Source organism: Oncorhynchus kisutch, linkage group LG9, assembly GCF_002021735.2.
Source record: "Oncorhynchus kisutch isolate 150728-3 linkage group LG9, Okis_V2, whole genome shotgun sequence".
Classification (NCBI taxonomy): domain Eukaryota; kingdom Metazoa; phylum Chordata; class Actinopteri; order Salmoniformes; family Salmonidae; genus Oncorhynchus; species Oncorhynchus kisutch.
Genome location: NC_034182.2, coordinates 26,448,797 through 26,520,885, shown reverse-complemented (window position 1 = coordinate 26,520,885; position 72,089 = coordinate 26,448,797). Strand labels below are relative to the sequence as shown.

The 72,089-nt window shown below is 43.6% G+C and overlaps 2 protein-coding genes and 1 long non-coding RNA gene across 4 annotated transcripts; 1 reads left to right on the top strand and 2 right to left on the bottom strand.

Moving 5' to 3' along the window:
* Nucleotides 1–34,726: 34,726 nt before the first annotated feature.
* tmem102 (transmembrane protein 102) lies at nt 34,727–53,478 on the bottom strand. 2 transcript variants are annotated; one of them, XM_020491485.2, is made up of 7 exons: nt 53,343–53,478; nt 52,423–52,637; nt 42,358–42,542; nt 41,963–42,160; nt 41,431–41,589; nt 40,957–41,169; nt 34,727–38,937 (listed from the first exon to the last, which is right to left on the bottom strand). In XM_020491485.2, exons 2-7 carry the CDS (start codon nt 52,622–52,624, stop codon nt 38,332–38,334), a joined length of 1,563 nt encoding a protein of 520 aa, XP_020347074.1. In that variant the 5' UTR covers nt 52,625–52,637; nt 53,343–53,478; the 3' UTR covers nt 34,727–38,331. The 2 variants fall into 2 exon arrangements, with proteins under 2 accessions (XP_020347074.1, XP_020347073.1); XM_020491484.2 differs by having other exon boundaries at nt 41,431–41,601; nt 53,343–53,477.
* LOC109897001 (uncharacterized) lies at nt 52,537–54,555 on the top strand. Its single transcript, XR_002256170.2, has 3 exons — nt 52,537–52,616; nt 53,445–53,535; nt 54,516–54,555. It is a non-coding gene; the product is annotated as an uncharacterized LOC109897001 (long non-coding RNA).
* An 8,751-nt stretch (nt 54,556–63,306) lies between these two features.
* Nucleotides 63,307–68,687, bottom strand: LOC109896444 (transmembrane protein 256). Its single transcript, XM_020490700.2, has 4 exons — nt 68,138–68,687; nt 67,699–67,736; nt 64,088–64,168; nt 63,307–63,811 (listed from the first exon to the last, which is right to left on the bottom strand). The coding sequence occupies exons 1-4, from the start codon at nt 68,217–68,219 to the stop codon at nt 63,668–63,670; spliced, it is 345 nt and encodes a 114-aa protein (XP_020346289.1). The 5' UTR covers nt 68,220–68,687; the 3' UTR covers nt 63,307–63,667.
* Nucleotides 68,688–72,089: the final 3,402 nt, after the last annotated feature.

Below are 72,089 nucleotides of genomic sequence, written 5' to 3'. Positions count from 1 at the left end.
ACTATTCTCGTTGGGGTTTCTGGTCCCCACAAGTATAGTTAAACATGCACGCATGCACACACACACACACACACACACACACACACCTGATACCCTACTCTACAAACACACATACCTTATACCCTATTCTACTCTACAGCGCTGATGTTCACACACAAGCACACACACACACACACCTGATACCCTACTCTACAAACACACATACCTTATACCCTATTCTACTCTACAGCGCTGATGTTCACACACAAGCACACACAAACACACACCTGATACCCTACTCTACAAACACACATACCTTATACCCTATTCTACTCTACAGCGCTGATGTTCACACACAAGCACACACACACACACACCTGATACCCTACTCTACAAACACACATACCTTATACCCTATTCTACTCTACAGCGCTGATGTTCACACACAAGCACACACAAACACACACCTGATACCCTACTCTACAAACACACATACCTTATACCCTATTCTACTCTACAGCGCTGATGTTCACACACAAGCACACACACACACACACCTGATACCCTACTCTACAAACACACATACCTTATACCCTATTCTACTCTACAGCGCTGATGTTCACACACAAGCACACACAAACACACACCTGATACCCTACTCTACAAACACACATACCTTATACCCTATTCTACTCTACAGCGCTGATGTTCACACACAAGCACACACACACACACCTGATACCCTACTCTACAAACACACATACCTTATACCCTATTCTACTCTACAGCGCTGATGTTCACACACAAGCACACACACACACCTGATACCCTACTCTACAAACACACATACCGTATACCCTATTCTACTCTACAGCGCTGATGTTCACACACAAGCACACACACACACACACACCTGATACCCTACTCTACAAACACACATACCTTATACCCTATTCTACTCTACAGCGCTGATGTTCACACACAAGCACACACACACACACACCTGATACCCTACTCTACAAACACACATACCTTATACCCTATTCTACTCTACAGCGCTGATGTTCACACACAAGCACACACAAACACACACCTGATACCCTACTCTACAAACACACATACCTTATACCCTATTCTACTCTACAGCGCTGATGTTCACACACAAGCACACACACACACACACCTGATACCCTACTCTACAAACACACATACCTTATACCCTATTCTACTCTACAGCGCTGATGTTCACACACAAGCACACACAAACACACACCTGATACCCTACTCTACAAACACACATACCTTATACCCTATTCTACTCTACAGCGCTGATGTTCACACACAAGCACACACACACACACACACCTGATACCCTACTCTACAAACACACATACCTTATACCCTATTCTACTCTACAGCGCTGATGTTCACACACAAGCACACACACACACCTGATACCCTACTCTACAAACACACATACCTTATACCCTATTCTACTCTACAGCGCTGATGTTCACACACAAGCACACACACACACACACACACACCTGATACCCTACTCTACAAACACACATACCTTATACCCTATTCTACTCTACAGCGCTGATGTTCACACACAAGCACACACACACACACACCTGATACCCTACTCTACAAACACACATACCTTATACCCTATTCTACTCTACAGCGCTGATGTTCACACACAAGCACACACAAACACACACCTGATACCCTACTCTACAAACACACATACCTTATACCCTATTCTACTCTACAGCGCTGATGTTCACACACAAGCACACACACACACACACACCTGATACCCTACTCTACAAACACACATACCTTATACCCTATTCTACTCTACAGCGCTGATGTTCACACACAAGCACACACACCTGATACCCTACACTACAAACACACATACCTTATACCCTATTCTACTCTACAGCGCTGATGTTCACACACAAGCACACACACACACACACACACACCTGATACCCTACTCTACAAACACACATACCTTATACCCTATTCTACTCTACAGCGCTGATGTTCACACACAAGCACACACACACACACACCTGATACCCTACTCTACAAACACACATACCTTATACCCTATTCTACTCTACAGCGCTGATGTTCACACACAAGCACACACACACACACACCTGATACCCTACTCTACAAACACACATATTTTATACCCTATTCTACTCTACAGCGCTGATATTCACACACAAGCACACACACACACACACCTGATACCCTACTCTACAAACACACATACCTTATACCCTATTCTACTCTACAGCGCTGATATTCACACACAAGCACACACACACACACACACCTGATACCCTACTCTACAAACACACATACCTTATACCCTATTCTACTCTACAGCGCTGATGTTCACACACAAGCACACACACACACACACCTGATACCCTACTCTACAAACACACATACCTTATACCCTATTCTACTCTACAGCGCTGATGTTCACACACAAGCACACACAAACACACACCTGATACCCTACTCTACAAACACACATACCTTATACCCTATTCTACTCTACAGCGCTGATATTCACACACAAGCACACACAAACACACACCTGATACCCTACTCTACAAACACACATACCTTATACCCTATTCTACTCTACAGCGCTGATGTTCACACACAAACACACACACACACACCTGATACCCTACTCTACAAACACACATACCTTATACCCTATTCTACTCTACAGCGCTGATGTTCACACACAAACACACACACACACACACACCTGATACCCTACTCTACAAACACACATACCTTATACCCTATTCTACTCTACAGCGCTGATGTGCACACACACACACACACACACACACACACCATATAGGTTGCATACATTTGCAACATGTTTTTCTCTCACACAATGATTATCTGTGGATCATTTTTCTCTCACACTACAAGGCCTGCAACAAGGCCCAACCTACAGAACAGTACAGGAATGATTCAATACAACTAAACCATATTCTGTCCCAACAGCACCCAGAGCTGTGTCTGCTACTGTAGTCTGGAACCAAAAGGACTGGGATTAAACCTGTCCAACTGCTGACAGAATATAATCTAGAGGAGGAGAGGAATGGGGAAGGAGGAGGAGGAACCAGGGAGGAAAAGGAAGGAGAACAAAAAGGAGAAAGAAAAAAAAAAGATAAAAAACTGGATGGGAGGGAGACAGGGGAAGAGAAAAATAGTCTGAAAAAAACTCCTCGCCGATCTTCAGTTGAGTGTGGTGTGCAGAGACATCGGAGACACCGCAAACAGTCGAACCACAGCCATGAATAGATCTGTGTGTGGTCTAAACCTCTCTAGAGATCTATATGTGGAATCAGTTCAACCACTCTCCAAAACTCTCCCTCTGTCAAACAAACCAGTCAACAACCAGAGCTGATGGATAGAAATATCATAGCCACTACGTCCCTTCCCTCAAGTTCCCAGTACAGACATGAAGGGCTTGAGTGCTGTTGGGATTTAGTGATGCATTACAAGAACTCTCCAAATGCCAGCCAGTCAAGCCAACCAAAGACAATAGGCAGCCTAGCCTCCCTGCAACCCATCTCCACTTCTCTTCTCTCTTCAGATAACAAGAGAACAGTACTTGTGAATGAGAGGTTCTCTTGCAACACTGAAACAATGCACGGGTCATGGAGCAGCCCTTTCTTTGTGTGTCTAAGAGAGGCAGGCAATGGAGATGAGAGGGGAGGAGAGGAAACTAATGGAAAGGAGAGGAGAGGAGAGGAAGAGCGGGTTAAAATGACAAGATGATGAAGAGAGAAAAAGAACAAGAGAGCGGAAAAGAGACAATTAAATGTGAATATGAAGTAGAAATTATAAATGTGCTGATGAGAGGAGAGAAAGTGAGAGGAAGTGAGGAAGTGGACAGGTCGACAAGGGACACAGCCTTAGCCCCACTCAAAACAGACTGAGGACAGGAGAGAGAAAAAGCCTGGCTGGTAGCTTTAAATACTTAAAGAGCCAGAGAGAGAGCCAAAGAGAGAGCCAGAGAAAGAGAGCCAAAGAGAGAGCCAGAGAAGGAGAGAGACAGAAGGAGAGAAAGACAAACCATGGGATAGAGAAATAGAGAGAGAAACAAGAGAGAGAGAGAGAGAGAGATGCAGTACAAACTGTGGCATTGTCTTTAAAACACAATCCTCTTTCCAGTCTCAGTAACATAACACACACACTCATCTCAGAGGAAGTATCAAAGTGTGTGTGTGTGTGTGTGTGTGTGTGAGTGTGTGTGTGTGTGTGTGTGTGTGTGTGTGTGTGTGTGTGTGTGTGTGTGTGTGTGTGTGTGTGTGTGTGTGTGTGTGTGTGTGTGTGTGTGTGTGTGTGTGTGTGTGTGTGTGGCGTAGAGTTCTCAAGAGTGTATGTACTGCTGCGTCTGGCGTGTTGGTTTGTGAGTTGTTTCTCCATCAGAGTGGTTAAATGGGAGGTATATAGAGTGCATCGTTTGAGGAAGTTTGGATGGGAGTGTCTGTCTTCTGCTGCTAGAGTGACAGGAAACGCGACTACCCTGAGATAAAGCATTATGAATACTGTAGACTCCCTCTCTCTCCTCTCTTGCTCTCTCCCTCCCTCCCTCCCTTTCTAAGCCTGTCATCCTGTGCTATCTTGTCATTTGTTTTGTTTTTCTAAAGCCGCCGATGCGAGTGCTGATCTGCTAAGTAGGAAAGCATTTTGAAATGAGCTTTATTTCTTTATTTTTAATTACAGCATTCTGAACAGGCGTTATGTAAAGGTATTATGACATGTCTATGGGGTTTGGTGCGACAGGGCTTTTTGGGGAGGATTAAATGGGTGATGCTAAGTACACTGATGATATCACAGTAGGAATGTTTGTATAATCATGCAGACAGCTTGGGATAGATATTAAACACTGATTTTGAAATGACATGCAGGCAAACTGCAGGCAAATGGTGAGTTAGGTCACTGATTGAGTATTCAGATTGTGGTGTTGCAGGTACACTCTCAGGTAAAAGAGTAAAACTGGGGTAATAACTACATGCAGTCGCGGGAGTTTTTTCTTGAGCGGATGGTCAGGGGGTCGGAACATAATTACAAATAATATGTAGACTGCAAATTGACTAAAACATAATCATTTCAAACCGTACTTACATTTGTATACGGACACATATACAGTTGAAGTCGGAAGTTTACAGACACTTACGTTGGAGTCATTAAAACTCGTTTTTCAACCACTCCACAAATTTCTTGTTAACAAGCTATAGTTTTGACAAGTTGGATAGGACATCTACTTTGTGCATGATGCGAGTAATTCTTCCAGCAATTGTTTATAGACAAATTATTTCACTTATAATTCACTGTATCAGTGGGTGGGTCAGAAGTTAACATACACTAAGTTGACTGTGCCTTTAAACAGCTTGGGAAATTCCAGAAAATGATGTCATGGCTTTAGAAGCTTCGGATAGGCTAATTGACATCATTTGAGTCAATTGGAGGTGTACCTGTGGATGCATTTCAAGGCCTACCTTCAACTCAGTGCCTCTTTGCAAAACATCATGGGAAAATCAAAATAAATCAGCCAAGACTTCAGAAAAAAAATGTGGACCTCCACATGTCTGGTTCATCCTTGGGAGCAATTCCCAAATGCCTGAAGGTACCACGTTCATCTGTACAAACAAACATGGGACCACGCAGCCGTCATATCGCTCAGGAAGGAGACGCAATCTGTCTTCTAGAGATGAACGTACTTTGGTGCGAAAAGTGCAAATCAATTCCAGAACAACAGCAAAGCACCTTGTGAAGATGCTGGAGAAAACAGGTACAAAAGTATTTATATCCAGAGTAAAACGAGTCCTATAATCGACATAACCTGAAAGGCCCCTCAGCAAGGAAGATGCCACTACATCAAAACCGCCATAAAAAAGACAGACTACGGTTTGCAACTGCACATGGGGACAAAGAGTTCTTTTTCGAGAAATAAAAATAGAACAGTTTGGCCATAATGACCATAGTTATGTTTGGAGGAAAAAGGGGGAGGCTTGCAAGCCGAAGATCACCATCCCAACCGTGAAGCATGGGGGTGGCAGCATCATGTTGTGGGGGTGCTTTTCTGCAGGATGGACTGGTGCACTTCACAAAATAGATGGCATCATGAGGGAGGAAAAGTATGTGGATATATTGAAGCAACATCTCAAGACATCAGTTAAAGCTTGGTCGCAAAAGGGTCTTCCAAATGGACAATGACCCCAAGCATACTTCCAAAGTTGTGGCAAAATGTCTTAAGGACAACAAGTCAAGGTATTGGAGTGGCCATCACAAAGCATTGACCTCAATCCTATGGATCATTTGTGGGCAGAACTGAAAAATTGTGTGCGAGCAAGGAGGCCTACAAACCTGACTCAGTTACACCAGCTCTGTCAGGAGGAATGGGACAAAATTCACCCAACTTATTGTGGGAAGGTTGTTATAAGACTCCCTGAAACGTTTGACCCAAGTTAAACTTTTTAAAGGCAATGCTACCAAATACTAATTGAGTATATGTAAACTTCTGACCCCTGGGAATGTGATGAAAGAAATAAAAGCTGAAATAAATCATTTTCTCTAATATTATTCTGACATTTCACATTCTTAAAATAAAGTGGTAACTGACCTAAAACAGGGAATATTCACTAGGATTAAATGTCAGGAATTGTGAAAAACTGAGTTTAACTGTATTTGGCTAAGGTGTATGTAAACTTCCAACTTCAACTGTACCTCCCTACTATGCGTGGGGAAACATTGGAATAGATTTCCAAACTAAAATCACTCGGAGCTGATTTGCTGACGTTTTTCCAGCAGTTGGACAGGTTTCATCCCAGTCCTCTTGGTTCCAGACGACAGTAGCAGACACAGCTCTGGGTGCTGTTGGGACAGAATATGGTTTAGTTGTATTGAATCATTCCTGTACCAACACTTTAAAAAATATATATATGCAAATGTAATTATTTTGTTCAGAAAACTTGGGGGGGCCAAATAAAATCACACTTGGGCCGCCGGTTGGGCAACCCTGGTATAAAGGTTATATAGACATAGTCATAATTGTGTACTCATCTTTGAAGAGGTGTAAAGACCAAGAACAAATACGTTGACAGCAAAGTCCCTTCATGGTGATTAACTAACGATACAGTAGTTTGACTGAGTTGACATTTAACCAGCACTTACAAGAAATGAAATAATAGAAGAGATTGTCGGTGTGTGTGGGTACTGGACAGAGCTGTGGATGGATGGATGGATGGATGGGGTCATGGAAACCTAAAGCAATTAGGTGGCATCAGGGCTGCAGCGACGCTGGGTTGTGCCTAAATCTTTGTGTGTGGGTGTATATGTGTTGGGTTGGCACGGGCTGGGACTGCACTGTGATCGGCTGCCCAATAGACTGGATGGAATTACATTGACAATAGAGCCGTTGTGATATCACACTGAAACAGATTGTGATTAGCCCTGTATGATCCAGACGTGGGGAAAAGAGAGCGGGAGAGGGAGGAAGGAGTGAGGGAGAAAGAGAGAGAGTTGGAGGCTTGATCCAGAGGGGAAGATGGATTGAGGGAGAAATAGAGAGAGTTGGATGCTCGATCCAGAGGGGAAAATGGAGAGACGGAGAGAGGGAGGGTAGAAGGAGAAAGAGAGAGTTGGAGGGTAAAGCTTTGATGCTTTGGGGGTTTTCTCTAGTAGAGGCATCAGAGAGAAATGGATGGATGGTGTCAATCCTGAGGGAGGGGAGGAGAGAGAAGAGGCTCTTTCTCTCCCAGTCTCCCATGCCCCTCGCCTATTTAATTTACCCTTCCCATTCTTCCGTATCATTTTCCGTCTCCTTCCTTCTTTGCCTCAGGCTTTCCCTGCATCCACTGACCCCCACACTACCTGAACATGAGGAGCCACTTCACCAAAGCTGCTTAGAAATACATCATTACAAACCATTGGTGCGTTCCTCTAACCAATTATCTGCTTCCCTTCTTTCTTTCCTGTCAATTATGACATCTCCTGATGTGAAACCTTTCTTCCTCCGTGTCTCCTCTCCTTCCTTGTCGCTTCGCTTCTATTTCTACGGGAAGCACACGCATGACAGACAGCTGATTGGTTAATTAGCTTCATAACTAACACGTGATTGGTGAAGTGTTCCCATGATGACACAACTGAGAGTCATTGTCCCAGAAGAGTCTCTTGCCAAAAGAATGGCTCTCGGTGTGAAAGAAGAGAACGGAACGAGAGAGCAAATAAATTAAATGGATGAAATGAACAAAGAGCATGTAACAAGGGAGTGAATAAATTAAAGGGATGAAATGAAAAAATGAGCCGGTAACAAGGGAGTGAATAAATTAAAGGGATGAAATGGAAAAAAGAGCCGGTAACAAGGGAGTGAATAAATTAAAGGGATGAAATGGAAAAAGAGCCGGTAACAAGGGAGTGAATAAATTAAAGGGATGAAATGGAAAAAAGAGCCGGTAACAAGGGAGTGAATAAATTAAAGGGATGAAATGGAAAAAAAGAGCCGGTAACAAGGGAGTGAATAAATTAAAGGGATGAAATGGAAAAAAGAGCCGGTAACAAGGGAGTGAATAAATTAAAGGGATGAAATGGAAAAAAGAGCCGGTAACAAGGGAGTGAATAAATTAAAGGGATGAAATGGAAAAGAGAGCCGGTAACAAGGGAGTGAATAAATTAAAGGGATGAAATGGAAAAAAGAGCCGGTAACAAGGGAGTGAATAAATTAAAGGGATGAAATGGAAAAAAGAGCCGGTAACAAGGGAGTGAATAAATTAAAGGGATGAAATGGAAAAAAGAGCCGGTAACAAGGGAGTGAATAAAGGGTTAAGATGGTGAATGAATCTGACCTTGTCAATCCAGCAGGCTGTTAAATATGGATGATTAGCGAGAGGGTCACGGGAGGTCCTTAGTCAACACTAACTGAACGCTGTCACATTAACGCTGTCGTAACGGCGTTGGATGTGTTGAACGGGTGTGTGTGTGTGTCCTCTGGAGTCAGGCATGGTTAAACGGGGCAGGTATGGTTAAACGGGGCAGGCATGGTTAAACGGGGCAGGCATGGGCGTTTTAGAGAACAGATAGAGAGGAGAGTCTGGCCCAAGTCTTAAATCATTCAGCTCTGGGTTGTCATCACCATTGCTCCTGTTTGTGTGTGTGTGTGTGTGTGTGTGTGTGTGTGTGTGTGTGTGTGTGTGTGTGTGTGTGTGTGTGTGTGTGTGTGTGTGTGTGTGTGTGTGTGTGTGTGTGTGTGTGTGTGTGTGTGTGTGTGTGTGTGTGTGTGTGTGTGTGCTCGTTCACCTGGTGGGAATAAATAGTGTGGTCCTGTCGAGAGGAGAGCGAGAGAGAGAGAGAGAGAGAGAGAGAGAATTTTCCATGTGGCTATTACCTCTCATTGGTACCACCAGCACTCACCAGCACTCTGTCAAGTCATTGACCTGACACACTCCTAAACGTACACACTCTCCTAAAAAGGCATATACACACTTCCTCTTTGGGCCCTTGCATCCCAACAAGACTCGTGTAATTACAGATGGACCAAAATAGGATCTATGTCACCTCAGAAGAAGGTCAACCTTTTGACTTCTCTAGTCATAGTACTGGTTATCAGTGGATTGGACTGGAAAAGCAGTAAGACACAAGTCCTTTCTCTGCACCTACCTGTGAAAGTCCTTCTGATCCAAATGAAAGGTGACTGAGCTGGCATTGATGGATGACGCATCACTTAACGCCATCACACAATACTGAGCAACTCTTAGATGCTGAGAATATGTCTCCTCTTGTTATGAACAGGGAACAATTCAGATAGAAGCCAGAATATCTATCAGCTTATAACAGAGATATTAGAGTAAGAACGAGAAGGGAGAGATACAACTTGAGTGTCTTGAGCTTTAGCCCAGATGAAATGTTAATTGGACTTTTGCTAGTGTTTCGCCATACTAGATGTCTTCAGAGGGGCTGTGGAAGGAGAGGAAACCCGACTGAAAAAATGCTGTTGTTCTCACCTTTCAACTAGCTCTTGGATCTCCTTCACTCCTTCACTCCTACACACACACACACACACACACACACACACACACACACACACACACACACACACACACACAGAGACACACACACCCACACACTTACACACACACACACACAAGTATCAAATACCCTTCAGCTTTATAAATATTCATATAATCCCATGATTGCAGGAATGTAAATAAGTCAACAGACGTGAAATTAACAGCATCTGGTCATTAGGGGACGTGTGTGTTTGTAGAGAGAGAGAGAGAGAGAGAGAGAGAAAGCACTAACCCTGAAAATTGCTTAGATCATGTTTTCCTCATCTCCACGGTGGCTCTTGCTAGACTACAATTCCCCAGCGATTGTTGCGTAATAAACGTTCCTAAACTAAATCATCACCTCTTTTTCCCACTTTCGGTAAAAAAAGAGAACGTCTTTGAAAGATGGAAAACATCAGTCTCTGGACACCAACTGATCACACTACACTTTGGCAGCTTCATTAAATAGTACCCAGTCTCAACGTCAACAGTGAAGAGGTGACTCCGGGATGCTGGCCTTCTAGGCAGAATTGCAAAGAAAAAGCCATATCTCAGACTGGCCAATAAAAATAAAAGATTAAGATGGGCAAAAGAACACAGACACTGGACAGAGGAACTCTACCTAGAAGGCCAGCATCCCAGAGTCGCCTCTTCACTGTTGACGTTGAGCCTGGTACTATTTAATGAAGCTGCCAGTTGAGAACTTGTGAGGTGCCTGTTTCTCAAATTAGACACTCTAATGTACTTGTCCTCTTGCTCAGTTGTGCACCGGGGCCTCCCACTCCTCTTTCTATTCTGGTTAGAGCCACTAACTGTTCTGTTCTGTGAAGGGAGTAGTACACAACTTTGTACGAGATCTTCAGTTTCTTATCAATTTCTCGGAATGGAATAGCCTTAATTTCTCAGAACAAGAATAGACTGACGAGTTTCAGAAGAAAGTGATTCGTTTCTGGCCATTTTGAGCCTGTAATCCAGCCCACAAATGCTGATGCTCCAGATACTAAACTAGTCTAAAGAAGGCCAGTTTTATTGCTTATTTAATCAGCACTACAGTTTTCAGGTGTGCTAACATAATTGCAAAAGGGTTTCTAATGATCAATTAGCCTTTTAAAATGATAAACTTGGATTAGTTGACACAATGGTTGCTGATAATGGAACTCTGTACGCCTATGTAGATATGCCATGAAAGAATCTGTTGTTTACAGCTACAGTAGACATTTACAACTTTAACAATGTCTACACTGTATTTTTGATGTTATTTTAATGGACAAAAAAAACAAGGACATTTCTAAATTACCCCAAACTTTTGAACGGTAGTGTGTGAATGTATGAATGTATATATATATATATATATATATATATATATAATATATATATATAATTTTTTGTTGCCAAAATTTGTAAAATCCTGTTTTAACTTGGGAGGACACCACGGAAGAAGCCACTGATGTCCCCAAAAAACATTGCTGCACATCTGAAGTTTGCAAAAGTGCACCCGGATGTTCCACAGCGCTACTGGCAAAATATTCTGTGTACAGATGAAACTACAGTTGAGTTGTTTGGAAGGAACACAAAACACTATGTGTGGAGAAAAAACGCACAGCACACCAACATCAAAACCTCATCCCAACTGTAAAGTATGGTGGGGGGAGCATCATGGTTTGGGGCTGCCTCAGGGCCTGGACAACATGCTATCATCAACAGAAAAATGAATTCCCAAGTTTATCAAGACATTTTGCGGGAGAATGTTAGGCCAACTGTCCACCAATTGAAGTTCAAGAGAAGTTGAGTGATGCAACAGGACAACTACCCAAAACACAGAAGTAAATCAACAACAGAATGACTTCAACAGAAGAAAATGCGCCTTCTGGAGTGGCCCAGTCAGAGTCCTGACCTCAACCTAATTGAGATGCTGTGGCATGACCTCAAGAGAGCAGATCACACCAGACATCACAAGAATATTGCTTTACTGAAACAGTTTTGTAAAGAGGAATGGTCCAAAATTCCTCCTGACCGTTGTGCAGGTCTGATCCACAACTACAGAAAACGTTTGGTTGAGGTTATTGCTGCCAAAGGAGGGTGAACCAGTTATTCAATCCAAGGGTTCACATACTTTTCCCACCCTGCACTGTGAAAGTTTATACGGTGTTCAAAAAAAGACATGAAAACATATAATTGTTTGTGTGTTATTAGTTTAAACAGACTGCGTTCATCTATTGTTGTGACCTAGATGAAGATCAGATCAAATTGTATGACCAATTTATGCAGAAATCCAGGTATTTCCAAAGGGTTCACATACAGTGGCAAGACAAAGTATGTTCACACGGGCCCAGCATCGTCCAGGTTAGGGGAGGGTTTGACAAGCCGTGATTTCGTTGTCCCTTCACGCTCTAGTGACTCCTTGTGGTGGGCCAGGCGCCTGCAAGCTGACCTCGGTCGCCAGCTGGATAGTGTTTCCTCCAACACATTGGTGCGGCTGGCTTCCAGGTTAAGCGAGCAGTGTGTCAAGAAGCAGTGCGTCTTGGCAGGGTCGTGTTTCGGAGGATGCATGACTCTCGACTTTCGCCTCTCCCGAGTCCATCGGGGAGTTGCAGCGATGGAACAAGACTTTAACTAGCAATTGTATATCACGAAAGTAAAATTAACACGTATATGTTCGCACACGCACTTTCAAATACACACACACACACACGCACTTATCCATGGAGTCCCCCCTCTTTCTCTTGTGAAGAGTACTAATGACTTATATCTCCAGATTACAACCAAAAAACTTCTCCCTGTGATGTAATTCTTACCCAATCATACTAATCTAGTCCTGACACTTCCCTTGAGTGTTTGGCTCTATGATGGGCACATGCACATAAATAACGTTTCCAATACCGTCAACACACAGAAACACACACACATACGTATATACCCGCACATCCGACAGCCATCCCCAAGGTCACCCTGGCTGTATGATAGAAGATAACTTCATAAGTTGTGATTGTGACATCTGCCACCGCAGTGTGAGCATCCATTACACCAGTGAGCACGTTTCTCTCTCTCTCGCACACACACACACACACACACACACACACACACACACACACGAACACACACACACCCACACCCACACCCACACACACACACACACACACCTGGGTAGAGCTCCTAAATCTCCATCAGTACTACCAGCCCACCTGAGGATCTGAACAGAAAAAAACAAACTGATAAATGACTCAATTATGTCTGTGTATTTGCGTGTGGACACAGAACACCGCCCAAAATCAGCTACAGAGCCACTAGGAGTAATATAGTGGTGCCAGCTCCTGATGGCGTAGAGGATTCACCAAGATTAGATTACCAGGCCAACAGTGATTAGAGAGACCAGGGGTCACATAATACATTGGCCCCTAGGGGACCAAACTACTACAACTATTACACCAAAGCTACTCAATACTACAGTACACTTGTCCCTGTTCTGTTCTGTTTTGTTTCATCTTTCATCTTTGTCTCTCTGAGCAGATGCTGTTATTGATGTTCGGCTATAGGCTAAATCCATTTGAATTCAATAACTTTTAATAGACACCTTTTCATGTGAATGAAGCCTTCCCTATGTATTTGCCCATTGTAGAGGTGTTTTGATATTTTTTGGAACTGAATGCCAAAATATTCAAGAGTTAAAAGTGGACCCCTTTTGCATACCCCACCATACCACGAGGCATACCCCACCATACCACGAGGCATACCCCACCATACCACGAGGCATACCCCACCATACCACGAGGCATACCCCACCATACCACGAGGCATACCCCACCATACCACGAGGCATACCCCACCATACCACGAGGCATACCCCACCATACCACGAGGCATACCCCACCATACCACGAGGCATACCCCACCATACCACGAGGCATACCCCACCATACCACGAGGCATACCCCACCATACCACGAGGCATACCCCACCATACCACGAGGCATACCCCACCATACCACGAGGCATACCCCACCATACCACGAGGCATCCATGTCTTCACCACTGTAAAAGATAAATGGTTGAGATGTATATAATCTTTAAGCTTACTACAAACAGGGTTGTCAAACTGTTTTCATACAAATTAAGTCATTCTTTAGCTTTAAAGTCAATTGTCAGAAAACACTCATATACGTTGCAGGTTAGACACCATTTTGTATATTTTTGTGTTGTGCCTGCCATAGGTTGAGACACAACATTCTCTTGAATGCAGGGTGGGTGTCATGTTTTGGCTGATAAATGTACTACGGGAATAAAATAGAAATTTCGACTTTCAAATGGTACCACAAAGATGTTTGGAGGTCTACACATCAGAGAAGGTTGAATGGGAATATCTGCTGTTTTAAATGATACTGTTAATCCTCCATAGGAAACCTGTGGAAATCCTAGAAAATACAGATAATAGAATGGACATGACCACTTAAGACGGTGGGTGGACCGGCGGCCATCTTTCTGGTAGTAATTATACATTTCCATTTTAATTCAATTTACATTTCAATGGTGTATCAGTCAAATTAAAGTGGTCTGAAGGGATAGGTCCAATCTATGAGTTCTATTTCTATGACTGAAATGATACCCTACCCTGTATTCCAGGGAATGTTGTGTCTTAACTGATGGCGGTCGCAACACAAGAACCTCAGATGGTGTAAAGTCGGGTCTAAGCTACAACATATGCAAATATGTAAAAAACGTGAGTTTTTGTTTTGTTCAAGAAATGATGACATAGTTTAACAGCCCTGTTTGTACGTTTTTAAATTATATCAAACTAAACCGTTAATCTTCACCAGTGATGAAGATATGGATGTCTAATTGTATGGTTGGGGTATGCAAAATTGGTCAACTTTGAGCACATTTATCTCTGGAATGTTTTGGCATTCAGGTCCAAAAGGTCACTTTCTGACCACTTCTTCCATGGTCAAACCTGTACGGAAAGTGTTGTTTCAATCAAAATGGATGCTGTCAAAAAGTGTTTGAAATCATATGGATTTACCCTGTAACAATGTGTCACGAATCAATAATAATGTTGTTTTTTTTACACAAAATGACACAGGTGCTGAAGGACTATAGACTGTGACAATTGACTTTGGGATTAATTGATGGACTGATTGACTAGTTAATTGACCTCTGTCATACAAGTGTGTTACACACCAAGTCCAAATCCTCGTCTTTGGACATGGAACTCTAATGCTCTAGTGAATGGAGGTTATTGGAGATGTGACCTTTTATTTGGCCAGACGATACGAGATATGGGCCAACAATCTGTCCCTATTCAAACTGTCTGAACATGAGTGATTCCCTCCTCCCCTTGTTCTTTTAACCTGGATTATTTTACCAGGTTAGTTGACTGACAACACATTCTCATTTACAGTAACTGGATCTACAACAATATAGTGTAACGAGTGCACTAGCGTATCAAGTTATATTTAAAGACGAGCTTCTCAATACGCTACAGTAGTCCCCATCAGCCTGTGATCTGAAAGCAAAAGGCCAGCTCCCGGGGGTATAGTGGAACAGTGTATCTGTGTGTGTGTGTGTGTGTGTGTGTGTGTGTGTGTGTGTGTGTGTGTGTGTGTGTGTGTGTGTGTGTGTGTGTGTGTGTGTGTGTGTGTGTGTGTGTGTGTGTGTGTGAGAGAGAGGGTGTGTGCGTGTGCGTGTGCGTGTGCGTGTGTGTGTGTGTGTGTGTGTGTGTGTGTGTGTGTGGAGGGGGGACGGGGGAGAGAGGGGGAGATGTATGTCTGAGGGAATGGAGAGTGACAGGCACCATTCACCTCCTGTCCCCCTGCTGGCTCGGACAGTCTTCCAGCTACGCCTCCACTGTCACATGGAGTATAGAGATGGAAGGATGGAGGAGACATAACAGAGGTCTACCATTACAACAGAGACATGCTGTAATACAGGACTGGTTTCATAGACTGTGTCATGTGTTCTCTCTCTCACTCACTCAGTCACACAAATACATGCCCACATTACAGCTTGTCTCTGTAACTCAGTCTGTGTTGTAATAGGTGACCTCATATTATGTTTGAGAGCTATAGTCTGTTACAGTAGAGTGGAATACTCTCTTTCATTCTACCTCTTGATTCTCCCTGGTCTCCTTGTGTTAGTACATCCATACTGCATGTCAGTGTTCATCAGTCTCTATTGGAAAAGGAGATGTGTGGCTCAGAGCACCACGGATAGACAGAGGGATGGATAGCGAGGGCTGGAATGAAGACTGGAGAAGGACACAGGGAGAGAGGGAGGGTTGAGATGACTCATCCTGCCGTGTGAAAGACAAGAAACACCAGCCGGCCGCTCTGCCCGGCACCACGCCCTCCATTCTGCCATCCCTCCCTCGCTCCACCCCTCCCAAGACACACCAGCCAGGGGCTCTGCCCGGCGGCACCACTCTCTCTCTCCCTCCCTCTCTCCCTGTGTCCTTCCCCAGTCTTCACTCCAGCCCTCGCTATCCATCCCTCTGTCTATCCGTGGTGCTCTGAGCCACACATCTCCTTTTCCAATAGAGACTGGAATGTGGATGTACATCTGGTGTCAGAAACATTCACCGACACAGCATGTAGCCATGAATATGATTCCTTGCAGTATGTGAACAATATGCATGGTTCCTGGTTATGGGTATGTGTGTGTTTGACTGTGTTTGCGTGGTGCAGGGTTATACTCCTGTGGAGAGTTCTTACTAACGTGTGTGTGTGTGTGAGAGAGAGAGTGTGTATGTGCGCGCAAGGACTCAAGGGTGGCTTAAGTGCAGAACCATGTTCTCACAAGGGTTCTATGTGTTCGGAGTACGCGTGCGTGTGTACTCCGAACATACAGAAACCTTGTGAGAACATTATTCTGCACTTAAGTCACCCTTTGAGTCCTTGCATGTCCAGTCTTCTCTCTGTATTTATTTAATGTATTCCCACGATAAGCTTGTTTTTCTCTCCCGGCAAACACATGCAAGAGGCATAAAGACCAACACACACAAACACACCTATTTCTGGGTTGCTGTTGTACTAGTATATCCACACCAGTTCCCTGACACAACAGCAATATGAGAAACATAGCGTGCCCACATGCCTCTACATCTCCCGTTCCCCTCTTCCGTTCCAATCCACTGTCTGTTCTACCTTTCCTGCAATCCCAGAAGAAAACACTTTACACTTTTCCCCCAAGATTTATTTCCATGAGCTTTTCAGTCACTTATTGTTACGGGTCGAAAAGCAGCCAGGATAATAGATGATAGTGTTGGAGGTATGTGTCGAGTGGACGTGTGTTTTTTTGTGTGTTTGTGTGTGTGTGTGCGCGTTAATGCCTGCATTTATTCCCTGTATATTACTGACAATTTGACCACCCTCCCAGTCGAATGTGGGGCCAGTGGAAATCTCTCCTCTCCAGTGTTCAGATATCTAGGCGGAAAATGAAAGAAAAAAAAGAAGCAAACAATAGTCAGACAAGCAGAATAAATGTCCCTACATTGTGATTTATGAGGGCAGGTAGCTGAGGCCCAGAACAGGGACTAATCAGTTGGAGAAGGGGTGTGGGAGGGTCTGTGGATTGGAGGTGTGAGAGTGGGGAGGGTTGGAGGAGTGGCTAGTAAAATTATGTTTCTGTCATTTTAGCCTCATCAGTACAGGAGCCAATACTGCCACCCCCTCCCTCCCTCTGTCCCTCAATGTCAATGCATAGTCTGTGATGGTGACACGCACACAGAATATACAGGCGGATTGGACGTCCCATTAGGAATTCCATTTTCCATCGACACGCACCTCATTTAAATTTCCCTCAGCAGTGTGTGCGTAAGCTCTATGTTCCTACGTGTGTATGCGTCCATGCATTTGTGCGCACGTGTGTGTGTGTGCTTACGTAGGCAGGTCGTGGTTTGCATTTGTATCGCTTTCAATGAGTTGGCATTCTTAGAATCAATTATTCTAGTAGACTGGGAGAGTGCTTTCGGTGGGCGAACGAGGGATGGAGGAGGGGATAAGTGATATCCCATCATCTCCCAACTGTGGCCGTCTGGCGATTGAAGCTCCACACACACACACACGCACGCACGCACGCACGAACACACACACACACACACACCGTCTTCGCTCCCTTTATAAAGCTGATCCTATTAAACTAAGTGCTATAATAAATAGAGGTCTGCTTCCGAATTATTCAACATTACCCAGACTGGACCTACTCATCAGGAGGAAGAGAGGGATGAAGAGGAGAGAGAGGGATGAAGAGGAGAGAGAGAGAGGGATGAAGAGGAGAGAGAGAGAGAGAGAGAGAGAGAGAGAGAGAGAGAGAGAGAGAGATAAAAAAGATAAGGGGTGGAAAATCTGTTCAGCGTTAAAAAAAATCTATGTGTATCTGAATGCATGTGTGTGTCTGCATGTGGAGAGTTCAAGTTCAAAGCCAATTGGGCCCCCTCTTGTAGAATTGCTGCTCCTCTAACAGGAGAATCGATGTGAGCATCTGCTGTAATGGCCACGGTAATAACTGGTAAATAAACACCATAACAGAGGGATCAATAACAGGTCGTAGGGTAATCACTGCCCTCTAAGAGGCTAATATCCGAGGCGTAACAATAACCCATAAATTATACTGCATTTTATTTCCCCAGTCATACTGTATTGATGTGTATTCCTGCCAGACCTGGGTTCAGATACGATTTGAAGTATTTCAAATAGCTTAAGCTCTAGCCTGCCTGAATTGCAAGATGGATGGGTTTCCCATTTTGGGACTGTTCTATGGGTCAATTAAGCAGGCAAGCTCAAGTATATACAGTACATTCGGAAGGTATTCAACCTTTTTGTTACGTTACAGCCTACGTCACCAGCTGCATACCACCCTGCATACCACTGCTGGCTTTCTTCTAAAGCTAAGCAGGGTTGGTCCTGGTCAGTTCCTGGATGGGAGACCAGATGCTTCTGGAAGTGGTGTTGTTGGGCCAGTAGGAGGCACTCTTTCCTCTGGTCTAAAAAAATATCCCAATTCCCCAGTGCAGTGATTGGGGACACTGCCCTGTGTAGGGTACTGTCTTTTGGATGGGATGTTAAACGGGTGTCCTGACTCTCTGAGGTCATTAAAGATCCCATGGCACTTATTGTAAGAGCAGGGGTGTTAACCCTGGTGTCCTGGCTCACCTAATAATCCCCAGTTTACAATTGGCTCATTCATCCCCTGTAACTATTCCCCAGGTTGTTGTTGCTGCAAATGAGAATGTGTTCTCAGTCAACTTACCTGCTAAAATAATGGATAAATACAATTCTAAAATTGATTAAATAGTTTTTTCCCTCATCAATCTACACATAATACCCCATATTGAAAATGTTGCAATTGTTTTTCCCCCTAAAAACTGAAATATCATATTTACATAAGTATTCAGACCAGGCACTTTTGGCAGTGATTACGGCCTCGAGTCTTCTTGGTGTGATGCTACAAGCTTTGCACACCTGTATTTGGGGAGTTTCTCCCATTCTTCTCTGCAGCTCAGGTCTCTCCAGGGATGTTCGATCGGGTTTAAGTCCGGGCTCTGGCTGGGCCAATCAAGGACATTCAGAGATTTGTCCCGAAGCCACTCGTGTGTGGTCATTCCAGTGTGCTTACGGTTGTTGTCCTGTTGGAAGGTGAACCTTCGACCCAGTCCAAGGGCCTGGGCCCTCTGGAGCAGGTTTTCATCAAGGATCTCTATGTACTTTGCTCCGTTCATCTTTCCCTCGATCCTGACTAGTCTCCCAGTCCCTGGCGCTGAAAGACATCCCCACAACATGATGCTGCCACCACCATGCTTCACCGCAGGGATGGTGCCAGGTTTCCTCCAGACGTGACGCTTGGCATTCAGGCCAACGAGTTCAATCTGGGTTTCATCAGACCAGATAATCTTGTTTCTCATGGTCTGAGAATCCTTTAGGTGCCTTTTGGCAAACTACAAGTGGGCTGTAATGTGCATTTTACTGAGGAGTGGCTTTCATCTGGCCACTCTACCATAAAGGCCGGATGGGTGGAGTGCTGCAGAGATGGTTGTCATTCTGGAAGGTTCTCCCATCTCCACAGAGGAACTCTGGAGCTTTGTCAGCGTGACCATCGGGTTCTTCTTCACCTCCCTGACCAAGGCCCTTCTCCCCCGATTGCTCAGTTTGGCCAGGCGGCCAGCTCTAGGAAGAGTCTTGGTGGTTCCAAACTTATTCCATTTAAGAATGATGGAAGCCACTGTGTTCTTTGGGACCTTCAATGCTGCAAAAATATTTTGATACCCTTCCCCAGATCTGTCTCTCGACACAATCCTGTCTTTACGGACAATTCCTTCGACCTCATGGCTTGTTTTTTGCCCTGACATGCACTGTTAACTGTGGGACCTCATATAGACAGGTGTGTGCCTTTCCAAATCATGTCCAATAAATGTAATTTACCCCAGGTGGACTCAATCAAGTTGTAGAATCATCTCTAGCATGATCAATGGAAACAGGATGCACCAAAGGTCAATTTCGAGTCTCATAGGAAAAGGTCTGAATACTTATGTAAATAAGGTATTTCAGTTTTTTATTTTTTATTCGTTTGCAAACATTTCAAAAAACTTGTTTTCGCTTTGTCATTGTGAGGTATTGTGTGTAAAATCTGAATATTTTACAAATGCACTGTGGAGTATATTAAGTCTTAACACATTATCTTCATAGTTTCATCATTTCATTTATTTCAGTGACAATGTTTCATGTCATCTAACTTATGCTTTAATGTAAACACATTGGGCTCTGAACGACTTCGTACGACCTGGGCCCATACGGCTCTGGTCAAAAGTAGAGCACTATGGGGGATAGGGTTCCATTTCAGATTCATACTTAGTGACTAAAGACTGTTGTGTTGTTCAGATGAAGGAGACGCTGAGAGCCAAGGGGATGCCAGACGACATCAGACAGATGGAGAGAGCAACCGGACAAAAATATTTTCTACGAGAACAAGGGATGCACCAATGGAAGGAGAGAGAAAAGAGGGCAGGAAAATAAGGATGACCCCTGACTAAAGTTAGTGTGAGGAGTCAACGGTAGATTAATTTTTAAAAATGATATTATAATTGAATCATTTTCCGTTTATTTCCTTACTTATCTTACTTTTCATTTAAAAGCACAACTGGGCACACCCCCATTCTCATTGACGGTGTTCTTGGGCACAGGGAATATGGTGGTCTGCTTTAAACATGTTGGTATTACAGACTCAGTCAGGGACAAGTTGAAAATGTCAGGGAAGACACTTGCCTGTTGGTCAGCGCATCCTCAGAGTACACGCCAGATAATCCGTCTGGCCCTGCGAATGTTGACCTGTTTAAAGGTCTTACTCATATCGGCTACGGAGAGCTTGACCACAGTCGTCCGGAACAGCTGGTGCTCTTATGTATGTTTCAGTGTTACTTGCCTCGAAGCGAGCATAGAAGTAATTTAGCTCGTCTGGTACGTTTGTGTCACTGGACAGCTCGCGGCTGTGCTTCCCTTTGTAGTCTGTAATAGTTTGCCAGCACTGCAACATCCGACGAGCGTCGAAGCCGGTCAGGTACGATTCAATCTTAGTCCTATAATTACGCTTTGCCTGTTTGATGGTTCGTCAGAGGGTATATCGGGATTTTGAGATTTCTTATAAGCTTCCGGGTTAGAGTGCGGATATTGCCTGTAATCCATGCACGTACGGTCACTGTGGGGACGATGTCATTGATGCACTTATTGATGAAGCCAGTGACTGATGTGGTGTACTCCTCAATGCCACCAGAAGAATCACCGGAACATATTCCAGTCTGTGCTAGCAAAACAGTCCTGTAGCTTATCATCTGCTTCATCTTACCACTTTCTTATTGACCAAGTCACTGGTGCTTCCTGCTTTAGTTTTTTTCTTGTAAGCAGGAATCAGGAGGATAGAATTATGGTCAGATTTGCCAAATGGAGGGCGAGGGAGAGCTTTGTACGCATCTCTGTGTGTGGGGTAAAGGTGGTCTAGAGTTTTCTTCCCTCTGGTTGCACATTTAACATGCTGGTCAAGGTTATGTGCTGGGCATGTGCTGACCAACTGGCAGGTGTCTTTACTGACATTTTCAACATGTCCTTGATTGAGTCTGTAATACCAACATGTTTCAAGCAGACCACCATAGTCCCTGTGCCCAAGAACACAATGGCAACCTGCCTAAATGACTACAGACCCGTAACACTCACGTCCGTAGCCATGAAGTGCTTTGAAATGTTGGTAATGGCTCACATCAACACCATTATCCCAGAAACCCTAGACCAACTCCAATTTGCATACCGCCCAAACAGATCCACGGATGATGCAATCTCAATTGCACTCCACACTGCCCTTTCCCACCTGGACAAAAGGAACACTTGTGAGAATGCTATTCATTTACTACAGCTCAGCGTTCAACACCATAGTACCAGCAAAGCTCATCACTAAACTAAGGATTCTGGGACTAAGCACCTCCCTCTGCAACTGGATCCTGGACTTCCTGACGGGCCGCCCCAGGTGGTGAGGGTAGGTAGCAACACATCTGCCACGCTGATCCTCAACACAGGAGCTCCCCAGGGGTGAGTGCTCAGTCCCCTCCTGTACTCCCTGTTCACCTACGACTGCATGGCCAGGCATGACTCCAACACCATCATTAAGTTTGCAGATCACCGACAACGACGAGACAGCCTATAGGGAGGAGGTCAGAGACCTGGCCGTGTGGTGCCAGAATAACAACCTATCATGGTCGAATGGCTGCAAAGAAACCACTACTAAAAGGACACCAATAATAAGAAGAGACTTGTTTGGGCCAAGAAACACGAGCGATGGACATTAGACCGGTGGAAATGTGTCCTTTGTTCTGATGTGTCCAAACATGCGATTTTTGGTTCCAACCGCTGTGTCTTTGTGAGATGCAGAGTAGGTGAACAGATGTTCTCCGCATGTGTGGTTCCCACCATGAAGCATGGAGAAGGAGGTGTGATGGTGTGGGGGTGCTTTGCTGGTGACACTGTCAGTGATTTATTTAGAAATCAAGGCACACTTAACCAGCATGGCTGCCACAGCATTCTGCAGTGATTTGCAAATCCATCTGTTTTGAGCTTAATGGAACTATCATTTGTTTTTCAACAGGACAATGACTCAACACACCTCCAGGCTGTGTAAGGACTATTTGACCAAGAAGGAGAGTGATGTAGTGCTGGATCAGATGACTTGGCCTCCACAATCACCCGACCTCAATCCAATTGAGGTGGTTTGAAATTAGTTGGACTGTGGAGTGAAGGAAAAGCAGCCACATTGAAGAATCTCAAATATAAACACTTTTTTGGTTACTACATGATTCCATATGTGTTTTTTCATAGTTCTGATGTCTTCACTATTATTCTACAATGTAGAGTAGGTGTGTCCAACTTTTGACTGGTACTGTACAGTTGAAGTCGGAAGTTTACATTCACTTAGGTTGGAGTCATTAAAACTCATTTTTCAACCACTCCACAAATTTCTTGTTAACAAACTATAGTTTGGCAAGTCAGTTAGGAGATCTACTTCGTGCATGACACAAGTCATTTTTCCAACAATTTTTTACAGACAGATTATTTCACTGTATCACAATTCCAGTGGGTCAGAAGTTTACATACACTAAGTTGACTGTGCCTTTAAACAGCTTGGAAAATTCCAGAAAATTATGTTATGGCTTTAGAAGATTCTGATAGTCTAGTTGACATAATTTGAGTCAATTGGAGGTGTACCTGTGTACCTTCAAACCCAGTTCCCCTTTGCTTGACATCATGGGAAAATCAAAAGAAATCAGCCACGACATCAGAAAAAAAATTGTAGACCTGCACAAGTCTGGAAATTGCCTGAAGCTACCACATTCATCTGTACAAACAATAGTATGCAAATATAAACACCAAGTATAAACCAAGTATAAACAACATGGGACCACGCAGCCGTCATACCGCTCAGGAAGAAGACTTGTTCAGTCTCCTTGAGATTAACTTACTTTGGTGCGAAAAGTGCAGATCAATCCCAGAACAACAGCAAAGGACCTTGTGAAGATGCTGGAGGAAACAGGTACAAAAGTATCTATACCCACAGTAAAACGCGTCCTATACTGACAAAACCTGAAAGGCCGCTCTGCAAGGAAGAAGCCACTGCTCCAAAACCGCCATAAAAAAGCCAGACTACGGTTTGCAACTGCACATGGGGACAAAGATCGTACTTTTTGGAGAAATGTCCTCTGGTCTGATGAAACAAAAATAGAGCTGTTTGGCCATAAGGACAACAAAGTCAAGGTACTGGAGTGGCCAACACAAAGCCCTAACCTCAATCCAATAGAAAATGTATGGGTAGGACTGAAAAAGCGTGTGCGAGCAAGGAGGCCTACAAACCTGATTCAGTTACGCCAGCTCTGTCAGGAGGAATGGGCCAAAATTCAATCAACTTATCAGATTGTGGAAGGCTACCCAAAACGTTTGACCCAAGTTAAACAATTTAAAGTTAATGCTACCAAATACTAATGAAGTGTATGTAAACTTCTGATCCACCGGGAATGTGGTGAAAGAAATAAAAGCTGAAAGAAATAATTCTCTCTACTATTATTCTGACTTTTCATATTCTTAAAATAAAGTGGTCATCCTAACTGACGTACGACAGGGAATTTTTACTTAGATTAAATGTCAGGAATTGTGAAAAACTGAGTTTAAATGTATTTGGCTAAGGTGTATGTAAACTTCCGATTTCAACTGTACATATAGTTATCATTATTTTAGTGTATCATTATTTTAGAGCGCCTAGTCCCACATGCCTCAGATACGTCCTTCGTCCCACTTCCCACACGTGGTGACCTCACCCAGCATAACTAGTACGTCCAGAGATGCAACCTCTCTTATTGCATCGCAGACATGTTACAAAGTGACATTTATAGTTAGATCAGTTCAGCACCTTTCATAGCAGTCCAGGTGGATGACACCACAGACATATCCTGCAAATGTCAGTTGACAATCATAGCACGCTATGTCAATGATAAGGGTGTTATGTGGAAGAGATTCCTGTTAGTTTTTTTTATAGCTTGGCTGGGATAAAGATTAAATTGCCCAGAGCAATGCTCTGAAACAGAAACTGAAGGAGTTCATGTACATTTTTGTACTTGGTGTTTTAAAGGCCATTTTTGTTCACAGAACTCACTGTTTCAGGGCCTGCAAAGCAAATATGTTGACGTAAGACATTCTTGTGTACGGGTTGATAGTAAACGGAGTACACTGAAAGCCATCGGAAGGGATGCAAAGTTTCAAGGGATATATGACAACTCTGTCCTGATGGTTGAAATGGAAGATGAAAGATGCTAAAGATGCTGTCGTGGCTTGCACCAATGTGAGCAGGGAAAAGTCAACCACTGGGACGACTCTGACAATGACCCAAGCTCCCTGGACAGACACTGATGACTGTACTTCCACATTCTCAATGGAATTAACCTACACATGACCCAGAGGTTTGTTGACATGAAGAGCCTCGACTCCTTCCTTGTACTTGATCATGGGTCATTTCCTGAGTACTCAAAGGAAGAGGGGTTTCCTGAGAGTACTCACACAGCTGTTCCAGAAGTACCCTTTCTTTGACAACCAGAGGTTGAAAAAATCTATGCTGATGCCTCCTTCCACAAACCACCAGGTGAGCTGCTGCAATCACTCGTGAAAAATGACCTGACCACCAATTTACCCGAGGTATGCAAGCTCCTGAAACTGATGCTCACCATCCCGGTTACAAGTATATGAGCTGAAAGGTCATTTTCCTGTCTGAAAAGGATTCAAACCGACCTACGCAATGGCTGTGGACAAGAGAGACTTGTTTTCATTTATCATTGAAAACACAACTGATTGTTTCATTGTGCATTTTTATTTCAATTTGATGGATTGAAATATCTTACTGGTGGTGTGAGTGTTGATTGTCATCATTCAGTACTGCAGGGTAGGACTTGAGTCATATGGGGACACCAGCTGTTATTGTTTATTTACGTCTGTGTTTCTGCACCTTAGGGTCAACGTTCCTTTAAATTCTCCTTTCCCTAATCTATCCATCCTTCATCCATGTCCCCATTTCCCCTCCAAATCCAACCCCCTTCCTCCTTGCTCTCTCTATTTCCCTCTACTGCTCTCGTCCCCCCTCCCTGGGGATGGATATACTTGCATAAGCGAAATGCAGGTACGTGAATTGTGAATTTTTAAAAAGCAGGAGGGCAAAAAAACCTATCAAAATGATCAGTAGACCCTTTAAAAACCCTTAATTTATAGGCTACTTTTGGCTAATGGCCAGGATAAAAAGATGCACCTATGCAATGCTGCTAAACCAGCGTTAAGGACGAAGGCTGGAAAATGCCTGTACGTGAGTTTTTACATGATGAAATTGCACCCACTTAGCACCAGCTGAAAATAAAGCCCATTGTCTTAAGACATTATTTTCATAATTTCTTGTGTTTCTTATCAAATTAAACGAAATAGGGGGAAAACAAATGTTTTTTTTTATGTTTCTAAATACGAGATTAACCGGCACATCTCTCCTTCCATGGGCACTGTGCGTCATGTCTGGGCTGGGCTTCCTCTGTCAAAAGCATGCCATTATCATCAACTGTTACCTTTAAGACCTGCTTTTTGTGGGTCTTAAAACTTCCCATTAGCACTGCATGAAGTTGTGACTTTTTTAAGGACACACCTCAAATATTGCCATGCTATTGTTTGAGGTGAGTACACCATTTTGAACATGAAAATGTATTAATAAACAAATTAGGCACATTTGGGCAGTCTTGATACAAAACTTTGAACAGAAATTAAATGGTTCATTGGATCAGTGTGAAACTCTGCACATACACGGATGCCATCTAGTGGGCAAAATCGAAATTGCACCTGGGCTGGAATAATATATTTTAACATGGGGGGAGGTCTGGCCTTTTTTGCATGTTATTTTGGCATTAATACGTGTCACATATCAGTTTGCAAACAAATGTAAAACAATATATATCAATGAGTTAATAAAGCTGCATACAAACATGCTCTTTTTTGTTTTCTTGAGTAAGGCAGTTCCAAAATGCAGGTGTTTCAGCCTAGCTCAGTGCTTTTTGTTGTGGTGGGGCAAGCCAGCAGAAAATATGGAGCGTTGCGCCATGATTGGCTCAGTGTTCTGGCACTCATGGGGACACTACGTCACCGCCAAGTGTAAGGGTAGAGCTTGAAAATTCTAGCCCCTTGGGTGCTGCCATAGAGTTACATTAGAAGTGCCCATCCAAGAAGGCTCAAGGTCATTGGACACAGATAAAATTATGTCAAATCACGTCATATGTACAGTAGCTTTGATTGGACTGATCATGTCAACATCATTTCAAAATCTTAGCTTGCAGTCATCATCATGAATCAAGTAGACAATCTACTGGCAAATCCACTTTAATCATTGTTATATGAAGAGAAATAATGAAGAGAAATTATAGATAAAATGTATCGGTGCTCATCGGCCATTGGACATAAACATTACACTACAAGTTGGAAATCGCACATTCAACAATGAGTGGTTTGGAAGGAATCATCGACAGTGGCTAACTGCAAGCATTGCAAAGAAATCACTAGCCTGCTATTCATTGGAGTGGCTGTGTGATACCAAATCTAGGATTAAGGAGCTCTTTTTCAAGTTTAAAATTATAAACATTCAACATTGGCCATGCTGTCTGTCAATGAAGCATGATTTGTGCAGTGCTCAAAATAACTTAACTCGGAACTACAAAAACTTGACCTTAGTGAGTTCAAGACAACTGGGAAGTCGGGAATAAACAAACAAATACGTTTTGAACGATAATCCAACTCGGAATTGTAAATCCAGCCTCGTTCTAGAGCTACGACCTGAAGATCAATGATGTCATCATGATCTGACCTTGTTTTTGTCCGAGTTCCCAGTTGTCTTGAAGCACCATATATCCAGAGAATGCCAGACTTTGATGACAAAATTTGCCTACGAAGGACCACCACACAACCTTCCTGTTCAAGTGAGCACAGCACAACAAGGTAAGTCCTAAAATGTATTGTGTTGCTGCATGATGTAATATGCCAGGGAGATATGTATACTATAGCTAAGAAAGTAGTACTAAGTGTATGCTTTGTAGTAAGACGTTAGTAGCTGATGTGCATCACCCTAATAATTTGGTCTATTTACTCCTCTTAATTTTGCCTACTGTTCTGACTTGGTGGTGCACATGTAGCCTATATTAGCTGTTTTAAAGAAATGTAATCATTGAATACTGTAAGAGCTTTCATTGTCTGCTTATATGCCCCCTGTATTTATCCTACAGTTCGGGCTTGGTGTACAGGGAGAACACTAAGAATTGCCCATATTCTGAATTCTGTCTCTGTACATTTCAAAAGTGCTAAACAAATAGTTATATTGACTACATCTGTCCTAGCTCGCTCATTAATGTCTTTATCGAAATTATGGATGACCTCTTATCAGCTTGTTGTCCCCTTATGCCATAGTTTGTACATCTCAATATGCCATATCCGCTATGTTTTTTTTAAAGGCAGTAAATTAGGCTGATTGAACTGTTTTGCTGCCAGACAAGGCTCCGCTGATAATCAGGTGTAGCAGTGGTAAGATGGTGCCGTCTGTGGGCACCGTTTGTCACCATTATAGTGCAATTAATTTAGTGTTGTGTAGTGTTGCCACACCAAGATTTAAATGCTAAAATCACCACTGCTGGCGCTAAGGACGTGCAAGTGTCAAACACATTAGTTTACAATTTCGTCTTGCAAAAACTTGCATACTAGCATTTTCCAGCCCTAACGCCAGGTTCAACAATTTACCTGTTTAACATCAGCTCACTTGCACATGAGTTTTCACTGTAATAGCTACTGTATATGGGACAGTGCAGTTACATTAACAGGTACTGGAACATTTTCGTGTTACTTACATGCTAATCGCATTAGCCTACTTTAGCTCAACCGTCCCATGGAAGGGACACCGATCCTGAAGAAGTTTAGAAGGGCCTTTCTCTTGCATTTCAAAGATGATACAAAAAAAATACAAAATAACATTTTTTTTTCTTTGTATTATCATCTTTTACCAGATCTATTGTGTTATATTCTACTACATTCCATTCACATTTCCATAAACTTAAAAGTGTTTCCTTTCAAATGGTACCAAGAATATGCAGATCCTTGCTTCAGGGCCTGAGCTACAGGAAGTTAGATTTGGGTATGTCATTTTAGGCGAAAATTGAAAAAAAGGGGCTAATCCTTACATAGTTACATAGGGCTCTGAGCTTATGTTTGGCACAGATTTATAATTGTAGGTTTATTTCATTACTCATCTTAATTTTCCATACTTTTCATTGAAAAGCACAACTGATTGTTTCATTTTGTGTTTTTGATTGAATGAAATGTATTACTGGTGGTGTTTGAGTGTGTGTATTTTGTCTGTGTTGAGATGGTCACCACTCAGTACTGCAGGGTAGTTCTAGAGTCGTACGGGGACACCAGCAGTTCCATAATCGCTGTTTTTGTTATTGTTGTTGTTTATTTACATCTGTTTCTTCACCTGAGGGTGAACACTCCTTTCATTTCTCCATTTCTCCTTTCCCTAATTTTATCCATGCTTCTCCTTGTCCCCCTTTCTCCTTCAAATATCCCCCTCCCTCCTTTTCGCTCGCTCTCCCTCCTTTCTCTCTCCCTCCCTCCCTCCTTTTCGCTCGCTCTCCCTCCTTTCTCCCTCCCTCCATCGTTCAGTGAGAACCTGTTCCTTTGCCAGTATACATTCATCTCCATTATAGGATCCTATGTATTAAGAGATTCTGGGGCGAGACAGAGCAGATTGCTGCTACTACTGCGACATTCCATAGGCACGCCTCACATCAGAGCTGGGTTAGCCTGGTCCCAGATCCGTTTGGGCTGTCTTGCCATGGCAACGACTGGGAAGGAGTTGGAAATACGGTACAAACAGATCTGGCACCAAGCTAGACTTGGGTGTCTTCCCACCTTTGGTCTTATTTATTTTCCCCTCGGTTTCCTCTGGTCTGACCTCATAATACTGGAGGTGACCTCAGGGTCCTATTCCTTAGTGCACACCGTAGCGAAACGTTTTTGCAACAGGAAGTGAAAACCAACATGTCTTAGTGGACTATTTCAGGAAGTCCCTCCCTGTTTGTGTGTTCTTCTGTTTGGTGTCTAATGAATATGACTCTGTGCCTGCTTGACACCAGCACCTATTCCACTGTTTGGTATGTTTTTTTTCCACAGCTTCTTTCAATATTAAGTATCAACCTCTACCTTATTATATGGCTTGACATTTAAAATGTTGACTATGCTACTGCTCAGTATGGAGTATCTCAGCCACTGTTGCACTGTCCCACCTGACATTGGAACCACCTGCAAGCAATTTCTCTGTCCACTTCCCTAACCAATGAACATCCCCTTCCATCCCCCTTCCCTCATTACTCCGTTCCTCAGTGATGAATTATTCCTAAATTTATTGTGTTATTCTCTGGAGGGGGGCGGGCGTGCTGACGCAGGTTGAGAAGTTGTCTTCTGCCTTCTCCCTCCTGTTTCCACAGAGAGAGAGAGAGAGAGATACAGAGAGATTGATAATACAGTAGTAAGTTGAAGCCTGTTTGATCACAAACAACTTCTCTTCTTCCTCTCTATTCCTCCCTTTCTGTTACAGCATCTCTGAATACAGGGACAGATCAAAGATTCCATCTCTCCGTCCATGCTCTCCTCGCCCCATATGAATTAAATCTCCCAGTAATTACAGACTTTCGTGAGGGGAAGCGGAGAGTCGAGCAGGAATATGGTCATGCCTTCAAATATTCCGAAGTGAAATAGTTTCTTTAACATTTCCTTCCTAAAGAAGAGCTAATAAAGTGCAGTACACACAAACAGTGGGTGGTAGTAGTCTACATCATGACTGATTAGGGATGTCTATGCCTGTGTTCATTCCATATCCCCTCTCCTGGCTTTAGGTAGTGTTGTACAGTAGGCCTGTGTCCATTCCCTATAGTGTATGTTTGAAATAGTAATGGTGAGCTTCACATGCTCACTAGGCAGAACAGAGACCATTTACCATCAGATCCGGTTTGACCTCGAGACCATTTACCACCAGATCCGGTTTGACATCGAGACCATTTACCACCAGATCCGGTTTGACCTCGAGACCATTTACCACCAGATCCGGTTTGACCTCGAGACCATTTACCACCAGATCCGGTTTGACCTCGAGACCATTTACCACCAGATACGGTTTGACCTCGAGACCATTTACCACCAGATACGGTTTGACCTCGAGACCATTTACCACCAGATACGGTTTGACCTCGAGACCATTTACCACCAGATCCGGTTTGACCTCGAGACCATTTACCACCAGATACGGTTTGACCTCGAGACCATTTACTATCAGATCATGTTTGACCTCGAGACCATTTACCATCAGATCCGGTTTGACCTCTAGACCATTTACCTTCAGATCCGGTTTGACCTCTAGACCATTTACCATCAGATCCGGTTTGACCTCGAGACCATTTACCACCAGATCCGGTTTGACCTCTAGAGACTGTTACATCTCACACTAGGACTATGACCAATGTTTATTGAGTGATCTAGTGTCCTACTGTCCATATCTACTTTACATGTCTGTCTGGAGTTAGATAGGGTTCCCACCTGGCCTCATTCACTAGCATCCTAACCGTGAGGTTACAATGGCCCACTTTACCTGTACACAGGACAGGGGAGACTAGACTAGTGACACCATTCAAGGACAAACATGCAAATAGATACAGCAAGTTTGTGCACATTAACCAAACAACTCAAAATATAATTCTATATCAAATTATAGAACAGATACAAGTTAACGCACATTACAGCAGCATTTCCCAAACTAGGGATCTGAAAGTGGGGTCGCGAGAGAAACTGTAAATCGCGCTTGGTTCATAGTACCGGGGTTACGTCAGTAACCTCTAGTAGCCACTAGATGCGGTTGTAGTAAATAGAGCGGTTTCAGTTTTCTTCCCACAAATGTGACTCTATCTTAAGAATGGTTTAAACTACAAAATATTATGACCCCATCACTGAAGGATAATACTCTCAGGAGCACGTACACTGAGTGTACAAAATATCAGGAAAACCTGCTTTTTCCATGACAGACTGACCAGGTGAATCCGGGTGAACACTATGATCCCTTATTGATGTCAACTTTAATCAGTGTAGATGAAGGGGAGAAAACAGGTTAAAGCCTTAAGACAACAGACATGGATTGTGTGTGTGCCATTCAGAGGGTAAACGGGCAAGAATAAAGATGTGAAGTGCCTTTGAACGGGGTATGGTAGTAGGTGCCAGGCGCACAGGGTTTGTGTCAAGAACTGCAACGCTTCTGGGTTTTTCCACACTCAAAAGTTTACCGCGTGTATCAAGAATGGCCCACCGCCCACATCCAGCCAACTTGACAACTTTGGGAAGCATTGGAGTCAACACGGGTGAGCATCCCTGTGCAATGCTTTCGACACCTTGCCCGACGAATTGAGGCTGTTGAGGGCAAAAGTGGGTGCAACTCTAAACATTGGCCACTGATTTCATCACTTTTTCTTTCTTTTTTTAACATGGTGGGATCTGGGAGAAGTTTTGAAATCCAAATTGGTCACAGGCCAAAAAAAGTTTGTGAATCCCTGCAGTGCAGTCTTTGCAGATATACTGGTAGCTGTGTTGTGCTAATGAATATAATGTATAGGTAATTATACCCAGACTGGGGTGAATATCCTGAGTTCAGTCACTAGTGGGTCTTATACAGCAGCAGCCAAGCACACTGACAGAGGGAGAACGGAAAAGAGCGCTCTCTCTCCCTCTACCACTATACACCTAAGGGATCTAGGATTGCCTGCATCCTCTCCATCCTTCCCTCATCTCCTCTGTGCTTCAGTGACCCAGGAAGACCCCTGCTGTCTCCTCCCCAGCCATGGACCAGCCAATCTGGCAACAGCCAGGCCTGGAGGGCTGATCTAGGGTGATATAACTGGTAGTGAGGTCATTGCTGTGCCAGGCCAGTCACACAGTCCTGAAAGACCCTGGCCTTGTAATCTTCTTAATAGACCAGCAGATTGCTACTGTGGTCGTCAGGGTGAGTGTGTGTGTGTGTGTGTGTCAGTGTGTATAAGCAACTCTGCGAGTGTATGTTTCGGAGTCACTTTTGACCAGGGCAAATTGTCCAGATTAGTGTGGGTTTGCGAGTGTGTACCGGGGCCACAGACACATGCCTTTTCTCTCCCCTCTGGAACCTCTCCTGATGTTCTTATCCCAGTGTGACTATCTGAGAGGAGCAGAGCTGGACAGACAGTACATGGTGCTATATTTAGGCAGAAGTGCTGTCTCCTAGCACCCTCTGTTGGAACTGCACTGTATAGCTCCCCAGACCGAAAGGAAGGAAACTCGATTCCAAACTGATAGGATTTTTACTTAATGTCCTAATTAGATAAAATAATCTGCCCTGTTTATCACAAGTTACTTCAAATTAACGCATTATTATCCAGCAAATTGTTGAGTCCCGGAAAAAATAAACATGGTTCGCAAAAAAGGTTGACTTTAATTTATCTTCAGATCCGCAGCCATGTATTAATGGACATTCACAAGGCGTTTTGAATGACTTAGTTGTATTACAGTACTACTAGTCATAAAACACTCAACATGGAGGGGGGTGAGTACTTTCAGTTGATGCCAGATTTGTCCCCCAGCACACCAACGATATGTAGCCCATGTAGGGAACAAAACAACAAACCCTGATGTTGCTTGAACCAACTGTACCAACAGACCATGTTAACGTTCTTCTAGCCTGGTCCCAGATCTGTTCATGCCAACCTTAAGCAAGTACGGATAACTGCAGACGCGAAGTGTATCTGAAAGTGGGCGTGGCGAAATAAGTGGGTGGATCATCAGCGATGGGTGTAAGTAACAGCAGCGCTGTTTCATTTGTTGGATGGTTTTGATTTGAGTTGTGTTTTCTGTTTCTTAACAGATTTTCATTGGTCAGTTCCTGTGTGGTATTACTGACGCTTTGTTTACGTAGCAGGTTAGGATAATTAAAGTAGCAGCTTAGGATAAATAAAGTAGCAGATTAGGATCATTAAAGTAGAAAGTTAGGATCATTAAAGTAGCAGCTTAGGATCATTAAAGTAGAAGCTTAGGATCATTAAAGTAGCAGCTTAGGATAAATAAAGTAGCAGGTTAGGATCATTAAAGTAGAAAGTTAGGATCATTAAAGTAGAAAGTTAGGATCATTAAAGTAGCAGCTTAGGATCATTAAAGTAGCAGCTTAGGATAAATAAAGTAGCAGATTAGGATCATTAAAGTAGCAGGTTAGGATAATTAAAGTAGAAGCTTAGGATAATTAAAGTAGAGCTTAGAATAATTAAAGTAGCAGCTTAGGATAATTAAAGTAGAAGCTTAGGATAATTAAAGTAGCAGCTTAGGATAATTAAAGTAGCAGCTTAGGATAATTAAAGTTTATGTTGACACACCAGTGTTTTAACACCAGCAGCCATGTTGAGGTAGTTACCCATGACTCACCTTAGGAGTTGGCTTTTACAGCACAACTAGATCTGGGGCCAGGCTAACATTATTCCACAAAGAAGTTATACAGTCAAAATGTTAGGATTGAGATGTCGAGATTTATTTCATGCTACGGCAGTACCATTCAAGATCATCATTCAAAGCATCCCAAATGAAATAACACCGCAGTAACAGTCACATGATAAGAGAAAATCAACTTCATTTGCACTTTATGGAGGAAGAGGAAAGTGTTAAAAGTGCAAATAGTTCCAGCCATGGAGTGGAGTCGTTGATACTGCAGCTCTTGTATACCGTAATTAGGTTGGGATATCTTTGATGAACTAGATTTTGAATTGATTGAGTGATTCCAGTGGGAAAAAGTGTTACAATCATGGTTTATTTTCAATCAAAAACAATTAGCAGTAGTTTAAGCACCAAATAATATAACGTTTAGTAGTTTAAGCAGTACAGTGACCTCACATTGCCTCAACGTTATCAATGCATGACTTAGTTGTCTCCGACGCTTACGTGATATCAGATTTCAAACAGGAAAGCAAATGGGAGAAGGATGTCTGAATGTTTGATAATGTCATATCATCGAACACACATTTCGTATTCAATAGGTATAGAAACCCTGGGCAGAACTAATTGATTTCTACGTAGACTTTTAAACATGAACATCCCTGTAGATGAAAAGGGCACAACAGCTCAATCTACGGCAGACAGTCCAAGTGAGATTGGGTACAGAATTGCATAGAACTGCTGCCATTAACTTTTTCTATTGATATTCTGCACCAGGATCAAAGTGTGTTTACATTTTTCACAGAAAGAGGCTAAATATTGATTCAAGCTTCATACTACTTTCTATGCCCACAAACTAGGCAGATTAAGGTATATCGTGAGAGATACTCTTGACAGTGAATATTTCAAACAGCACTGGATTTAAAACTTTAGAGGAACTATCAAACAGCTTCACCACAACGTTGGGACTGTTGGTGTGTTTTAAAACGTAGGGGAGCATTTCAGGAAGGAGAAAAATCTCTAAAGGACGCCTCAAAAACGTCCTGACAACGTTGATACGTTTTCTTGCAACGTTCACAAACATTCTTACAACATCGGGCTGTGGTGTGTCGAAGACCCCCCCCCCCCCCACCCCCACCATGAAAGTGCTAGGACCACACACACCTGATACTTGGCAGTTTACATACCCACACTTAACTATCGTCTGGGTCTACATTCTTCTGTATAGTAACCGTCACTACATGCTTTGGTTTGAAAGGTGTCCATATTCACACTCACCTGTACCAAGGCTATACAGAACAGAAGTGACAACACAATTCACTAGTAGCTCCTAAATCGCTCCACTAACTGATGCTGTTCAAACAGCAATACCAATGTATACAAGTAGTACCAATACAGTAGTACAGTGATTCTAGCACGTTCTAGAGAACGTAGAATTCTATAGAATCTTAAATAACAGTTCTCTTTGACCTCTAGTGTTCTGATATTGTGTGAATTAACATTCATGTCCACCATGATATTTCATTAACATTATTCAACCAGCGGGGGAGAGAGAGAAACATATACATTATATCGAGAGATAGGACCAGTACGGAGAGCGGGAGAGAGAGAGAGAAACATATACATTATATCGAGAGATAGGAGCAGTACGGAGAGCGGGAGAGAGAGAGAGAAACATATACATTATATCGAGAGATAGGAGCAGTACAGAGAGAGAGAGAGAGAGAAACATATACATTATATTGAGAGATAGGAGCAGTACGGAGAGCGGGAGGGAGAGAGAGAAACATATACATTATATCGAGAGATAGGAGCAGTACGGAGAGCGGAGAGAGGGATGAAGAGAGTGAGAGAGAGAGACAAGCAGCTGTCCCAGGTCCCAGGGGCACCTTCCTTTAGGGCTCATCTCTACAAAGGGCCAGGGGATGGCCTGTCTCCCCATCCATCCCCCTGATAACAGCACACATCTGGGTGGACAAGATAGGGCCCCCAAGACCCCCACACACAGAACGAGATGAAGGTAGATGGGTAGAACTCAAGCACATTTGCGTGCTTGAGTCCTGCTGCGCATTAGTTCCCGTTCCATCCCTCATTACATCAGCACATTTAAAGACCTCGATCAGTCGTCCAATGATCACACACACACCTTATTAAAACAGGCCTGCTAGGCAGGAGGAGGGACCATCACAAAAACCAGTCAAGACTCTCACAATTAAAAATCTGAGAACACAATACAAAATACTTTTTTGGGGGGTTTCAAACAAAAACCTTACCCTCCCCATCATAACACACACACACACACACACACTAGACGGAATAAATAAAAAAGTAGAACAAAGCAAATAGCCCTTACACCAGCCTCAGGGGGATTACATGGTGTAGCTAGCCATGCCATGGCTGTACTGTAATGCTGTAACGTAGAGATTAGAATACAATCAAGCATTGGGCCAACCGTGTTAGCGGCTAACCCTGCCTCACACCTCTCCTCCGCAACCGGTCTCCTTATAGGTAGTCGGTCTATGTCATACAACGTTTAAATGACCACATCTCACCGTTTAAGATACTTTCAAAGGGGACTGTAATAAAAAGGAACTGAATTAAGTTAATAGCCCCTATGATATGACCCTTATCTGATGAAACTTCTTCAAGCGTTCAGGGGATAAAAGGCTAATTGATAAGGTGATCTCTCATCTGCATGTTGGTCAGGATTGTAAAGGTGGGGAATATGAGTGTTAACAGTACAGACTGACTCTGGGTCAGTGAATACAGATACCTTTTGTTATGGGGTGGAGTCAAAGGCTCCTCGAAAAACACCCCTCCAGCGTGGCTCTTTGGTGCCTTCCGCCACATAGTGAGAGTTGAAATGGAAGGACCGCCCTGGGTTATACCATTCAGGTAGATATGGGGGACCATAACCCTACCAGAGGGAGTCTGGAGTCACATAGAAAACAAACATTCAAAATACCTGAGAGATAGCGAACGAGCGAGATAGGGAGTTAAAAAGAGTGGGGCAGAGGGTCGAGAGAACGAGGGATAAAAAGAAATATAGAAAGAGGGAAGAAAGAACACTCTTTTCAAAGACATTTCCCCACACCAAATTACATTCAGTTACATCATAGTTCCTTGATACCCCTTTTCTTATTCAGCTATCATCCACTCTGATTGGGCAGAAAAAGGGGGGAATACAATATTCTTAGCAGTGTGCAGAGACGAGAAGAGCATAAACCCTTAAGAGAATGAAACGGTGTACCCTTTTGTAAGCAGCAGCTCCTTTCTTTATTCTAAAACAATTATCTTTTCTTTGTAGCACCAGCTAATTAAAAAAAAACATCTCGTTAGGGCAAGCTTCATAAAGAGCAGTGGTCTCCGTGGTAACCACTTGACAAGACTTTTTCTGTCACGGTGTCTCTAAATCGATAGAAGTGTGCTGGTTTCTCTAGAGCTAGCATCTTCTTGGGAGCGTGCAATATGGATTTTTTTGGTACAGTGTCTTATAGTTACAACAGAGTCAGAGTTAACGCTTATTAGTTAGCGTCGTTATCATTCACCGCCAAGAGGGGGCAGTATAGGGAGCAGCGATCGGCAGTGTTTCGCGCCTCGAGGCATCCTGGTTGACTCGCCAACATTTGGCCCGCTATTTAACTTGTGTGTGAGAGTGTGTGTGTGTGGCTACCACCCTCAGGTCAATAGAATTTGTCATCGATGCGGAAGTGTGGCCTTGTGACATCATCAGGGTTGAGAAACACAGAAATCGACTTCCCTGGGTTTTCTGTCACCAGCTGCTGCAGCCTGGCGGCCAGCTTGTCGTCCGAGGGTGAGATGATGCCACTGGCCGGGTACCTGTGGCCAGGTGACCCGCCATGCCCGTTGGTGGCGCCCGCCGCCTTCCTCTTGAGCTGGCCTGCCTGCTGTGCCTGGTCCAGGGCCGCCCGGAGGTGCTCGGTGGGGTCTGAGCGGACGTGAGCCAGCTTCCGGGCCACCAGCAAGGCTTGGCTGTCCGACAGGTGCTCCAGCATGTTGCACTGGGGCAGGAAGTAGTTGGGACAGTTCTTACCCAAGATGCAGTGGGCCAGGTCATCCAGGAGGCCCAGGAGGAGACGGGCGGGAGTGTCGGAGTCAGGCGAAGACAGGTAGGAGGGGGGTAGGCGGTCACAGGCCCAGAAGAGGATGGTGCGGAGGTGGTAAGGGCTGAGGCCAGTGCGGGGGCGAGCCAGGAGGCGGGAGAGGACAGCCTTGGCTGCCTGGAAGGCCTGGGCCATGGGGAACGGGATGCACTTCTTCAGCTGAACCTGGAGACAGACAATGATATGGCAGTCAGTGGTTCAGATTGAATTGAATTCAAATAAACTTTATTCAACCAACAAGGGGAAATTGGATGTCACCAGCACCAGAGACAGTCCTGATGGATGTTATACTGAAGCTAAATGTTACAGTTGATTCATTTTCAACTGTATTTAGAAGACATATTCAAAGTTCAACCTGAACATATTTAACATATTTAAAGTTGAACTTGTACTTCCACTATATACACACACACACACACACACACACACACACACGTATGTGGACACCCCTTCAAATTAATAGATTCTGCTATTTCAGTCCCACCCGTTGCTGACAGGTGTATAATATAGAACAGACAGCCATGCAATCTCCATAGACAAACATTGGCAGTCGAATGGCCCGTACTGAAGAACTCAGTGACTTTCAACATGACACCTTTTCAACAGGCCAGTTTGTCAAATTTCTGCCCTGCTAGAGCTACCCCGGTCAACTGTAAGTGCTGTTATTGTGAAGTGGAAACATCTAAGAGCAACAACGGCAAAGCTGCAAAGTGGTAGGCCACACAAGCTCACAGAACGGGAGTGAAGTGTGTAAAAAAAAAAAAAAAAAAAGTTTAAATGCCTGTCCTCGGTTGCAACACTCAGTTCCGAGTTCCAAAATCACCCTGGAAGCAACGTCAGCACAAGAACTGTTCGTCGAGAACTTCATGAAATGGGTTCCCATGGCCGAGTAGCCGCCCACAAGCATAAGATCGTCGGCTGGAGTGGTGTAAAGCCACCCGCCATTGGACCCTAGAGCAGTGGAAGCGCGTTCTTTGGAGTGATAAATCACGATTCACCATCTGGGTTTGGCAGATGCCAGGAGAACGATGCCTGCCAGAATACATAGTGCCAACTGTAAAGATTATTGGAGGAGGAATAATGGTCTGGGGCTGTTTTTCATGATTCGGGCTTTGCCCCTTAGTTCCAGTGAAGGGAAATCCTAACGCTACAGCATATGACATTCTAGACGATTCTGTGCTACATTTTGGGGAAGGCCCTTTCCTGTTTCAGCATGACAATGCCCCCGTGCACAAAGCGAGGTCCATACAGAAATGGTTTTGTCGGTGTGAAAGAACTTGACTGGCCTGCACAGAGCCCTGACCTCAACCCCATCGAACACCTTTGAGGATGAATTGGAACGCTGACTGCAAGCCAGGCCTAATCGCCCAACATCAGTGCCTGACCTCACTAATGCTCGTGTCTGAATGGAAGAAAGTCCCTGCAGCAATGTTCCAACATCAAGTGGAAAGCCTTCCCAGAAAAGTAGAGGCTGTTATAGCAGCAAAGATGGATCCAACTCCATATTAATGCCCATGATTTTGGAATGAGATGTTTGACAGCCTTTTGATCGTGTCATGCGCTTTAGCTTCAGCTAACATTTACAAGGTAGAATTGGCAATGCACAAAATAAATAGCAGGGCAATTCCACAGCAGCAGAATGATGTTGAGACTTTAAAATGCATGCATGTCAAACAAAAACTAATGATTGCAAAGTCAAAACCATACAACTCTATGCACAAGGACAACTTTTAACAATTTCCACTGAACATTTTGACAAAAAAATCTTTACTTGAAAAACAGTGCAGGTGCAAAGTTTGGTAACAGAATGACAGGACAAACAGCAAACTGTAATTTTGTTACCGTGGAATTGCCCAGCAGTATCGGGCAGACTTCCGAAACAACTAAGAGTATGAAGTAGAAGGCTTCTCTGCTGTTTTGGTCCCGCAGCTATCACGTTGCAGCAGCATGAAGAGTACCCGCGCACATGGCCATATACTCTGTGTGAGTGCATTGCCTAACGCTCATCTGCAATATCTGCGGTTCATCCTGCTGCTTGTGACAATGTCATATCACTGAGTCGCAATTGAACACATCTAGCTAGATAACCATTCTGGCCAAGTAAGGAAGGAAGGAGGCCCAATCTATTGAACTCGCTAATTACTAAAAAAAAAGTAAAAAAAGCTAACTTAACCAACTACCCACCTCGCTGCGTGAGAAGGCCAGCCTCCACTCCCGGTCAGGCCTCCCCCCCAGCGGGGCCGGGCAGGGCAGCAGGTAGAACCCAGAGATGGCCTCCTCCTCCGTGATCTTCCCGTCCCAGAAGTGGTTGGCCGTCAGCCAGCTCTGGGCCACGGCGGGCCAGCCCCGGAAGGACACCACAGGCAGGAGGTCATAGAGCACTCGGCTGGACCCCGCCTGGAAGTAGGAACGATTTATTGTGAAACACAATTATTTAAAAGAGATGTTCTGAATTACTTATCCGGTTAAACAAAGGCTTCGTAAATACATTTGTTCAACACAAGTTTTTCCAGAATCGACTAGCTGAGATGGTTGCTAGTGCCAATTAATCGGATTCTGGAATTGATACAGATGCCAACTATGGCCTCCTATTCCCTATATAGACACTACTATTAGCACTATATAGGGTGACATTTGGGACGTACACTAACTCCCTACCTGAAGAATGAGGGTGGTCAGGGGCCCGTTGCGCTCCAGCCTCTCCGGGATGGGGATGCCTCTCTGTGGTGAACGTCTCAGCTCGTCCACCGCCTCGCCCACCACCCCCCAGAACCAGTCAGCCACCAGCGCGGGAGAGAAGTAGCACCCATCCAGAGACTGGTGGGGGGACTGGGATCAAATCATGACCCAACTTTAGTTCAAGTGCAATTAAAGGGTAATTTTGGCATTAGCTTAGTGCAAAGACTTCCAATCTTTGCGCTAAGATAGTTAGCATTGGCTCGCAGAACTACCTCGTACTGGACGCAAAGACATAAAAATGGTATCCACAAGTTCATCTGACTCCAAGGAAGTACATAAAACCCCTGCATTGCCAATACCTGAACTATCCCTTTAAAATCATTTCAACACACTTTACAGTAAAACACAATAAAAGACTAAGCTAAAAGCAACACACATTTCATTAACTTTCATAAAACTAAAAGCAATTTAAAAAAAAAAGAATAATAAGAGAAGTTAGAAAACGCATTACATGGAGGGAGGGAGGAACAGCACCAGAGACTTGGTGACCCATTCCCCTTTCCTCTTCATCCTCCTCCTCCTCATCGGGGGGTAATCCGTTCTCCTCCTGGCAGCAGATGCTCCACCTGGCCAGAGTGGTGGGGTCACACAGACGCAGGGACAGCCAGGAGTGGCAGGGGGCCGACTGCCGCATGTCTAGGGTGACGGGCTGGTTGACATGAGATGACGCTGCATTAAGCTATACTTGTTTTCCTGAGGCAATACTCGTGATTAGTCTGGCATCAAAATCACCATATCAGAAAGTATACAGTAAAAACATCCCATAAGACACATCACAACTTCTCATCAATAAACGTAGACACATTCAAGCAGTACGATTCACATCCCCGTGCCTGCTGCACCAACCTGGTTGCGGTCGTGGAGCTTGAGCGCCGGCACCAGGAGGGTGAAGTCCAGGTCGAAGTCGGCCCCCTTGGCGTAGTCCCCCAGCTCCTCTGGGTTGAGGTCCAGGACCCCCTCCCTGGCCCCCCCAGACAGGAGCAGGTACTCATTGGCCACTGGGAGACGCTGGTCCACCTTCTGTACTAGACCTAGAGGAAGAACACACACACACACACACACACACACACACACACACACACAAAGGATGAGTGTAATATGACATTAAAAACAAATACAATACTTGTGAGCCGTTCCATTTCTTCTGAAGGCAAAGCATACATTCATGAAATACAGCAGTAGCGATATTGACATAAAAATATATGAGGTCTACACAGCTCCCTCTGTGAGCGCAGTGCGTGGTTTTATGTTATTCTCCACGCTAGCTGCTCGTCCTCAACCAACCCTGGCTTTATCCTCCTAGGGGGAGTCTTTACTGAACACAGCCAAAATGACTGAGCAAACTGCAATAACTCCGACAGAGGGGAAACCGGGGGGAGAGAGTGAGAAAGGAGGAAGGGACAGCGTGAGAGGGAATGAGTAAGAGAGGGAGAGGAAGGAAAAGAGATTGTGAGAGTGCGTGAGAGAGAGAAAAAATAAAGAAAAGTCTAAACTAACAGCTTTCGAATATTCATAACATCCTATCAATCTAGCTTCTGGCAAACAACTTCCCCACCCAGCCCAAACCAAAACTCTCCTCTTTCCCAAAGAGTTGATGAAAAATACTGAACCCAATCAAATCCCTTTATTGTGCTCTCAACTATGGTGTTCCAGTCAAGCAAGATTAGAGCCGGACAGGCTTAAAAGGTCACTCTCAACACATGATACCATGCATCTTCACCGTGCGCACACACACACACACACACCACACACACACACACACTCGCAACACTCAAGTGTGCATGTACGCACGCTCACACACACAGGGCTAAGACCCAGTGATGCCTTCCAGGCTGTCAACTTTGACCTGAAGTACACCCATATACCCATCCCCTCAGGGAGGCTCTGAGGTCGATATGAAGGCAGTGGTGGGGTAGGGGGGTCGGGGGTGGGGGTGGTGCGACTGCCAACTGCAGACACTGAGACTGCAGCCTGGAGCCTAAAGCTCCTAACGCGATTTCTCTCATCCAATTACAGGCCCTGTGTCGATGAGTGTGTGTGTGTGTGTGTGTGTGTTTGTGTGTGTGTGTGAGAGAGAGAGAGCTATTTCAAAGACAGTGTCTATCTACAGTGTGTGTTATACTGACAGTAAAAGGAAAGCAGAGAAATAATCAGATATAGAAATCAAAATCTGTCAGTTCTTCCCAAACATTGAGAGAAGCTGAGAAGAGCTGAGGGAGAGAAAATATCTTCCAGGCAGACAGACAAAGGGCAGAGTCGGCAAGCAGAAACATCCTCTGATCTGTTTTGGGTCTATCTCTAGAGTTGATCAATTGGGTCAAATGGGAAGCAGAAGAACATACTACAGCATGCAGAGGAACGTGAGAGAGCGCGAGGTGGAACGTGGGAGAGAGCGGGGGGGGGGGGGTACAAAACCCACACCAGGTCGTGACTAGACGCAAAGTCTAGACACAAAGGTCGTGGACACCAGCTTAGCTTAGGTGAGGCTCCAATAAAGCCTTGAAGCTGGGCTGAGAAATACTACAGTGCATGGACTTGAACGTTTTGAAACCAGGACTTAACTCACTGTGTTTGACTACTATAATTAATTCATCTATTTCCCATTCAAAACAGCCACAGTGTTATGCATCCACCAGTGGGTCTCTGGGAGGTCAAGCATAGCAGATCTCATTTCCATAGAGCCACTCTGGGAATCGTGACACACACACAAACGTATAAGAGGAATGCTTGTGGTGTGGATGCCAGTACTACACAAAGAGATTAAAAAAATATAAAAAAATAATAATGATATCTTTTTTCCCCCCTTTCTGTGCCTGTGATGTGGTTGTCCAACCTAGCTATATTAAGATTAAAAGCACTAACACTAAGTCGCTCTGGATAAATGACTAAAATGTAAATACAGGTGCCAAAAAAAGTGAAAAGATGAGAGAAGGGATGTACCGTAAGAGAGAGACAGGGTAAGAGTAGCTGTGTAAACACGTCGACTCACAATAGGAAAGGTTGGGATGTCAGACAGGAGGCCTTCTCTATAACAAAGACGTAGGGCCAAACCATCCAATGAATCGTAACACAGATCCTTCCAGCAGAGACCGTTTTAGCCATTCAATTGCCATTGAACACTCTCGCTCGGCTTCAAACCCGGAGTCTTTTAAAACCTAAACGATTAGCCTCAAAATCGAGCCCTTGCTCCTTTTAAAATACAGAGCTTTCATACTCTGAGACTCAAGAGAGACGGATTAACACACACAAAAGAGTCAGTGTGTCCTGCTACCCCCCCCCCCCACCTCTGACGGTGTTTATGCGTTCACATCAAGCCCGGAGATTAGCCTAGCTTTCATTTCCAGATCTTAAAATAGGCCTCGCTCATTCTCAAAATTAAACAGAAGGAGACTTTGTTCTCATCTAATCCAATTGGGTGTCGATGCGAGAAACCTTCTTTTGAAGCTGAAGAGGGTCAGGGGCTATCTATCAAACACCAGGCCGCAAAACGAAGGTGATCGAAACATTAAAATGTGTTTGTGTTCAAATGCTGTAGTACAGAGTTTAATGGAGCGATGGACTGTGTTCGGGGATCGATGTAAGCTTAAAAATAAATAAAAACGCATTGTGTTATGACTATGATACATCCGTTTGGGTTTTCACATGAAGTAAATGTCAAATTGCTTTTTTATGTACATTAAAAGTGATTCAGTAAAAAAAATAAAAAAATATAGGACGTTTATAAGGTTTTATATAATCAGTATGTGCATATATACACAGTACCAGTCAAAAGTACCAGTCATTCAACAGTTTTCTTTATTTGACTATTTTCTACATTGTAGAATAGTGAATACAAACTATGAAATAACACATATGGAATCATGTAGTAACCAAAAAAGACAAATCAAAAAATATTTGGCTACTTTGACAAGGTGGCTACCTTTTGCCTTCATGACAGCTTTGCACACTTTTGGCATTCTCTCAACCAGCTTCACCTGGAATGCTTTTCCTTGAGAGAGTTCCCACATATGCTGAGCACTTGTTGGCTGCTTTTCCTTCACTCTGCAGTCAAAATTATCCCAAACAATCTCAATCGGGTTGAGGTCAGGTGATTGTGGAGGCAAGATCCTCTGCTGCAGCACTCCATCACTCTCCTTTTTGGTCAAATAGCCCTTAGAGCCTGGAGGTGTGTTGGGTCATTGTCTGGTTGAAAAACAAATGATAGTGGGACTAAGCACAAACCAGATGGGATGTTGTTTTGCTGCAGAATGCTGTGGTAGTCATGCTGGTTAAGTGTGCCTTGATTTCTAAATAAATCACAGACAGTGTCACCAGGAAAGCACCCCTACACCACCTCCTCCATGCTTCACGGTGGGAACCACACATGCAGAGATCATCAGTTCACCTACTCTCACCTACTAACCAAAAATCTCACATTTGGACTCATCAGAACAAAGGACAAATTTCCACCAGTCTAATGTCCATTGCTCGTGTTTCTTGGCCCAAGCAAGTCTCTTCTTCTTATTGGTGTCCTTTAGTACTGGTTTCTTTGCAGCAATTTGACCGTGAAAGCCTGATTCACGCAGTCTCCTCTGAACAGTTGATGTTGAGATGTGTCTGTTACTTGAACTCTGTGAAGCATTTATTTGGGCTGCAATCTGAGGCGCAGTTAATTGCCGATTTCTGAGGCTGGTAACTCAAACTTATCTTCTGCAGGAGAGGTAACTCTGGGTCTTCCTTTCCTGTGGCGGTCCTCATGAGAGCCAGTTTCATCATAGCGCTTGATGGTTTTTGCGACTGCACTTGAAGAAACTTTCATAGTTCTTGAAATTTTCCAGATTGACTGACCTAAAGTGGCCTTAACCGACATCATCGGTGCCTGGGGAACAGTGGGATAACTGCCTTGCGCAGGGGCAGAAGACAGATTTTGACCATGTCAGCTCGGGGATTCGATCCAGCAACCTTTCGTACTGGACTGTCAGTTGACGAACTATAGCCCATCTGTTGCTATGTACAATTTGTGTTTTCCTCCTTTATGCTCTTTAATCAATTAACCATTTTCGAGTACTGGCCTGTCGTTGGCTGGATGTCCTTTGGGTGGTGGTCCATTCTTGATACACATAGGAAACAGTTGAGCGTGAAAAACCCACAAGCGTTGTAGTTCTTGACACACTCAAACAGGTGCGCCTGGCACCTACTAGCATACCCTGTTCAAAAGACACTGTCTTGCCCGTTCGCCCTCTGAATGGCACACACACAATCATAGCTTTCACCTGGTCAGTCTGTCCTGGAAAGAGCAGGTGTTCCTAATGTTTTGTACACTGTGTATATGAGCGAGAGAGAGAGAGAGAGAGAGAGAGAGAGGAAAAGAGAAAACTGCTGCCTGAGAGCTAAAGTGGACCGTAGGCGGCATTAGTCAAAAAGTGTGTGTGTGACGCACTGAGGACACTAGCTCAATGGGAGAGTTGAAAGCGGTCATCATCCATTGCACAATCGATCATTACCTGAACACAGGCGTAACAACTTAGCTGCTACAGCCCAGTCACACAATCAAACAACGGTCAATTTACATTCAGATTCAGTCGTGTTGACATCGCTGCCAAAATAAACACACACACACATAGACTTTTAATGAATCTAGCTTGATCTTAGTGAAGGCTAAGTGAGGTACAGAAAATACAAAATAGTATTCAATGTCCTTAAAATAGGCGATGACCTTGAAAACCAAAATGTTTTGCATATCTGTCACTTTTGAATAAGATAATAGTAAGTGGATTTTGATCCTATAGGACAGTGTAGGTGAAGGTTAACACCGAGATATTTTCCCACCTACGGAACCCCAACATGTGGGCCCATCTGTCCAGAAGAGTCCCCTTCCGAATACGCTTTTCTCTGATTGGTCGTTGCATACAGGGGGTGATCCCACTGTTGGGGGGGGGGGGGGGTCAAGCCGACACGCAGACAACAATAAACAAGCACGGCGGGAAGAGACAAAACAACAGCTTGTTTGGGTTGTTTCACTATTGCTTTGTCTTTACGTCTCTCAACTCTAGGCGACCTCCTGACTTTGCACGCCTGGACGTGTTCGAGACAATGCATGACTTGTGCCTCATTCTTTTGTTATCGTGCCTCGGTGAGTCGGCCGAATCTGAAATGGAGCTTCCCCCTTTTTTCTCCCCTCTCTCCTTCTTTGTGTTTGAATTAATACGGCTATAGAGCGGTAAAAACAAATACTTCTTTTAATGAGATCTGTGGGGAAGGGGGTCACCAGTAGTCTGGTGTTCAAAGGCGCATGAAAAAGGGGTGTGTTTGTAAAAAAAAACTAGCCTACGAAGTGGGGGCTGAAGATGGGGAGAGAACCCATGGCGATAACAGGATTCTGTTTTTAGTTTGATAGGAGTGGGCGTCATTCCTCTCCTTTTTTATCTCCAAGTCAATTTTTCTGTCTTTGAAGGGAAGTGAAAAATGAAACATGGAGGATTACTCACAGTGTATACAGAGCAGAAAGCACTAGAATCAAGTTGTTGTTTACTTACTGGTTCAGCAAAGACTTGTAGCATTTTATCTGACAGACTTGAACCTACAACCTTACAAGACGATATCTCACTTCTTACTGTAAATAAGAACAATCACTTGTTACAGTGCATTCGGAAAGTAGTCAGACCACTTGACTCTTTCCACTTTGTTACAGCCTTATTCTAAAATGGATGAAATAGTTTTTTCCCCCCATCATCAATCCACACAATACCCCATAATGACAAAGCAAAAAGAGGGTTTAGATTTTTGCAATGTACTAAAAATAAACTGAAATTTCACATTTACATAAGTACTCAGACCTTTTACTGAGAACTTTGATGAAGCACCTTTGACAGCCTCAAGTCTTCTTGGGTATGATGCACACCTGAATTTGGGGAGCTTCTCCCATTCTTCTCTGCAGATCCTCTTAAGCTCTGTCAGGTTGGATGGGGAGCGTCGCTGCACAGCTATTTTCTCCATTCATCTTTCCCTCGATCCTGACTAGTCTCCCAGTCCCTGCCGCTGAAAAACATCCCCACAGCATGATGCTGCCACCACCATGCTTCACCTTAGGGATGGTGCCAGGTTTCCTCCAGATGTGACGCTTGGCATTCAGGCCAAAGAGTTCAATCTGGGTTTCATCAGACCAGAGAATCTTGTTTCTCATGGTCTGAGAGTCTTTGGGTGCCTTTTAACAAACTCTGAGCAGGCTGTCATGTGCTTTTTACTGAGGAGTGGCGTCCATCTGGCCACTCTACCATAAAGGCCTGATTGGTGGAGTGCTGCAGAGATGGTTGTCCTTCTAGAGCTCTGTCAGAGTGACTATCGGGTTCCCTTCTCCCCCGATTGCTCAGTTTGGCCAGGCGGCCAGCTCTAGGAAGAGTCTTGGTGGTTAAGAATGATGGAGGCCACTGTGTTCTTGGGGACCTTCAATACTGCAGAATTGTTTTGGTACAATTCCCCAGATCTGTGCCGACGCAATCCTGTCTCGGAGCTCTAAGGACAATTCCTTCGATCTCATGGTTTGGTTTTTGTTCTGACATGAACTGTCAACTGTGGTGACCTTATATCGACAGGTGTGTGCCTTTCCAAATCATGTCCAATCAATTGAATTGTAGGACCATCTCAAGGATGCTCAACGAAAACAGGATGAACCTGAGCTCAATTTCGAGTCTCATAGCAAAGGGTCTGAATACTTATGTAAATGGTGGGGGGTTTTCTCAATTTTTAATACATTTGCAAAAAAATATAAAAACCTGTTATCGCTTTGTCGTTATGGGGTATTGTGTACACAAAATACATCATATATTTGATAATAAGGCTGTAACATAACAAAATGTGAAAAAAAGGCAGGGGTCTGAATACATCCCGAATGCACTGTTTGTTTGTCATTATTCTACATTTCTGCATTCCCACTGACCCATATAGTCCTGTGGGAGTATTGGAGGCATTTTCTTTCCAAAGGCATGCTACAGGCTAGCCTAAAACAGTTAACTAAGGAGCTACTGGGCAAAGAAAGAGTTTTTTCCTTCCTTGGATCTGTGCAGCTGCTTCCCTGTGTGGTGCAATCTCTCTACTCTCCCTCTCCATCTCTGTCAGCTCTTAATGGCCAGTGGGGAGCCACCTGCTGCTTAAACTAGGCTAGAGAAATCTTTATAAAACAGACCCAACTAGAAAGGATGTCAAACACATTATATGCACAGACACACACACTACTGTTGCACGGTATTTCGGAAACGCTAGTATTTTCAATACTAGAACATGAAAAACGGTTCGGTACTAGAATTTTTCTAACTTTCGGTACTTCTGTCAAATGTGTCTCACCTCATATATGGATAGAGGTCCAAGTCTGTCTAGTAATTTGTCTAAATCTTCAAGGGGGCAGTAGTTAGCCAGGATGCCCATGCAGCTGACACAATGCAAAACACTTTAGAGAGACAATATCGACAGCGTGGCTTCTTGAAACCAAAACATCGTATCTCCTCGCCTGCAGCTTGTCGACAAAACTGGCTGCCGACGAAAAACTATGGGAATACTTTGATTACAGAGCAGAAGAGGGCAGATGAGCAATTAAGCAAAACATGATACAAAGCAGTGCAATGGAAGGGAGGTTCAGTTCCAAGCAAAACGAAATAAAGCAAACTATTTTATACGACATTTGCATTTACGTTGTTATTCTAGTAAATTTGAATTATTTTTGAGTGACAACGACATAAACATATATTCAGCATGACATTCATTTGGGTATTATAATGGGATTAATTTTGGGTTGTGCAATGTGAAATGCACTCATAACTTGACAACAATATATTTTGACTACTTAGCATTTGTCTAGGCTTACTAGCAGTAGCCACGAGCCAGCCAGCAGCCCTGGGCGGAGCATTGCACCCTGGGACTCGTAGTATGCTGGGTAAATTCAATTGTATTTCTATGGCGTCTAGACTATTTCAACGTAAAAGTTTCAGAAATGAGCGTCAGTGGGTTTTTTTTAACGTTGTTTTGGAACTAAACTATTCATTTAATACATTCAATTATTTAGCTGTAATGAAACAATTGCAGGTCTAATGAATGTAATTTGAACCAATATTATGGCCATAGATGAGCAAATCCACCCTGATATGTATCAAATTACTTTTTAAAACACATGGTTTTGCATAAGGGAAATTGAGGTAATTCTTCTGTTATTTAACATGGTGTTTTATTTTGGGAAGACATTTAATATAGAAGATATTCTGTTCTACCAGTTATCAACATTGTTCAGTGTTTTTTGCCACGGTATCGTTTCGGTATTGAGTATTGCTTCGGTATCCTAAACCTGGTCGGGTATCGTGACAACACTTATACACATAGAGATATACAAACACACACACACACACACACACACACACTCCAAGTGTTCCATATAAAGGGCCCATTTCAACATTCCTAGTAGCTGGGCAGATATTCCCTTTGAAATGCCTAGGCTCCATCCTCTTCAGGGTCCTTGGTAAGAATACAAGTGGCAGTGCTACTACTGTAGCTAATGAACACAGTGCATTAACACAATCACACACCCGACACTCACATTCTCTAGCAGAGTTAGGAATGAAACAGCAGATAGAGAGAGAGAAAGAGAGAGGGGGGGGGGGGGGGTGATGGGAGAAATAGATTGCATCCTTTGGCTGCCATACAGGGACCTAGACTGTAGGAAAACCCCCCCCGCTGCGAAGTGTTTAAGAGCAGCTTTTAGCTGTCAGTCTGACTGTCAATGGAGACAGCGAGTGGGAGAAGAAGAAGAAAAGGAGCCAGGAAATGAAGCAAAAAAAGGTGGCGGTGTGAGGACACATGAGTTAAGAAAGAATGTGGAGCACCGGTAGGAAAAGATTTGGCTACACAGTGAGGGCAGGGAGAGTCACTAAATTGGGGTAGAGGGTTAAGTGTTTGTGAGCGAGAGAGAGAGAGGGGAGAGGGGGGGGGGGACCAAGAAAGAGATTGAGAAAGAGAGCAAGAGACAAAGAGAGACAAAAAGAGCGAGAGAGAAAGAGGGCGAGAGAGAGAAAAGAGGATGCTAGACTAGCAAGCACAGAACCAAAGTAGGAGAAGCAGAGACCTTATCCAATATCTGACTTGATTAGCAGAAGATACAGAGAGACACAGGAGGAGGGTTGGCTGTCAGCTATGATATTCTTGGGCAAACAATACACCCATGCCAATAGTGGCTCCTATTCACAGCTATTGTTACATGGGGATGAACAGGGAGAGTGGATTTAGAGATGGACGGGGAGAGTGGACTTACAGCCAGTTAGACTGTTTGCATTGTGCTTCCCTCTCAAGCTGCACATGATCCACAAACAAGCCACGAGAGAGAGAAGGAAAGAAAGAGCAAAGTGAGGGACATGCAGGGAGGGATACAGGCCAAAGAGGCTTGGTTCCAGTTGCACTGGGACAGGCAGGGAGAGAGGAGAGAAAAGGAGAGAGCTTAGGGGCGGGCAGTGGCAGTGAAGAGAGGGAAGAGTGCCACCTATTGGACAAACAACCACACTTCACCTGGCTGAAAAGTAATGTATATCAGGGGTATGACACACAACATAAACACAGCCAACACCTTTCTTCTATCTGTCCTTCTCATGAATAGGCTATACACCAGTGGAGGCTGCTGAGGGGAGGACAGGTAATAATAATGGCTGAAATGGAGGGTAATGGCTGGAATCAAACATCATTCGTTTGATACCATTCGGCCCTTATTGTGAGACTTCCTCCCCTCAGAAGCCTCCACTGCTACACACTACAATCACATAACTTAAAAGTGTTCACCAAACACACAATATATAAAATAAATGTGAATCATAAATGTATACCATACATATTTTACCATCTAATGATTTCAGAATGTTAACCTCAGTGTGTCACAACACATTCTGTTACTATGAGCTTTACCCAGCATGTTGAAGATAAAGTCTTTGGCCGTGTGGACCTCCAGGGCCAGTTGGTCCCCAAAGTCCCCCTGCTCCAGGGTGACCAGCTCAGACACCTGAGACGACAGCTGCTCCAGCATGACCCCCGACCGGAAATCCACCTCCGAGGCTTTCTTCACCGGCGCTGGGGACCGAGGGGCCACCGCACTTATCAAGGTCTCCATGGTTATTCACACCCTATGGTTGGGTATACAGGTCTTGTCAATCATTTTTATAAAGGGGAGAAGACTCATTGCATACTAGTTTGCATACCTTGTGTGTTATTGGCAATCAAAGTGAATTGTAAACTTTGTTATTGTACTCTCAGTCCTAGCACTGACTATGAATTTAGTATTAAATAGGGCGTGATACCAGGGATTTGTAGGATTATAAATCACACGCATTGAATGGCATATCCCCTAACTAGCTATGTTCATGTTTTAAATTGTTAATCCACAGTATACTCAAATGAATAACAAAGTTCATATTAATCTGAAAGCCACCTGGTGTTTTTGAAATGCAAGCTACTTAGTCAGTGACAGCATGGGTGCTGTCCTCAAAACTAGATCAATTACCTAGCATGCTAATTAACGTTAGCTGGCTAATTTGAGTCTAGCCAGTTAGCCAACTGTTAGCAAATTTGCTTGCTACAACAGAACAAGCAGTCATTGTTATATCCATAAAAATGTAGACTTGCTAACTAGCTCTGATTATTTGGTGAAGACACTAGAATCGATTTTCGATTAACTAACTAGTTAGTTAGTTAGCCAGCTGCTAGCCGGAGAGGTGGGGATAAGTGCACCAACACAACTGAGTTAGCTAGCAAGCTGGACAGCGAATCTTTCACACACCGCAACGATGCATTGTTTGAATGCATGAATATACATTTGAACTAGCACACACCCTTAGCACGCAGGTCTGGTGACGTTTCTTTGCTATATTCCAGGCGTAACTGTTTTGGTCTTTATATTGAAATCGGATTTCTTCTCCCGTCATTTCCAACAGGTCCCCAGCACCACCTTCCCTTCCCCCTAGCAACACAGACCTCGGAAATCACGCCCTCCACTGAGGATCTTGGGATTAGTAGTGTGTACCGGTAATATAGCTCTCCTAAAAACTACAAAGCAGATTTGTTCTCTATGATTACATTTGTGACCCACTGTAGCCTACTATAAGTACATCAGTTGAGATAAGGACAGTGGGGCCCAGCCCTGGTCAGAGATTGGATAGGTTGCTATGATTTTTTACATCTAATCGGTCACAGCAGTTAGGCCAGGGATGGGCAACTTTGATGGAGATGGGGGCCACAAAAAAATCGGAACTCATCATGAGGGTCCGCAGGTGCTCGCGGGGTCTTCATACCCTCATCCAAGTCCCACACACATTGCAAAATAAAAATTTTAAGTAGTCAAGGTGTTTTCTCTTCGGCAGGTCATAGACACTGAAGTACCTGCTACCTTATTAGCTATCGACACCAAGAAGTCATTAGGGGCTGACAATTTGGACCCATATTTGCTTAAGTATGCAGCCCCCCATCATTGCTGGCTCAGTAACACACTTTTTTAAATTTAACTTTAGTATCAGGACATATTCCAGAAGTGTGGAAAGCAATTTTTGTGCCACCACTCCACATGGGTGGGGGTAGTATAGAGATCTTGATAATTATCGACCCATTTCGAGGCTTCCTTATCTTTCATCAAGAAGCAGCTATCTTATTTAGTATGTGTAAACGGTATTCTTAATGTTAATCAGTCCGGATTGATTCAATACCTAAACATAGCACCACTACGACTTGTTAGATGATAGAAAGAATTATGCTGCCATGTTTGTAGACTTGTCAAAGGCTTTTGATACTGTAGAACCATGTCATTCTGTTGAATATGCTGTTGTCAATAAGGTTCGGTACTGATGCTTGCGGATGGTTTCATTATTATCTCAATGACAGAACTCAGGCCATCAAGGTAAATGGGGTCAAATCTGAGTTCCTTGAGGTACAAAAAGGGGTGCCCCGAGCTTACAATCTATATAAATAACATTGGTAATGCTGTAAAATATATGTATATGTATGTTTAACAGAATAGAAAGAGGAGTGGGAGGCCCCGGTGCACAACTGAGCAAGAGGACAAGTACATTGGAGTGTCTAGTTTGAGAAACAGACACCTCACAAGTCCTCAACTGGCAGCTTCATGAAATAGAAACCACAAAACACCCGTCTCAACGTCAACAGTGAAGAGGTGACTCCAGGATGCTGGCCTTCTAGGCAGAGTTGTAAATAAAAATGCCATATCTCTGTCCAGTGTCTTGTGTTTACATAAACAAAGCATGTCTGACTTTTGTTAACCTCTACGGGATCGGTGTGTCGTCGTCCCCCCCCCCTGTGAGACGGTTGAGCTAACTTAGACATGTTTTATATGGGCAGAAAGCTTACATTTTTGTTAATCTAACTGCGCTGTCCAATGTACAGTAGCTATTACAGTGAAAAATACCATGTTATTGTTTGAGGAGAGTTCACAACAACAAAAAAACGGCAACTGGTTTGATACGTTCACCTCTGAAGGTAAATAATGTACTTACATTCAGTAATCTTGCTCTGATTTGTGACGCATGTTTTTTTCTTTGTATTATCTTTTACCAGATGTAATGTGTTATATTCTTCTACATTTATTTCACATTTACACAAACTTCAAACTGTTTCCTTTCAAATGGTATCAAGAATATGCATATCCTTGTTTCAGGTCCCGAGCTACAGGCATTTAGATTTGGGTATGTCATTTTAGGCAAAAATTTGAAAAAAAGGTCCAATCCTTTTAAAAGGAAGGAAATTGTCCAGACCACTTTTATGTCTATTTTAGATTATGGGCAGTATAATCTATGTGAATGTAGCAGCATCTACACTTTGCCTTTAGGTTTAATACTGGTGATGGTTATAGAACCCACCACTGGGTTTGGTATCAAAAAGTGGGTTGGGCATCTTTGTATATAACTCTACAAAGCAGTCATGCAGAAACGTCCTATGTATTTATGCAGAGCTTATCTGTAAAGATAACCTAGTCTCAGTATGACTTCCCTGTCAACATAAAGGTTCAATAAACAAAGTTTTAGAGTTAATTTCCTGCAATTCTACACATTTTGCCATGGGGTGTAGAGAAAATGCTGCAGTTTTAAAGCAAGTTTTCTGCGATTCTACACATATTGCCATTTAGCAATTTTAGAAGAAATTTCATGACATTCTACTAATTTTTCTATGGCACGGAGAGGAAAATTAGCTGTTAAATAGCTGATTTACTACAATTCTACACATTTTGCCATAGGGTGGAGAGAAATGTTTGCCGTGTTTAATATGATAATTGAGTGAAACTGACTAACAAAATCAATGGGGGCCCCCCGGCCAGTAATTTGACCATGATAACAAACTTAGCTGGCCACTAAACGAACTGAGCAGTCTAAAAGTTTTTAGCTGACATAGGCTAATTGATTGACTATCAGTGACTGACATAACAAGAGGAAAACTGCTGATGCACAACCACATTTCGAAATTGCACCTCATGTATTCCACTATTCTAAACTCGTAACAGTAAGTTGAGACTCCGATCCGAAGGCCTTCAAAAGGAAGGTTCCAGTTGTCCATCCCTGAATTAGGCCTACTATTAGCCTACAATTGAATTTTTTTTTTTCCCAATAGAACATTGGGACAATCATGATTGTGAAGCTTTTGCTTGCATCCTCTAAACTCCTCTGCAGAACAAGGGGGTGAGATGGAGCCTGAGCCAGCCCTCTGCTTTTAGTAGACAAAGTGACAACACAGGCTCCTCTGCAGAACAAGGGGGCGAGATGGAGCCTGAGCCAGCCCTCTGCTTTTAGTAGACAAAGTGACAACACGGGCTCCACTGCAGAAAGAGCTGCTCTGCCTCTGACACCTCTATCCTTTCCTCCCCTGCCCTTTTTCTTCAGGATGGGAGCAATTCGCGACGTGATCAAAAGATCTTCATACCATTTCCAGCCCCCCCCCCCCCCTGCCATATCAGCCCCTCTTCACTGATGTCACCTTGAAATACCTCCCCCTTTGAAGCCATATCAGAGATGAGCTGACAGTGCAGGTAATTGGCCCGGTGGAGGTAATGATAGGGAGACCCGAGAGAGAGGACCTAGTACAGAGAGCCAGCCAGGAGTTGGAATCTGTTGAACCACTTTTTCAATTCTTCTATCCATCAGCAAATTTATCAAAGACAAAGTGAGATAAGTGGTGGAAGGAGGTAGAGAGCGAGAGAGAGAGAGAGAGAGAGACAGAGATAGAGAGCGAGAGATACAGAGAGAGAGAGAGAGAGAGAGAAGAGCAAGAAGACACCACTTATAGGTATTAAAGCACACAGTTTATGTATATGACACATTTCTGTGTGAATGTGGCCTATTTTTTTGGTGTCAACATTTACTCTCCAACCTCAATGGTTCCCTCAGAGGTAGCAATTACTGGGTGGTTGCTGGGTAACTTTTCATATGAATTTTTATATCCTAACCTTGGCCTGACTAATGCATGCACCATTCCTTCTCTGTATGGAATCAAAGCCCCATTTGCAGTGAAACAGAGTAAACTGCGTCCCAAATGGCATGCTATACCCCATAAAGTGAATTACCATAGGGCTCTGGACAACATTAGTGCACTGTGTTAACAGCGGAGGCTCCACTGCCCATGGAAGTGACGAGATGATGATCTACCTGAAGTGGGATAGTGCTGACCATCCTATAAGGGTCGAATGTCAGGAGGGAGCAGGCGGTGTGAGAGCTCTGGAAAATACATTACATTTAATTCCGCTTCAATGTGTGGGCGGCTGGTCTGCTGATTGATGCTTCAGAGAGAGGATTTGTTGCTGCTGTGCTCTCTCAATAGTATAAGAGAGAGAGAGAGCTAGTGTGTGAGTGTGTGTTCAATGTATTAGAGAGAGACAGAGAGAGAGAGAGACAGAGAGGCTTTGGGTAATCATGTCAGGTTTCATAGGCGTGGAGATTTATTTCATGCTTTTATTCCGAGGAAAATATTGTGAGAAGCACATCCTCCCACCCAGTCAGTCAGCTAGTCCTCTCTCCTCCCAGTCCTGCCACCATCCAGACTCCAGACAGACTGTATTTGTGTGAGTGATTGTCTTTCACCAGCCAAGCTTCACACTCATCCTGACCACAACCAAGAAATCAATTGGCTGCAGAGCTCTCCCAAAACAAGCTTGGCTTCCATCCCAAATGTCACCCTATTCCCTAAATAGTGCACTACTTTTGACCAGAGCCATTTGTGACCTGGTGGAAAGTAGCGCACTATGTTAAGGAATATGGTGCAATTTGGGACACAGCCTCGTACTGCGGTAATTATCTAACCACCCAGTCTGGTGGTGAGAGAGAGGAGGAAGGAAAGGAATTTCTACAGTCAAAAAAAATACACAGAATGAAAAAAACAAGACATGTAGAGACTTGTGAGGCAAAACTCTCTTGAGATAACCTGCTTTACAGTCTGCACCTGGGACTCACACAACTTAGGATAATACAACCCGAAGCAAGGACACACAGAAATAATGGCAGACAAACTCAATGCTGAGGGGTTGTAAGCTCACAAAGTGAATCATCATTATCCATTTATTCTTTTGGCCTGCAAAAACAAAGATGGGGGATAGAGAAAGAGATGAGAGAACACAAGTGAAGAACAGCCCCTGAGAGAGAAAGAGAGGGACAGTCAGAGAGAGAACGAGAGAGAGATACTTTTAACACAGCCTGGTGGAGCAGAATGTTGTGATCAGGTCTATGGATTCTAAACGAGGGTATGCTGCGCTGCTTTCACTAATGACTGACTGTCTGGGAGGAGAGTCCCAGCGTGTGGTTATGTGTGTGTGTCGGGGAGGGGAGTCCCAACACTGCATGCCGTTGGGTGGGGTGTCTAACAACTGAACACATCATGAATCTGCAGATTTCTCTCTTCTGTCAGCATATTTCACTTCAATTTCACTTCAATGTGCAGCAGGATGGTGCTTTTATGTGCCTCAAGTCTGTCTCCCACACCAAAACACCACGTATATTTCCTCACTCCTCTCCTTATATAGTCTCAGGAGCCCAAATTCAGCAACTCATGTAGCAGCCAAGTTTCCATTTCAGAGATGACAAATCACAGTCTGATAGCCTGACCCCGACTTGCCCATTGCCCATTAATAGGCCTTCTAATGAGCGTTTTATGAGTTGTGATCAGAGTTAATTGGGACATGCTTTAGTCAATAAGATTCCTGCTGATTTCAATGTAGGCATAGTCAGTCGGCTGGTTTACATGCTCGAGCCGCCCCTGCAAATTGACTTGGAGATTGTAAGGAATTTTCAAAGGTCCCTGCGCAGACGGCCTAGACACACAAACACACACAAACCCTAGCCTACAGTCAGGACACCAAGGCATTAGCACTTTCACTTTGAATACAGATGGAGTGCATTTGGAAAAAATATTCAGACCTCTAGAATTTTTCCACATTTTGTTACGTTACAGCCTTATTCTGAGATTGATTCAATTGTATTTTTTTACTCCTAAATCTACACAAAATACCCCATAATGACAAAGAAAAAACAAGTTGAGATTTTTTGGGGCAAATTTTAATACCACATTTACATAAGTATTCAGACCCTTTACTCAGAACTTTGTTGAAGCACCTTTGGCAGCGATTACAGCCTTAAGTCTTCTTGGGTATGACGCTACAAGGTTGGGACAGCTGTATTTGGGGAGTTTCTCCCATTCTTCTCTGCAGATCCTCTCAAGCTCTGTCAGGTTGGATGGGGAGCGTCGCTGCACAGCTATTTTTAGGGTGCTCCAGAGATGTTTGATCGGGCTCTGACTGGGCCACTCATGGACATTCAGAGACCTGTCCCAAAGCCACTCCTGTGTTGTCTTGGCTGTGTGCTTAGGGTTGTTGTCCTGTTGGAAGGTGAACCTTCACCCCAGTCTGAGATCCTGAGCACTCTGGAGCAGGTTTTCATCAAGAATCTCTGTGCTTTGCTCCTTTAATCTTTCCCTCAATCCTGACTAGTCTCCCACGCCCTGCCGCTGAAAAACATCCCCACAGCAGGATGCTGCCACCACCATAATTCACCGTAGGGATGCTTGGCATTCAGGCCAAAGAGTTCAATCTTGGTTTCATCACACCAAATAATCTTGTTTCTCATGGTCTGAGAGTCCTTTAGGTGCCTTTTGGCAAACTCTAAGCGGGCTGTTATGTGCCTTTTACTGAAGAGTGACTTCCGTCTGGCCACTGTGTTCTTGGGGACCTTCAATGCTGCAGAAAATATTTTGATTCCCTTCCCCAGATCTGTGCCCCGACACAATCCTGACTATGGACAATTATTTCGTCCTCATGGCTCGTTTTTTGCTCTGACATGCACTGTCAACTGTGGGACCTTATATGGAAAGGTGTGTGCCTTTCCAAATCATGTCCAATCAATTGAATTTACCCCAGGTGGACTCCAATCAAGTTGTAGAAATATCTCAAGGATGATCAATGGAAACAGGATGCACCTGCGCTCAATTTCGAGTCTCACAGCAAAGGGTCTGAATACTTATGTAAATAAGGAATTTCTGTTTTTATTTTTAATAATTGTGCAAAATTTTCTAAAAACCTGTTTTCACTTTGTCATTATGGGGTATTGTGTGTAGATTGATGATTTTACTTAATCCATTTTTATCTTTGCTCCTTTGCACCCCATTATTTTTATTTCTACTTTGCACATTCTTCCACTGCAAATCTACCATTCCAGTGTTTTACTTGCTATATTGTATTTACTTTTCCACCATGGCCTTTTTTTTTGCCTTTACCTCCCTTATCTCACCTCATTTGCTCACATTGTATATAGACGTATTTTTCTACTGTATTATTGACTGTATGTTTGTTTTACTCCATGTGTAACTCTGTGTTGTTGTATGTGTCGAACTGCTTTGCTTTGTCTTGGCCAGGTCGCATTTGTAAATGACAACTTGTTCTCAACTTGCCTACCTGGTTAAATAAAGGTTAAATAAAATAAATAAATACATTTTTTAGAACAAGGCTGTTACGTAACAAAATGTGGAAAAGGGGAAGGGGTCTGAATACTTTCCAGAATGCTCCGTTGGTTGCAACGAACATAGCCCCAGCTAAAGTGAGAGAGAGCAAGAGAGAGAAAGACTTGTATGTACTTTTATGATGTCAAAGCAAGCTATGACACATTGACGCTGCTGTGTATGTATTCATGTGTTGCATGCTTTTGAGGTCAAAGATGTCTATTTGGTGTGAAGTCTATGTAACCCCCAGGTTACTTTTAGCTCATTCAGTTACATTGTTGCATCCCCGACCACCATTAGGACGGTGTTGGATTTGCTTCTGGTTCAACTGGCATAAGAAGTTCCTCTGCCTTTTCTGTCGTCACTGCTATCTGGGATCCTTGGGAAGTTCCTAGCCTAAACCTAAACCTGAACCCTTAACCATTTTACATTTCAACTTCAATGGGGTAGGGAGGTCCGAAGGATCCAATGATAGCACAGACCTTTTTCTCTCCTCCCGCTCGGAGACTCGACCGTTGGAGATGCTGCGAGAGCCTGAGCTCTGGGTCAGGTGTTTTCCAACTTTTATTGCCCAGGGACCCCTGTCCAGGCAAGCCGGCGACCATATATTAGCAAAACATCTAAGTCATGTCTTGTCTTATCAGGTGAATGATAATGGCAAGAATGAAGTAATTAACATTTTAAAATGAATAGATTTTGTAGACATTGTTTTGACCTCCCCCTACTTCATTGAAAGAGGAAGTGTAAACTCTAACATAGTCTATTAGCTAGCTAGAAGGTAGCTAAAGTCATCTTGGCAGTGTAAAGAAAATGTTGTTGTAAAGCACATTTTCTGCAATTCTACAAATTCTTTTATTGAGCTGAAAGACAATTTTGCCATTTTAAAGCTAATTTACTGCAATTTTATGCATTTTGCCATGGCTAGCTCTGTGATCCTCTGCTCAAACATTATACCAAAATCAATGGGCATGTGTTCTGAATACCCAGTTCTGGGAATTTTATATTAGAGATTGAGACTTTTTTTACTGATTGATCTTTTCAACTCGTTCAGTAAAATGAACAAATCTTTCGACTAGTGTGATTCAGATTTGATTAGATTTGACTCTAGATTTGATTCAGTAATGCCCAGGGAACGCAGGACCCCCTAACAGCGAACAATGAACTGAATTCTCTTCGTGCCTGGCAGACATCTCAGCTTAGATGTCGGCCAACTTCAAGCTCGACCTCGACAAAACGGAGCTGCTCTTTCTTCCGGGGAAAGCCTGCCCGTTCCAAGACATCGCCATCACGGTTGACAACTCCATGGTGGCCCCTTCCCAAAGTGCAAAGAACCTTGTCGTGACCTTGGACAAGACCCTGTCATTCTCTGCAAACATCAAAGCAGTGACTCGCTCCTGCAGGTTGATGCTCTACAACATCTTTTGAGTGTGACCCTGCCTCACACAGGAAGCAGCACAGTTCCTAATCCAGGCACTTCTCACCTCCCGTCTGGACAACTCGCTGTTGGCTGGGCTCCCCGCTTTTCCATCAAACCCCTGCAACTTACCCACAATGCAGCACGCCTGGTGTTCAACCTTCCCAAGTTCTCCCACGTCCACCCGGCTCCTCCGCACACTCCACTGGAGTCCAGTCAAAGATCGCATTCACTACAAGACCATGATATTTGCCTACAGAGCAGCAAGAGGAACTGCTACTCCCTACCTTCAGGCTATGCTCAAACCCTACACCCCAACACAAGTACCTAGTCATGCCACCTCTGGTCTATTGGCCCTCCCACCCCTACGGGAGGGCAGCTCCCGCTCAGCCCAGCTCTTCTCTATCCTGGCACCCCAATGGTGGAACCAGATTTCTCCTGATGCTAAGACAGCAGAGTCCCTGCCCATCTTCCAAAAACATCTGAAACCCTACATCTTCAAAGAGTATCTTAAATAATCCCACAGCACCCCACCCCCAAAAAACAAACACTCGCTCAACTTCCCCCCCCCCCTACTAGCACTGACATTTCTGATAGCTACTTCACTGAAGAAAAATGTATTACTTAAGTAAAATGTGATCTCAGGTTTTTTTTAAATACATTTGCAAAAAATTCTAAAAACCTGTTTTTGCTCTGTCATTATTGTGTGTAGATTGAATGATTTAATACATTTTAGAATATAGCGTAACAAAATGTGGAAAAGGTAAAGGGGTCTGAATACTTTCCCGAATGTACTGTACACTGTATTCAACTGACAGGATGTATATGCCTCTAGAGGTTACTTAAGTATGTATGTTTCACAGTGGTGTATGTACGACCTGATGAAGATCAAACTTCGGATCGAAATGTTGTGTTCATTGTGCGTCTGATCAAATCACCATGAGAGCATTTCAGAGTTGTGTACATTCCCTTTCTCTTTGATACTTTCTTCTGTCCTGCACCTGACATGGTGAATGTGCATATTTTTCCATATTTTTCTATAGGCCCACACATACATTTTCACATGCTGGCAGCTTACAGACCACATAGTTTATTATTGCCACACACCTCTTACTAGGCCCAACTTGATAGGAACTTCAATGTTACCAAATGATAAATAGACATATCAATGTAGCACCACACCGTGTCAAAATCAAAGGAAGACATTAACAATGTACAGACTCAGTGACTACAGACCAAGACTATGTAAGCACTGTGGGTCTGGTGAACTAGAGAATGAGCAGCAATTCCTACCTCACTGAGTGAGTGAGTGAGTGAGTGAGTGAGTGAGTGAGTGAGTGAGTGAGTGAGTGAGTGAGTGAGTGAGTGGTTTCAGAAAGCTTCAGAAGGGAGGGATGAAAAAGTGGTCAACTCTTTTCAACATGTTTATTTGTGATAAAGGATAAATGTACATTCATATTTTGGATCGACACGAACTCAAGCACACAAGCACACACACACAAATTTAAGTCACAGGGTACGTGGCAGCCTGTGATGACGGAAGATTAAAAACTGTTCCCTCACAACCTTATCTTCCCTTTAACACCCACAGAAAAAGAGGAGGGTTTAGATAAGTGACATTTTACCAACGCCCCTTCCCTCCATCCACCTATCATGACATTTCCACTTCTCTGTCCTCTGAACTTAACAGTCAGTTTGTGTCCCATAGCAAGGTCATCCTGCATCAGTAGGGGTCAAAGGTTCAAGGGCCCGAGGTTAATGGTCAGGTCAGAAAGCTATCGCCAGCCAGCCAGCGATCAGGAACATGCCCCCATAAGGAGCCAATTTCCTCAGCACAGGGTCCTCCGTCAGGGCCTGGTGGTACAAGGACCCACAGAACGCCCCTGTGCCCAATACCAGGAGGGTGCCCGCCTGCAGAGAGAAGACAGGGGAAAAGAGTGTGTGCTTCTCTGCTTATTGTCAAGACCAATATGTACAGTTTTTGGCACAAACAGCATTCAAATAGTGTCATACAGCATCTGAAAAGACATGTACTTGGTCCACAAATAGCGAATACAAAACAAAACAGAGAATACATGCAGACGGAGGATTAGAATAAACCATAGAGATGTATTTTCTATTACAACAATATAGTGTTCCATTTAATTATATTATTATAATGATGGGAGGGAAGCATACAGTACATACCACAGCAGGTTTCCTACAGCGAGAGGCACCCAGCAGAGCTATGCTGTGGTAGAAGTGGTACTTGTTGGCCGTCTCATAAAGCTGGGGAGGATAGTTTAACCAGCCAAGTCAGTTAAGAACAAATTCTTACTTACAATGACAGCCTACCAAAAGGCAGAAAGGCCTCCTGCGGGGACGGGGGCTGGGATTAAAGTAAAAAATGAAATAAAAATATAGGGCAAAAGACACATCACGACCAGAGAGACACCACAACACTACATAAAGAGATACCTAAGACAACATCATAGCATGGCAGCAACACATGCCAACACAGCATGGTAGCATCACCACATGGCAGCAGCACAAAACATGGTCCAAACATGATTGGGAACAGACAACAGCACAAAGGGCAAGGCGGCAGAGATAACAATACATCACGCGAATCAGGATAGAGAGAAATATGTTACATTAGAGATCAGCATTGTTAGTGAAGATAGCGCCCTGGAGAAGAAGGCCTAACCGATTGTGTTTTTTTGTGCGTATCTTTGTGTTGTTTGGAAAGAATTGTTATACTTATTTTGTAAATAATGTTTCTGCTACCGTATCTTGTGACTGAAAATATTTTCTGGACATCAGAACTGCGATTACTCACCACAAACTGGCAGAATCCTTTTTTTAAATTTAACGAGTCTAACAAGCCCGATGTGAATGACATATTGCTTTCTTGGGGCCCAGATCCCAGTCATATGTGTGAAGAGAAAGGGGAGAAAAAGGGGCCAGAGGGCGGGCTGCCTTCTGAGAATTCATAGGCGATTGAATAAACTCCCACTACCTTCCATTCTGCCTGCAAACGTGCAATCTTTGTAAAATAAAATCGATGACCTACGTGGAAGATTAAAACAACCAACGGGACATTCAAAACTGCTTCACGGAGTCGTGGCTGAACGAGGACATTATCAACATACAGCTGGCTGGTTATACGCTGTATCGGCAGGACAGAACAGCGGCGTCTGGTAAGACAAGGGGCGGTGGACTACGTATTTTTGTAAATAACAGCTGGTGCACGATATCTAAGGAAGTCTCAAGGTTTTGCTCGATGAGGTAGAGTATCTCATGATAATCTGTAAACCACACAAACTACCTAGAGCGTTTTCATCTGTATTTTTCCTAGCTGTCTACATACCACCACAGACTGATGCTGGCACTAAGACCGCACTCAATGAGCTGTATTCCGCCATAAGAAAACAGGACCACGCTCACCCAGAGGCGGCGCCCCTAGTGGCTGGGGACTTTAATGCAGGGAAACTTAAATCTAGCTTACCAAATTTTTATCAGCATGTTATATGTGCAACCAGAGGGGGAAAAAAACTCTGGACCACCTTTACTCCGCACACAGAGACGCATACAAAGCTCTCCCTCGCCCACCATTTGGCAAATGTTGACCATAATTCTATCCTCCTGATTCCTGCTTACAAGCAAAAATTAAAGCAGGAAGCACAAGTGTCTCAATCAATAAAAAAGTGGTCAGATGAAGCAGATGCTAAGCTACTGGACTGGTTTGCTAGCACAGACTGAAATATGTCCCGGGATTCCTCTGATGGCATTGAGGATTACACCAGAGCAGTCATTGGCTTCATCAATAAGTGCGTCCCCACAGTGACCATACGTACATACCCCAACCAGAAGCCATGGATTACAGGCAACATCCTCACTGAGCAAAAGGCTAGAGCTGCCGCTTTCAAGGAGCGGGACTCTAACCCAGAAGCTTATAAGAAATCCCACGATGCCCTCCGACAAACCATCAAGCATGAGAGTACCAGCTGTTCCAGAAGACAGTGTGATCACGCTCTCCGCAGCCGATATGAGTAAGAACTTTAAACAGGTCAATATTCACAAGGCGCAAGGGCCAGACAGATTCTTTATTTAACTAGGTATGTCAGTTAAGAACAAATTCTTATTTACAATGATGGCCTACCCCGGCAAAACCAGGACGTGTACTGCGAGCATGCGCTGACCAACTGGCAAGTGTCCTCACTGACATTTTCAACCTCTCCTGTCCGAGTCTGTAATACCAACGTGTTTTAAGCAGACCACCATAGTCCCTGTGCCCAAGAACACTAAGGTAACCTGCCTAAATGATTACCGACCCGAAACACTCATGTCTGAAGTCATGAAGTGCTTTGAAAGGCTGGTCATGGCTCACATCAACACCATTATCCCAGAAACCCTAGACCCACTCCAAAACCACCCTAACAGATCCACAGATGATGCAATCTCTATTGCACTCCACACTGCCCTTTCCCACCTGGACAAAAGGAACATCTAAGTGAGAATGCTGTTCATTGACTACAGCTCAGCATTCAACACCATAGTGCCGTCAAAGCTCATCAAGCTTTGGACCCTGGGACTAAACACCTCCCTCTGCGACTGGATCCTGGACTTCCTGACGGGCCGCCCCACAGGTGGTAAGGGTAGGTAACAACACATCCGCTGATCCTCAAGACAGAGGTCCCTCAGGGGTGCGTGCTCAGTCCCCTCCTATACTCCCTATTTACTCATGGCTGCATGGCCAGGCACAACTCCAACACTATCATTAAGTTTGCAGATGACACAACATTGGTTGGCCTGATCACCGACAACGACAAGACAGCCTATAAGGAGGATGTCATAGGCCTGGCCGTGATGTGCCAAGACAACAACCTCTCCCTCAACGTGATCAAGACAAAGGAGATGATTGTGGACTACAGGAAAAAGAGGACCGAGCATGCTCCCATTCTCATCGAAGGAGCTGTAGTGGAGCAGGGTGAGAGCTTCAAGTTCCTTGGTGTCCACATCACCAACAAACTAACATGGTCCAAGCACACCAAGACAGTTGTGAAGAGGGCACGACAAAACCTATTCCCCCTCAGGAGACTGAAAAGATTTGGCATGGGTCCTCAGATCCTCAAAAGGTTCAACTGCTGCACCATTGAGAGCATGGTTGCATCACTGCCTGGTATGGCAACTGCTCGGCCACTGATCGCAAGGCACTGCAGAGGGTAGTGCGTACGGCCAGGTACAACACTGGGGCCAAGCTTCCTGCCATCCAGGACCTCTATACAAGGCGGTGTCAGAGGAAGGCCATAAAAATTGTCAAAGACTCCAGCCACCCTAGTCATAGACTGTCTCTCTGCTACTGCACGGCAAGCGGTACCGGAGCGCCAAGTCTAGGTCCAAGAGGCATCTAAACAGCTTCTAACCCCAAGCCATAAGACTGCTGAACAACTAAATTAATCAAATGGCCATCCGGACTGCTGCTGCTCTTTAATTACTTGTTACTCTTTATCTCTTATTCTTTTTTTTTTTTAAACTGCATTGTTGGTTAGGGGCTCGTAAAGTAAGCATTTCACCTGTTATATATTGGGCATGTGACTAATAAAGTTGTATTTGATTTGATTTTGAAGTTGACAAGGAGGAAGGAGGTAGAATAACAGTCCCATATATTAAATGGTATCAAAACAGTGTATTAGTGTATTGGTAGTGGGTGCAATTTATAATATAAATAATGCACTTATTAACTAATTAAATACCAGCCCACTCTCCAACTTTGGGCCAATACTCTAGTCATACCATACGAAAACAATAACACTTACCACTCTTGAGTAGTCTTCTGGATCTTTGTTTTTGAAACCTGAATAAAACAAATAGGAGGTAGTGTAAAGGGTCATGGCAGCTGAACAGTAAGGGTAGGGCCACATAAAATACAGTGTATTGTATCCTATGTGTGTGTCACTTGATCATAAAGTGTTTAGCCTACAGCCTACATATCCTTCAGAGCGCAGTTTTTATTAGGCTCGGTTTCATTTACAGTAGTAGACTACAGCAGGAAAGCACAGATACATTGTTATTATGCATTTCTACACCATGCTGTCTGGACAGGACTATCCCATCCCCATGGCCAAATGAGTGACATGAAGCAGCGATAGCCTATCCTGCAGCGTTTACAAAACAGCAGACTGCTTTTAACGTTAACAACACAATCATGCAATCTGTTTGTCATGCAGCGCACAATGATAAAATGTGGATTCTTACCATGCGCTCCGTATGCCCCCGCTGCGACAGCGAGCGCCCCCGACACTCCTGCTAACCTCTGCACAACCAAAGAAGTGGCCATTGCTGTGTATCACAAGCCGACGAATGACGTGAAAGATGAAGGAAACTGCGTGCGGTAGGGACTCGTTAGTGAGAGCACATCCTCCTGCAGAGTTGTTTCCTGAGCCAAAATGGCGCCCGCTGTGTTACAGTTTCAGTGTCTGGGATAGATTTCATAACTCTGAAGTGCAACCAAATGTTAAAGGTTTTCCCTTTCATCTGTGTAGTGCAGTGGCAACCCGTCATTCAGGACAGGTAGGGCAGAGCCCCACCTGTTTTGATCCCACCATGTTTTTGTTGGCTGTTTTGAATGTTATTTTGGCATTAATACATATCCGTTGTCAAACAATGTACAAAAATAAAATCATGGAGTTAATAAAGTCGTATTTTTTGCTTTCTTGAGTAAGGCAGCTCCAACATGCAGGTTTTTCAGCCTAACTCAGTGCTTTCTGTGGTGGTGGGGCAGCCAGCGGAAAATATGTAGCTTGCTAATGATCTCTAGCTGCACTGTGATTGGCTTAGTGTTGTGTCACTTATGGGGACACAACGTCACCAAAAAATCTACGGAGAGAGATGGGGAATTGTAGCCTCCTCGCCCTTCTGCAGCTTGCCTGCCAATCATGCTTGTCCCAACCAAGCACCCAAGCTAACTGACTAAAGTTAGCTTGCTTGCAAGCTAGTTATTTCCAGACACAATTAAGAGAATACCTCACTCTGATCATTTTGCTAGCTGTAGCAGAGCTGGTTATGCGATTTACATGTTAAGTAGAGCGTTCTTGACTAACTATTACTTTTTTTGTCTCCTTTTACTGACACCAGTCATATTTAAAGGGTGTTGCACGTTCATAAATTCATCAGTTGTTCTGAATTTGCAAACGCAAGAGATACGCTAAGTGGAAAAGTTGTTCAAGTCCTAGCCAGCTAACCAACCACCTGCATCTCTAGCTGTGTATAGCCACTCACCCACTCCTCCAATGGCATGACATGACATCCTCCTAGCAGCTAGCTAGCTAACGTTAGTCTCCATGTTTTTAGCTTGCTACATACATAGATATTCTAGCCTATTAGCCACGTTATGACTGACTTGTGATCATTGCCCTTGATAGTTTGATAGATTCCCAGCCTTAGTTACATTAGTCCGTTTTTGTCCAGAATATTGAGTCATTGAAACTGAAACAGTGCATCCCGAATAGAGGCAGCAAACAATGTACCAGGCCAGCTGTGCTTTACAACCTGATAGCAATATATTTTGGACTACCAGGAAATGTATTGGTTAATTATATTATCTTCATTCTGTCAACATGCCTTTGTATACATTCATGGAAAGCACTTCAGTAAAAATACCTTAAAGTACTACTTAAGTAGTTTTTTGGGGTATCTGTACTTTATTTGACTATTTATATTTCTGCCAACTTTTACTTTTACTTCACTACATTCCTAAAGAAAATAATTTACTTTTTACTCCGTACATATTGACTGAAACCCAAAAGTAATTGTTAAATTTTGACAGGAAAATGATCCACTTATCAAGAGAACATTACAGGTCATCACTACTGCCTCTGATCTGACAGACTCACTAAACACAAATGCTTTGTTTGTAAATTATGTGTTGGAGTGTGTTCCTTGCTATTCATCCATAATAAAAAATATTTTTAAAATTATGCTGCCTGGTTTGCTTAATATAAGGAATTTGAAATGATTTATACTTTTACTTTTAATACTTAAGTATATTTAATAGCAAAAACTTTTAGACTTTTAATCAAGTAGTATTTTACTGGGTGACTCACTTTCATTTGAGTTGTTTTCTATTAAGGCATCTTTACTTTTACTCGAGTAGGAAAATTGAGTACTTTCTCTACCACTGATTGAACGTTGAGTCAAATAGAACCTATAATTTGTTATATAAAGTAGATTTTGTAGCATAAACTGGGAATTTGATATTTTTGACATATTATGATTGTCTGTTTGTTTCATATCTGCAAAGTAGTTAAAACGCTGTAAGTTCCACTTTAAACTTTAGGTCACCGTTTACTTTGTGTGCTAAATGTGAAATGTTTTTTTGCAATGGGAAGTAATAGTCGTGTAAAAAATCTAATGTTTTCCTATGTTTTTAAAAATTATTTTTCCTATAGATTTTTCAGATTTTTACTCTCAAAATCACAACTTTTTTTCAATCTGATTGGGTGGGCCGTCAGGGCCAGGCTTCACAGTCGGTGGGCCTGTGTGCACCCAGGCCTTGGGTGGACACATGTCTACGCCCCTGATGCAAACAGCCATATGATGACAATGGCACATCACAAATACCCTACTAACCAACACTTCAGACTAAACGTTTTCAATACCTGGTTTGAATACCCATTGTTGCCTTAGTTAGCATTTCCTGGTAGATATCATTCATTGAAACGTCTTTCCATCCCTAGCTGCTCCGTGCCAAAATCGGTTGAGAGCTGCACACTCTTGCTGCCCACAGATTTTTTTGTTTTGATTGAACCTTTATTTAACTAAGCAAGTCGGTTAAGAACAAATCCTTATTTACAATGACAGCCTACTGCTTTGCGATTGTGTAGGCTACTTTGTGCAGGATTTCTCTATTGTACTACATCATTGATAAGTCGTATACCTCCACTACACTACTTTGATATGCATCAGTAGGGATCAGTGGCAAGTTTAGCATGTAAATGTTGGTGGTGCAAACCCCCCCCCCCCCCCCCCCCCCCCAAATGTTAGATGCATGGCAACAAAGCCACTACACAACACAACACAATTCATTAATTGCACTGTAATGGTGACAAACGGTGCCCACAAACTGTTAGGGCATTCTTTTCAGCACCATGGAGTGAATCCTTACCACCGCTACACCTGGGTATCAGCGGAGCCTTGTCTGGCAGCGAAACAATTCATTCAGCCTCATTTACTGCCTTAAAAAAAACATAGCTGGTATGTCTGACCTCCTTAAATAAATGTGGTTTCCACTGACAATTGAGATGTACAAACTATGGCACAAGGGGACCACATGCGGACAAGAGGCCAATGTACAGCGACAGTTTCCAGTTGTTTTGAATGCGGCAGAAGTCATGCTGGATTGACAGCGGTCTAAGGCACTGAATCTCTGTGCTAGAGGTGTCACCTCGGACACCCTGGTTCGAATCCAGGCTGTATCACAACCGCAATGTTTGGGAGTCCCAGGGGGCGGTGCACAATTGGCCCAGCGTCGTCCGGGTTTGGCTGGTGTAGGCCGTCATTGTAAATAAGAATTTGTTCTTAACTGACTTGCCTCGTTAATTAAAGGTCACATTTAAATGTAAAAATATATATATTAAGACACTTAAACCCAGACTTGGACCACACACCCACTCCACTGAATAGTGATTGCTTTGCAATGCTTGCAGTTAGCCATAGATTCCTTCCAAACCAGTCATTGTTTAATTTGCGATTTCCAGCTTGTTGTGTAATGTTTATGTCCGATGAACAACAATATGTTTTATCCATAATTACGTCATAATTTCTCTTCTTTATGACAAGGATTGAAAAGCTTTTGCCAGTAGATTATCGACGTGATTCATGATGATGACTGCTAGCATGCTAGCTAAGATTGTGAAAGTATGATGGTGACATGATCAGTCCAATCAAAGCTACAGTAGATATAAAGTGATTTAACGTCATTTTATCTGTGGCTAATGACCTTGAGCCTTCTTGGATGGGCACTTCTAATGTAACTCTATGGCAGCACCCAGGGGGCTTGAATTTTTGAGCTCTCCCTGTTGATTTTTCGGTGATGTAGTGTCCCCATGAGTGACAGAACACTGAGCCAATCACGGCGCAACTAGAGAACATTAGCAAGCCCTACATTCTGTATTTTCCACTGGCTGACCCACCACCACAGAAAGCACTG

What these genes read in the sequence shown, in the direction of transcription:
- tmem102 (XM_020491484.2), bottom strand. Translation starts at nt 52,624, where the DNA reads ATGGAGACCTTGATAAGTGCGGTGGCCCCTCGGTCCCCAGCGCCGGTG. An exon ending in CTGTTCCTCCCTCCCTCCAT is followed by an intron (nt 41,602 to 41,962) that starts GTAATGCGTTTT and finishes ATTTGATCCCAG; the next exon opens with TCCCCCCACCAGTCTCTGGA. An exon ending in TGGCCTTCTCACGCAGCGAG is followed by an intron (nt 38,938 to 40,956) that starts GTGGGTAGTTGG and finishes GTCTGTCTCCAG; the next exon opens with GTTCAGCTGAAGAAGTGCAT.
- LOC109896444 (XM_020490700.2), bottom strand. Translation starts at nt 68,219, where the DNA reads ATGGCCACTTCTTTGGTTGTGCAGAGGTTAGCAGGAGTGTCGGGGGCG. An exon ending in GGGGGCATACGGAGCGCATG is followed by an intron (nt 67,737 to 68,137) that starts GTAAGAATCCAC and finishes TGTTTTATTCAG; the next exon opens with GTTTCAAAAACAAAGATCCA. An exon ending in CAGAAGACTACTCAAGAGTG is followed by an intron (nt 64,169 to 67,698) that starts GTAAGTGTTATT and finishes TATCCTCCCCAG; the next exon opens with CTTTATGAGACGGCCAACAA.